Consider the following 72089-nt stretch of genomic DNA (forward strand, 5'->3'; position numbering starts at 1 on the left):
ACGACTGATTATAACGGGATCGATGTGCTTTAACACACGTGTCGCTCTGTTCGCGGTCAGTGTAGTAGTGCTGTTCACTGCTAGTTTATACCATTACTCCCGCTCCTAGACCTGATGGTGTATCATTTCCTTAGCAACGACTTCAGTACTTCAGTGTTTGCTTGACTTTCTGTAGCGCAGCTGCTGCGTCAAAACAATAGCAAACATTTAGACACGATAAAGCAAGAGATATTTTTTCTTGTTTAGAAAAATTAATATTAATACTTTTTGTTTGCTGATTGGCTGCGGTTGGTTTGAATACCACATTTCTAAAGAGTTTATTCAAAGCTCACAAATATAAAAATGTGTGTTTTAAAATGTGTTTTCTTCTCATGCTAAGCTACAGTATATTACTACAGCTTTCAGTGTCACATGATCTTTCAGAAATTATGCTGATTGTTGCTTATGAAACATTTATTATTATTATTATAGCTGGCACAACACACTGACAAAAAAGCAAGATTTGAAATTTAATTGGCTATAACAAATATATCAATCAGGACAGCACTAAAATAGTAACTATTTTGAAAGTGAGGAGCATATGTTTCCCGTCTTTCTACAACCCCAATTAAAAGTTGGGGCGTTTTGTGAAATGCCATAAAATTAAGCATATGTCATTTGTTCTCTTTAGCCTTTATTTAATTGACTTAAGTACAAAGAAAAATCCAATATTTTCACTGGCCAACTTAATTTTATGTTGTTAATATAAACAAATTTTGAGCCATGATCCAGCTTTGCTTGCGAAGACTGAGAAGCTCCAATTATAGCCAAACATGATACCATCACCTATTACCAGTTCACCTGCTTGATGTGTTTCAAAGCAGTTTATTTGGTTATTCTATAACCTTTTCACTTTTATTTTGCCTCTGTCCCAACTTTTTTGGAGTGGGATGCATACTTCAAATAAATAAATATTTTATAAATAAATATGTTTATATTTACAAAATACATTTAAGTTGGTCAGTGAAAACTTTGGAAATCTTTTCTTTGTACTTTTGTCAATTAAATAAAAGTTAAATAGAATGAACAAATCACAGATTTTATCATTTCACAAAATGTCCCAACTAGAATTAGGCTTGTACTTAGTTTTTAACTTTGAAATATTCTCACAAAATCTATGAAATATAGTAAAGTAGGGTTTACATTTCTTCCATTTGCATGTGTAAATGTGGTATTTACTCACCAAAATAACAATGTCCACTATGTCATTTTTATTTAGTCTTTTTAAATTTGGGGCAACAAGATCTATCTGCATCTCAACAACACTGAAGCTATAGCAATGAAAACCACCAACATGCTTAAAAACTCTGTAAATGAATGTTATTACACTTGTTTTAAAATAATATACTGTAAAAAATTACTTCACTGTCTTTTTTGATCAATTCAATGCATCCTTGAAATAAAGTAATTTCCTAAAAATCATAATGACCCCATACATTTGAATTACTGTAAATATAATAACAGTCCATATTATAAATACAAAATAATAATACTCAACTTTAATATTCAGTGAGAACATTTAGACTACAATTTATTTAATGGGTGGGGTGGGGAGTACTAGCCCCAAAAAGGTTGAGAACCACTGCTCTATATGATGACAAAATTATGCATAGTACATAATCAACTTTGTCTGATCAGACACTTTTTTGCTGGTAATTCTATAACAAATGTGCTTTAGAAATGCACAGCTACAGCAACCAAAAAAAAAAAAAAAAAAAGACCTATTAAGAAAATGAAGAGCACAACTAAAGCTTATCTCCACAACGGTGACTTCAAACTTTATTAATTTTAATTAAACACAAACATCTAAACCTCAGTTAATTCTCAATAAGAAGTTTTGTATGAAAGAAACAAAGTCAGACTGGTTTGTATTAAGTGAAGATGTTGTCATCTAGACAGATCTGTTAGTGTTTAATATTCTTTTGGGATTTAAAGGGTTTCTGTTGTCCGATTTTAGTGGGTTACCATTGTGCTGAAGAGTAGAGCGTGTGCTTTAGTCCAGGAGAAGACAATCAGATATTGATGGTATACTGTATGTCATTTTATTTAAAAGCTGTAACTGTGGAGTTGTTAGCTAGTGGTTAACTGCAAAAAAAAAAACTTAGTTTTGCAGAGAATGTTTCATGATGATAATCCAGACAATACCTATAAAATAAAATAAAAAAAAAGAAATATTTAAGAAAATGTAGGATATTTGACCTTAATTTTACAGTTTTTCTTTGGAAGCTGTTTCTGTCAGTCATTGACCGTTTTTTAAAAAAACAGTCTTTAACCATTATTTCCATTAATGGTAAACGTTTGGCACCCTGTGCTGCCATGCATTTCACTGTTTGTTTTTTTACGTTTAACTTTTTTATAGTGTAGGTTTTACTGCCCTTCTTACCCCCAGGGGCCCAGTAGCACCCCCTGCAAGAGCCAAAAAATGCATATTTCAAATGGAGTCCGATTAACGTATCAAAGAGAAAATCGGCATGATTACTACTTATGCTATTTTTTATTAAATAATGTTGGGCACAGTTTTCAGAAATATATGGGAAGCTGTTGTAAAGGCATTTTAAATATTGCTCACAGTAAAATACCAACTTTCAGCCTGCCTCTCAAATATGTCATAGAGATTTGCACAATAAACATATTTAGATATCCAGTTTTCCATTAAAGATGTTATTTATTTTATTTAATTAATGAAACGTTTTAAACTACATTACCCATAAGCCTCTGTCATTATATCGATGGAACAGGAAAACATGGCGCTGTTATTTGTAGTTCACTGAACTTATGCTTAGGGTTAGGGTTAGGATCTCGCTAAAAGAGTAATTTCTCTCAACACAGCAGTGCTTCATTGTTAACTTAATATATTACTAACGTGACAACATCAGCAAAACATACTTTTGTAACATAATGCGCTGTTTAATATGGGTTGAAAGATAATCCATTCACAACAAGTCCTGCGGGAGACAAGGGAACTTCACAGCCACCGACATCCCAGCTGAACAGAGGCGTCACACTTACTTGTCCATTTATGGACGTTTATGACATATTTCTTCCGTTTTTCGGCTGACGGGACAGATTCGGTTAACCATAATTAAATTAGCTACCTATTAGATTGAGTTTTATTAACGTCTACACCTACAGTAATTATTGTTGACAAAAATTGGGCAATACTGATTTGCTGTATCCCATGCAGCCTTAACCCATAGTTTTATCTAATTAAATTCAATAAATAACTTTTATTTATTTATTTTGATCATAGACAAGTGCATTTACTAATCAAATGTGCTTCTATCATTTACATTGTAATTTACATTGTGTTTTAAAGTTATAAATATATTCACTATTGTGTTTGATGTTGTATTGTGTATTGATGCTGTACACATCAAAACGAGCATTACAGTGGTAAAACCATAGTAAGTTTGGTGATTACTGTGCTATTACTATACAAATCACAGTCAAACTAAAGATACTGCAGTAAAAGCATAATAAGTGTTGTGGTTATTGTGCTTTTTTACCGAAACTGCCACAGCAAAACTACAGTTACTGCGGCAAAAACATGGTAAGTGTTCTGTTTACTCTGTTTTAACTTCAAATATCACAGTACAACAACAGGCACTGTGGTAAAAACATGGTAAGTGTCATGTTTACTGTGTTTTAACTTCAAATATCACAGTAAAACTGCAGTTACTGAGGTAAAAACATGGTAAGTATGCTGTTTACTGTGTTTTAACTTCAGCTATCACAGTACAACTACAGGTACTACAGGTAAAACAAGTAAATCTGCCAGTTTTGTTGAAATGAAGGATTGCAGAAATGAGTGCACCCTAGATGTAATTCAGCAAATGTATAATATTCTAGTACATAGTATGTCCTCCAGAACTTTAAGTACACTGCTCTGACCCTTCTTGGCACTGAGTGTACAAGTTCATGACAAAATGCCACATCTGTCCTGTTTAACACCTGGAGGACGACCTCTTTAAATGCCCTGGTCCTTAATGGGGAGTTTTTCTCAGCTCGTCTCTACAGAATCCCCCACAGCTGCTCAACAGTGTTAAGATGAGGGTGAAATATATGTCCACTGAAGGATTTTCATCTTGGGAAAGTGAATATCTTAATTGGCATGCTGAAAAAAATACCCATTTAATGCAGGGAATGAGGGAAGGGTAGCATCTGCAGTTTGTTTTTTTTTTTTTTTTTTTTTTTTTTTTTTTGTTGCATCACACAGTGGTGTGTGAATTGATGACAGCATTGATAAAGCACAACTCCCTCACACCTTCAGCACTCATACATCCCTATGCAGCCTTGTCATACAGTGTCCATTGTTTTTGAATGTCTGTGCTACTTCTGCTATATTTTCACACTTAAAACAGTAATTTGGTATTCCATAGTTGGTAAAAAAAAAAAGTCTTGCAGTGTCAGTAAAGACAGACAAACCACCATTTACTTTAAATAATAATATTTAATTTCTAAATGTCTATTTTGGTATTATATGCACCATAATACTACTGTAATTTACAGACATGATTACAGTAAGTAAAGTTTTTAACAATTCCTGAATGTGCAGTTTTTTTAACTACAGTACATGAATTCACACACCCTTATTTGTACACATCCTGTGTTTCTGGCTAGTGTGTACAAATGTTTCACACTAGTGTTCACATGATGAGAACTGCTGGTTGTGGTGACATTGTGGTGATGTTTAGAGCTGAATATGTGTTTAGAGTTAAAACAAAGAACAGTGAAACACAAGTATAGTGTTAATAGTTTTGAGGAATCTTGTAAACAATGGGTTAATGTTAAATGGCTAATATAATGCTTTTTATTGTCTAAAGCAATTTAAAAAAATATAATAAGGTTAGAGATTTATGAATGCAAAAGTGATGCTTAAGCAACACTAAATAAGATTCTTATATGTTGAGTGTCATTCTGCAAGAAGCAAGAATAAAACAAGATCTAAAACCCACTGACGTGAGTTTTTCTTCACACTGTTTTATCTTTCTATAGTACTTCCTCTTTCACACTCAGTCTCGACAATTAATGAATGCATTTTCTGTCAATTTTCTTCACAAAAATTATATTTTATGCATTTAGGGATATTATAATCTTGGACAAATACTTTGCACACCCAATGTTTCAAGTCAAGTCACACCAAGTCAACATCTTAAATGTATTTATATAATTTAAAAAGAAAAGTTTCTTTAAAATGTGTCTAAAAGTAATTTTCTTTAAATTGTCAGTGCTTCCATCAATAAAGTTACTCTACTGTGTGACTCTCCACTAGGGCTGGGCGATATATAAAAAAAATTGATAACTCGATATTGTCGAAATTTTTACAATATTCAATATATCTTGATATGATTGCATTTGCTTTTAAATAATAATAATAATAATAATAATAATACAATTTTTTCTTTTCCCCCATTAAAAAAAACAAAAAAACAAAAACAAAACTTTAGATAGAACAGCTATTGTTACAAAGTAAATACATAATTTTTTTTTTTTTGCAAATTTAAGCAGTTAAAAAATATCTTATCACTTACTGCTTTTTACTAAATGAACGCATGTGTAACTAAAATAGTGCAAAACAAATACATAGGTATTTCTTAGCTAATTTAGCAAATTTGGGGAAATGTGCCTCATGGATGCTCCACCACCATAAGCACAAATCAATAGAATGTGGACTCACACATGGCTTGTTTTAAAGTTACCTCATCTAGTCTACAACAAGGGTTAAATAAGAGCATTTTTTCAGTGATCAAACAATACAGTTGAGATCTCATGCCAGTACACAGACTGGTTGAGTGATAATTTCATTTTCATTTGTTAGTGCTTTTAGATCATCGTTGGCACTTCTGCAAAAAAGAGCAAGCTTGTGCACATGGTTGCCAGAGTGCTTAAAATAAGGAAAACACCAAGCAGAAAATGCATCCTTTTGATTCAGAGATTTGAACTCTTAATATTGAACTTTACCAAACTCTTGAAAGCTCATGTAGTAGAGGAAGAAGACATATACACGCAAAATATATTATACATTCAAAGAGCTCTGTTTATTAATTCACACCTGGTACTGTAACCCGCAATTAGCCTTTCTTTTACAAGCCCGACTCCCTAACCATTAGGCCAAAAAACTAAGTGAAATAGGAATAGTATGTTGTACTGACAAATGCATACTTAGTATAGTTTACTTTCACAAGAGTTGTAGTAACTAACAAAGAACTGATAACAGGTAGAAATATATCAGAGCCAAACAGAAACAGACAGACATGAGTGCAGAGTTGTGGTTTGGTTTGTTCTGTTTGATTTTAGTGGCATTAACCAATGTGAGAGCAGCAGTTTATCACTAGTTTCAGTTTATTTACTTTCAAAGAGTTATAAATACAGTTAATATTACAATTACAATAAAGATCTATAAAAGTATTGTTTACTTTTCCTTGTTCATACAGGAATATTACTTTATGGAAAATTGATGCTGTTCAGTTTGATACTGACAACACTGTGACAACATTTCTGTCCAAAACTTGCATGTTAGTCAGTTTAACTGTTAGCAACATTTTCTCTAACACATGAGGTGCATTTGTATGTGTTTAATGTGTGATTATGTTGGATCTGACTGTAGGTATCAGGAAGTCTTGAGGTTTTAACAGTTTGTGTCTTTCACCGTCTGTCATTACTCGGTCAGTATGGAGCTCAGTCAACTTCCTCTTGTGTTCTGTGAGTATTGCTTTTCCTGGATGTATTTTGCTTTTATATTGTGCTTGATTTAGTGTACCTTGACTTTTTCTTTTCATACTGCTCTCAGATTTTCAAATCCAACCCTAGACCATGATATAAGAGGAAAAAAAGATCTTGAGTAAGCAGGTGTGCAGTTAGTGCTGTTTGTGAAAGAGAAAAGCACTTTGCTGTATTTGTGTCAGTCTGTTTGTTCAGTCAGATTATTTTTTGTGCTTTGTAACAGTGTTTATTGAATCAGTTCTGTTGGTTTGTTTTGTGCAGATGCTTAGACATTCACTAGTACACAGTTAGTAATTAGTTACTTTATTGCTCTTCTTGTGATCAGACTGGAAACACGTCTCGAAACAGGTCTCTCTGCTATAGGATGAAATCTGTAAAATATCAAATATCATATTTTGTGTTCATCTGGACACATGCACACTGTAAAAAATTTAAACGTAAAAAACAGTGAAATGCATGGCAGCACAGGGTGCCAAACATTTACCATTAATGGAAATAATAGTTAAAGACCGTTTTTTAAAAAACGGTCAAGAACTGGCAGAAGCAGCTTCCAAAGAAAAGCTGTAAAATTAATGACAAATATCCTAATTTTTTTTTTTTTTTTTAGTTGTTATTTCATAGGTATTCTCTGTAAAACAAAGCTTTTTTTGCAGTTAATCACTAACTAACAACAGCACACATACAAAAACTAACTATCATCACATCAACAACTCCACAGTTACAGCCTTTAAACAAAAAGAGATGCAGCATAACAGCAACATTTTCTTGTCCTTTCCTGGACTAAAGCACACGCTCTACTCTTCAGCACAATGGTAACCCACTAAAATCAGACAACAGAAACCCTTTAAATCCCAAAAGAATATTAAACACTAACAGATCTGTCTAGATGACAACATCTTCACTTAATACAAACCAGTCTGACTTTGTTTCTTTCATACAAAACTTATTGAGAATTAACTGAGGTTTAGATGTTGGTGTTTACTTGAAATGAATAAAGTTCGAAGTCACCGTTGTGGAGATAAGCATTTGCTTTAGTTGTTCTTGATTTTCTTAAAAGTTTTCTTTTTTTTTCTGGTTGCTGTAGCTGTGCATTTCTAAAGCACATTGTTATAGAAAAACCATCCCATATCAAAACATGTTAATTAACATGGATTTTTTTTATAATCATAAAATCTCACTTTATTACTTCATGAGAAAACTACATACGCAAGAACATGTAGAGTCACAGACATGGAGAATCTGGATATGAATCTCAACAATGGTGACAATTGACAAAATCACAAAACAAGCTTTTTATTGATTGTCACCATTGTTGAGATTCATGTGCTGATTCTTGATGTTTGTATGTGTCAAAAAGACTTGGTTTTCAATAATATATAAAAGAAGAAAAAAAAAATTATTGTCATTATATAGTAGAACAGCTGTGAAATTGCAGAACATAAAACTAACATACTCTGTAATGATGTTTTTGATATGCTAGCGATGAGAAGTTTGGATCATTTTACGGACTCCGACATTTGAGTCTCGTTCAGCAAAATGAACAAATCTTTTTTTGAGTGATTTTGTTAATTTCGTTCATTTTAACAAAATATAATTAAGATGTAACGTTGTACCTCCCTAACACATCTACTGCTTACACAAACGTTGATCACACTACAAACAAGACAAAACTATAATGCTATAAGAAACAGAAAATATCAATTCATTGTTTACTTGGGTCTTTAGTCTATGATTCGCTCACCTCTCCTCTTATCTGACAAGTTTTCGGGTTCGAGTCGTTCGTTCATCATGTGACAGCCCCATAAGAACGAACGACTCGTTTAAAAGACTCTAAACAGTTTAACTAATTCCAGTACAAAACCTAATAGGATGTTGCGCATGCACGACTGAACGAATCACTGCCCAAGATGACTTGTTTGCACCAAATCACATTAAAGACTTGTTCAAAAAGAACAAAACATTTAAGAATGACTCATCACTATGATATGCTCAGTGCGCAAAGCTACTATGATCAATAAACTGTTGACAGTTAATAACCAAATCTATCTGAGAAGTTTTTCTGTACTAGCTCTTGCTATAACACTTGTGCCTTAAAACACAGAGTTACAGCAACCAAAGAAAACCTGAATTTATAAAGTCAAGGATCAAGAGCACAACTAAAGCAAATGCTTATCTCCACAATGGTGACTTCAAACTTTATTATTTTCTAGTGTTGTGTCCGAGTCCAGTGTCGAGTCCTACTTTTTAATCAATTTAGCAGAGGTGGGACTTTCAAAGAGTTAAAGTTAATAAGATAATTAAATGTCTAATTAAATGATGATTGTGCATTAGTGATGAACACCTGCTTTTATTGAGAATTACATTGGGTCAGATGTTGATGTTTTATTGGTTAAAATGATGCCACCATCAGCGAGATCAGTGTGTGCTTTAGTTGGACTCTTGACATCCTGTGTCAGATCTCTTTTTAATAGTGTATGTGGTTTTATGAACAGAGTGATCAGTTTTCATGAAATGGCATGGAAGAGCTGGCGAAATTCCAGTTGTTTTGTCTGTAAGGTCTCACATGATCAAATCTTAAAATCTTGAAATTACAACAAAAAAAAAAAAAACATTGCGCTAGTGGTTCAAATCAATACATTTTAAAAATATATAATGCAAAAGCATCTCCAGTCATAGTTAGAGACACACAGATATCAAGAACCAGTATATGAATCTCAACAATGGTGACAATCAACAAAATACTTTGTGCTGCAATGCATGCTGGGTAAAACCATAATAAAAACTCCCATCAATGCACGGTATTAAATATATATAGTCACCACTGTTGAGGATGTGGTATGGGCTTATGTCTAAAAGCCTGAACTGTTGTAAGGTTTTTTGTTTTTTGTGTGTGTGTGTGTGTGTTAATACATTATAATCAGACTTCTTTTGCAGTCCAGTGGTCATCTGATCCTCTGTAATTCTCAATAACAGCAGATGTTCATCATTAATGCACAATCATCATTTACTTAGACACTTAACTATCTTATTTATTTATTTCTTTAAAAGTCCCACCTCTGCTCAACTGATTATAAGCTGGGACTCACATTGGACTCACACATAACACTATTGAATGCCATGTCCTTAAACCAAAAAACAGACCATTTTATGCTTAGCTACAAACAAAAAGAGCAAACTCATCTGCTATTTCAGAATGTACAAACACCACTTGCTTGTGTTTGTTATAACAACAACACAAAAACAGTTGCTTTGTAGAAACATTTTGTTCAGAAGCAACAAAACCTTTTGATTTAAAGAAAAAGGGGGGGTCAAAAGCTCAACTAAAGCAAATACTGATCTCCCTGATGGTGGCATCATTTTAACCAATGAACATCAACATCTGATCCTCTGTATTTCTCAACAGCAGATGTTCATCATTAATGCACAATCATCATTTACTTAGACACTTAACTATCTTATTAATTTATCTCTTTGAAAGTCCCACCTCTGCTCAATTGATTATAAACTAGGACTCAACATTGGACTCGACACTGGACTCGGACACAACACTATTATTTTCAATAAAAACATTAACATATAAACATCTGTTAATTCTCAATAAGAAGTTTTGTATGAAAGAAATAAAGTCAGACTAGATGCTGAGATCTACAGTAGTCAACATTTGAAGTGGATCAAAACCTTTCATTAAATTTGTCCTAAAACCAAAAAGAATACCCGTTCTTGTCTTAGGACAACTTTGATTAACTTTTTTTGATCCACTTCAAATGTTGACTACTGTAGAGATCTGTTAGTGTTTCATGTTCTGTTGCTGTCAGTCATGTGATGTTTAAGTAATTAATTAATTAGTTAATGAGTTAATTTCACAGTGAAGGTGTTTGTTTGTAATAATTTAGGAAATGCCTGTAAATTAACAGTGTTGTTAACTTATTTATATAAAGACATTTGACTTTAATTTTAAGGTTTTTGTTTGGCACCCTGTGCTGCCAGTCATTTGACCGTTTTTTGCCTTTTGTTTTACAGTCGAGGTGTTTGATCATTAAATTCAGGAAATAGCTGTAAAATAACAGTGTTTGTCAGCTTATTTAAATAAGGAAATTTTACTTTACTGCCAGTCATTTGACCGTTTTATCATCTAATGGATTTGTTATTGTATTAATTACAGATTTTTTTTGTCATTTTACATTATTTGTTTGTAATTTAAGAAAACAGAAAACATACTGTATAAAAATACAGTAGTTTTTCAGTATAAAAAATGTGAATTACTGTGATTTGTAATTAATGTCATAATACTTAAAATAACAGCCAAGTTTTTAATTTACAGATAGTTCTACAGAGTTTTGACTGCAATTCAAAATAAAAGAAAACAACCTGAAAAAATCATAGTTATTTCCCGTAAAATCACATTTTTTTTTTACAGTGCAGTTTAATAAAGCTTGGGGCCCTTTCAAACAATATGTCAGGGAACATATTTCATTGTCAGACATGGACTGAATCTTATTTCTAACATTTTTGTTTTTGTTTTTGTTTATCAGTTAAACTCCATTGTATGATACTGATTGTGCATTTTCATTGTTTTCCTAAGCCACACTTCTATTCATTTTTTTATTTTTTTTTAATTAGTATTATTATTATAATTGATCTATTTTTGTATTAAGTTGTTAAGTTGATCTTTTTTTCCTGTTTTGTTTTCTTCATCTTTGTAACATTGTCAAAAAACTCATAAAGTTATACAAAAAATAAATAATAATAAACCTGAAGAAATTATACTCAGCTGTTTTCAACATTAATAATAATGATGATGATGATGATGATGATAATAATAATAATAATAATAATAAATGTTTTTGAGCAGTAAATGGACTCATAGTGTGACCTAACTTCATCACACATGGCCTTTCCCTCTTGGCTGTATTTTTCTTAAATAAATAATGACACAGTGTGATATTTCATGTGATGATGTTTATCTGAGGATTTATTTTCCACATTTTAAGACCTGCCAAGAACCAAATATTTTTTTTATTATTATGTTCTGATACAGAAAACCATGAAATTCAATAGGGTGTCCTAACTTTTACACATGACTGTATATATATATATATACACACACACATATATTTGTTGTTTTACTGTAAAAAAATTTCAGTTCAATTACTATTCTTGTACAGAAATGTACATAGGAGGTCACGAAAGAAGAGCTTTAGTTTTGAATAACTATGCGTATATGATATATCCAAAAATATAATAATGGTAAAGGTGTTTGCAACATAAGACAAATGTTTGCTTTTGTGATGTGTTAGTGATATTTTGAATGCAGTGCTTCATTTTGCAAGAGATGTGAGCCATTTTGTATTTTGTGTGTGCAATTCTTGGATTTGTGTGTAAAGTTTAAAAAAAAAAAAAAAAAGAGGCAGTTTTGAAAATGTGTGTAAGCAGTTGAACAAAATAGTAAGATGAATATATTGACCAAACACAACACGAGACAAGAACTGCAGCCTGATGAAAGTATTTATTTCTCACTACTGTAAAATCCTGTATTACATCATTACAATTAAATTTTGCACAGAAAATCAGAACATATTCTAAACACAATATAGTACATAAACTATATTGATGAGTGTTGTGGCGAGGTGCTGGAATAATAGAACCAGTTTGTGGTTGCATTAGTCCAATAGCCTGTCCAAAAATGTGAGTATGTGTAACATGTTGTAAGGATTTATTTTAACATGCTGATGGTGGACACCATTCTGTGTGATTGCAGCATTTATTATGAAGTTAACACCACGTTAACACGGACATTCAAAATGTTTTTCCCTATTCCTTTTTCTCTACTGCAATACTGCCTTTCCTTTTTGTTGAAGACAAAAATTCACCTGTTGCCTTTTTGTAGTACTTACATCTTGATTGTTGAGTTTAGTTAAGCACCGAAGTGTCTGTACACCTGATGGACGTGTTTGATCAGTTGGTTCATGTGTGTAGTATTTTGGAAAGCAGTGCCTTAAAATGGCAAAGAAGAGACATCATGTTGATTTCTGTGTCTAATGTACAGAAGTGTGTTTAGTGTCTCACAAAACAATGTGTGTAGTGTTTTGCAAAAAGTGTGAGGCTGAGAATTGTGTACATTTGGGCTGAGATTTTGGTCCCTGGGTGTCAGATTTTTACTAATTGTGTGTTTTTAATTTTAGTGTGTAATCGTAAAAAAAAAAAAAAAAGATTGTAACAGAAACCTGTTGTGAAGCTGAGACACATTTAAGAGTAAAATTATGGTGTTTTATAAACAAAGGAAGAAGAATACACCTTCATATGGCTGATATAATATACACAATATCAGCTCAATGCTCACATTTTCTTTTTGTGTTTTTAGTGCTGATTTCAATCATTCACTCTGGACAAACTAAAGGTGAGTGAATTTCATCACATATTTACACATGAGTGTTACAAACTAGCTGTGAAAAGAGTGTTATGATATTTGTTGATAATAAATACATCTTTTTAACAACACAGCAAAAAGCCTGGTGTCAAATTAATTCTCCTTGGAGTTTATTTGACTCCACACTCAAGAGTGTCAAATGAACACTAAAGCGGAGTTAGAGTTAATGAGATAATTAGTGATTAATTAAGTGATGATTGATCATTATTGAAGACACCTGATGTTAACAATCAGACTCACCAAAAGAAACAATCACAATTTTTACGTCACTATTACAGTGATCAGTGTCTGTATTAATTGGGCTCTTCATCCTTAACATTAGTTTTTGTTTGGCAGTTACAACTATAATAGCCAAACAAGCCACAGCTATGTTTTAACATAATAATATTTGATTGGAATCATTAAACTTCTTTGGAGCCCACATAAGTCAGATCGGACTTTAAAACATTTCAGTGCTAACAAAAATTCAGAAGCACGCTTTTATTTTAGCACACACACAGACATCAAGAACTAGTGTATGAATCTCAACAACGGTGACAAACATATTCAGATGAACAGATCAGCCCTGAACATCACAAAACATTCTACTAAAAAGTCACATAAAAACAGCAAAAACAAAAGACAATAATAACAATTACAAAGACAATTCAGCTCATAATTTATTCATGCTGCAATGCATGATGGGATCCATGGATGAGTTGGCTACAATATGCTTTTTTGATGGTCACCGTTGTTGTGATTCTCACACTGATTCTTCATGTGTGTGTCTTAAATATGTTTTACAGAAATTTTGATCAAAATAAGATTTAAAAATAGTTGTCTGATTATAGGTTTTATGTTGTTTACAGGATATATGTAACCAACAACAAAAAAAAAAAACTTCAGTTTTACAGGTTATTTCATAAAGTTGCAGTAGAACATAATGAAGACTGCATGATTATTTTTCTGTGGTCTGTGTTTACAGGATTGATGTAACCAATAAAACAAAAAAACATCAGTTTTGCAGTTTATTTCACAAAGTTACAGTAAAATATAATGAAGACCACATGATTATTTTTCTCTGGTCTGTTTGGCTGTTATAACTCTATTACAACAGCCAAACGAAATCTAATGTTAAAAACTTAAGTGTCAGGAGTCCAAGTAATATGATCATCACTTAATTAATGTGTAAAGTAAATAACAGTAATTGTTATTTCATTAATTTTTACTCTGCTTCAGTGTTAATTTGACACTCTTGAGTGTGGAGTCAAATAAACTCCCATGAGAGTTCATTTAACACCTGCTTTTTGCTGTGCAGTTTCTTCTGTGTTATGACTAGAGGAACAATTTACAGTAGCAGTGACAATACACAGTTCCTCACATAATGAATTGCTCTGAGAAATTAGTGAACGTTTCATAAGACACTAAATAAGTGACTATAACAGCTATAGATCAACACTTCGGTCTAACCTGATATAGCATGTGTGTTTTGCAATAAACTGTTTATACAGTAAAAACAGCTCATTTTATTATTTTATTATTATATTGTCACATTATTTTTATTATGAATTGTTGTCAATGTACAGAAAAAAAAACAAAAGCCAAAGTGACCATTAAACCTGATCAACATGTGTTCAGAGGAGAGACAGTCACTCTCAGATGTGAAATAAATGGTGAAGGAGTCACTATCAGTCACTGGTATAAAGAAGGTTTGACCAGTGTTTTTAGCAAACTAAAGGAACACACATTCAGTTCTGTTACTGAGTCTGACGCAGGTAAATACTCCTGTTATGGATCAGCAACACAAGGATCGAACTGGTCAGAAATAAGTGATGCAGTTACACTGACAGTATCAGGTGAGTTTGATCATCTCTTCATACACAAACACACGTCTAATGTGTTATTAATGAGTGATTTCTTTTCAGCTCCCAGCAGTTTTCTTAAATGGGTCATTGGATGCCCATTCTACATGAAAAGTCTATAACCTACTTTGTTTAAAATTTCTCAATGGTAATGTAAAACAACACCCTTTTTACCTTGTCAAAAACAGCTCTGTTCACAGCGACCCGTTTTGGTGCATGTCCCTTTAAATGATAATGAGCTACTGTTCACCCCGCCCCTCTCTTCCATTCTGAAGTCACCACTCTTATTCACGCAATTCAAAAATGATTAAAATACATTTATAAATGACTTATTAGTCATTAACAAACACCTTCAGAAACCCTCAAGAAAACCTTAATATAGTACATCTATAGCAGCAGTTAAAGAGACACATTATTTACTGAGTGTTAGGAAGGAACAGCAGTTTACAATAATTAAACTAAATAATAAATTTAAATAACTGAAATAATAATTAAATTAATAATTTAAAATAACATAATTTCTAACCAGTAAGTGGTGCTGTGACCAAACGAAAGGCCAATGAGAGCCACAACATTTATTTAAAAATAGAAAAATAAAACTCCCTCGAAACATCATGACTAATTCATAGGGTTTAATTTGCCAATGATTGTAAACATCCAGCCAATAACTGAGGCTTAGTGTAACAATTATTATTATTATTATTATTATTATTATTATTTTAAAGAGAAGCAGAAACTGCTGACAACATATTTTACAATATCTGATGAGTGACATCACACAACTCTGGACTTTTGGCAGTACCTAGAATAAAGTCCACTAAAGGAGGCGTTTGGCTCCAACACTCTCTCTGACTGTTAGGGTTGTGTACGGGAAGGAGGAGCAGGGTAGAGGAAATAACGCCAACATGCTTTAATATATATAACCCAGACAGGGAACAAGAACAAGCAGAAAGAGCAAGGAAAACACACACTAACACAACTAAAACTAAAATTAAGAACCAACAAGGAACGAAGAACTGAATCAAACTTATATAGCCAGGCTAATGAGACAAGGACAGGTGTAAGTGATTAAACAATGACGTCATAATAAGAAACGGAACAGGAAAGACCAAATAAGGACACAAGAGGGAAAAACCAACGAAACAGTCCACAGGAATGTGACACTGACACACTCTGTCTGTTTAAATCTAGATTAAAAACACATCTCTTTAACCAATCATTCACATAATGTATCTCATAATCTTGTACTTTAGTTATATCTGATCAAATGCTCATTATCTGCCTGGTTTTTGAACATATCATTTTTTGCTTGGAACAGCAGAAGATCTGCGATGACCAAACACCTGAGAAGAGATGATGCAAACCCTTCTGAGGACCTCAGATGATGCCAACCCTGAATACATGTTGAGCAGGTTTAATGGTCACATTGGGTTTTGGTCTTTCTGTACAATGACAACAATTCACATTTAAAAGAATGTAATAAAAAAAAAAATATAAATAAAAATAAAATGTGTTTATATCATTTCCTATTTCACATGAATTATTTTATTCTATGTTATTATTAATGTAATATTTTATTATTATTATTTTATTTATATGACCATAAATACAGTAAAAATAATAATATGAAATATTATACTTAAAATAAAGTTTATCTGTTAATTTAAAATGTAATTTATTTCTGTGATTAAAGCTGAATTTCCATCATCATTACTTCAGTTTTCAGTGTGACACGGCTCTTCAGAAATTATTCTAATATGCGGTTTTGCTACTTAATTATTATCAGTTAGAAATAGAAATATTCTATTGTTTTCTATATTTTTCAAAAGGATGAATTTTGCACTCATTTTAATTTTCGCAGATAAAAAGATATTTTTGTCCCATTTTGAATGATGTCCTGCTCTTATCTGTATGACTGTAAATGACAGAGTATTAAGTTGTTTCCGCTGCTGAGGAAAGTTATGTTAAAATAAATCTTGTATATAATGGCACTAATTTTAAATAGGCTAGCATATTTTTATTTTGCATGGCTACTTATATTTTTTATTCTTGTTTGTTTTCTGAATACCATTAATTTAAGGATTTGCCATGAAGTGAGGTGAAGTAAATGTTAATGTTTATGTGTGCAATGACAGTGCGGAGAGAACACACAATGACTTGCTCTGGAAGTTTAATTAGCAGAGAAAATAAAACACATCAATTATTTGACAACAATTAATACCCAATATTAATGAAATAAACTTGTTATGACTGTTGTGTATTTACACTTCACTACTGGTCTGCACTAGACAGGGCACGTTTATCTGCTCAGAGTTTATTTAACACATTGCAACTTATTGGAACTGTATGAACTATATGTTAGGCCTGCTCACCTTGTTATTATCTGATTTATTTATTTATTTATTGGAAATAACTAAATAAATAAATAACTACATAACTAACTAACTAAATCAATAAATGCCCTGCTTGCACTTTTAAGGGCAGAGAATCATGACTTTCACTTTTTTTTTTTTAATGTCATCAAACCCTGCCAACTAATGCAAAGCATAAGTAAATGTATGTCTACAGAGAAGAAAGCTCTGTCTAGGCTCTGCCCAGGTACGGGTTTTGTTGAGCCATCGTTATTTGTGGTTGTTTGATGAGAAAATGTTTAAATGTAGTTTCAATAAACACGTGAATTATCCGTTCAACTGCAGCAGCGGAGGACTATTATTCTGCACGAAACTGTGGAAGAACTGACGGCATGGTTTGATATTTCACTGACCACATGTAGAAATCGAACAAAACAAATGTACGAATGATACACAGATTGTTCATGATCTAGCTTCACCTCCAGAAGAAGAGTTTTTTTTTTGTTTTTTGTTTTTTATAATGAATATTTGCAAATAGTTTTTCTTAATAATGTGCTAGTTAGCAAGTTCCATGATAAATGCGGCTAAAGTTAACAGTCTCACGCTGTGTCTACACCTGACGTGATCTCATTCTGTTGTGTGTGTACTAATACAAAGTTCAATTTTTAGTATTTTTATTATTAGGATTAACCCCATGATGTACCATCTCGTTTTCAAGGGGGTCCCAGAATACAATGCAATACAATCACAACATAAAACAAACAAACAAAAAAAACCCCACAAATTAACAATACACCTTTAAACAACACTAAATGCAAACGATAATAATAAAAAAGCACCAATTGACTTTGTCATGTCCACTTAGGCTCGCTGTCAAAAATGTCAGTGTGAACACTAACCAAACTAACTGAAGTATGAACACACCTTTAAAGTGCCATGTTTTTGTATTATATTATCACAATTTTATTTTATTTATTTATGTATTTTGTTTGTTTGTCATTGTACAGAAAGACCAAAAGCCAAAGTGACCATTAAACCTGATCAACATGTATTCAGAGGCAGAGGTGTCAAATCCAGGTTCCATGAGTAAAAGTCCTCCCCAGTATTTTGTTCCAATCACCTGGATTTGCTAATTAGCACAGTTTTTCAGCCAGGAGGTCAGAGATGGGACCAAATCATTCCTTTCGAGTCACAAGCAAGTCTCGAGTCATATCCCAAGTCCTCAAAAAGTTCAAGTTAATGAGATAATTAAGTGACCAATTTAATGATGATTGTGCATTAGTGATGAACACCTGCTGTTACTGAGAATTACAGAGAATCAGATGTTGATGTTTTAGAGGTTAAAATGATGCCACCATCATGGAGATCAGTGTGTGCTTTAGTTGTGTTTTTGACTTCCTTGATCTCCTGCATTAAATCTTTTTTTTTTTATTTTTTTTTTTTAAGAACAATGTGTATTTGAATATCTGCACAACTTAAACACACACAGACAACATAACAACACTGGTGACAGTCAACAAAACGCTTTATGCTGCAATATATGCTGGATTTACAACATAGGATGAACTCCTTGTAGTGTTTTTTTTTTGTAGTTGTGCAAAAGCAAACAATATTAAGCTGCAGACTAGCCTGCTGCATCGACAGTACCGCACCCAGAGTCCCGCATTCTCAGACCCCTCGTTTTTCGAGACAGCGCCTCCTGCTGTTCGGAAGATCGTATAACACCCTTATCCAAATGCCATTGAAAACATTAGAATGCAATATTAAGGTCTCTTTTTGTTTAAAGTTATCCAAATAAATATTTGCGTTCCCTGCTTAATGCATGTGCCAAAAAAAAAAAAAAAATTCATTGTGTTCTCAAACTAACTAATTACCCAGTATTTATTTTTTGAGCGTGGGTGTAATTGAAAGGAAATTACTGATGCAACCGATACAAATACAAATTGAACTATCATCCGAAAAATATTATGTGACATTATATTGCTACAATGTTTTAGTTTGTTTTTGTACAATGTTTCAAATTCCATTTTTTTCTTTCAGCTCAACATATAATGGTCTAATTAACATTATACCATGCTAACATTACAAAACCTGTTTTTTTGATATTTTGAATGTGAAGCAAAACTCAAATAATAGACAAAACACCAATAATGAACAATTCTGTACTTTATTTAACGATCACCTTAATCACTGTCATCTTGCTGTAAACAGGACAAAGCAAAGAAAAAAGGAAGAAAGAATTGTGTTAGTGACTTTATTTTCGTCTTCAATTGAATTAAAAAAAACTCCTCATTTATAAGTTGCTTTGGATAAAAGCATCTGCTAAATGAATAAATGTAAAATGTAATGTAAATGCATAAGGTAAAATAATTACTTTCTGGGAGGCAAATGTTGCTTCTTTTCTCATTCTTTTTGCAATCACCCGGTCAAATTCCTCAACTTCACTAAAATAAAAGATGAATGCCATTGTCAAAAATATTGTGTAATAATAATATTTTTTTTGCAAATGCAAATTACAAGCATACCTAGGGTGATAAGTAGGGCCACGAAGGAACACCTCCTCAGCCTCCTGCCAGGATAATGCCTGCAGCTCACATAGGCCATGAATGATGGCCTGTCCATATAAATAAATACATTAATTAATTAATGTATAAAACATTTCATATATGGCAATAATAGAAACAATCCAATTGACAAAAAAGGCCAAATGACACATTCTAACTCACATGTTAATACCATAGACTGGTTAATACATAGTGAAGGCATAGCAAATTTGATTATTAGGCAACTGTAGCCTATGAGTTGTAAATGGCTGGCAACAACTTCATATCACAGTAAAATTAATATTGATCCATTTTAATACTTACGTTTTAAGAACTAATTTAAGTAGTCTATATAAATTATATAAAGTAAAATAATTACTCTGGCATTAATTAATTCAATTTATAGTTTTAGGAGAAAAGTTCCGATAATTAAAAAAAGGTAAATCTGATTAAATAATTAATGATGACATTCTTTGATATTAACACACTTAATGTATTTAATTGGTCTACTTTAATGTCAACTACATTTAATCAATTTTTTTAAAGGCTAACGTTAGCTATCAAAATATTTTCAGGGAAAAAAGGCAAAAAAACATACATTAACGGCTCAAATTTTGTTACAAACTATCATTACAAATATTAAATAGACTGTTCATATGTTGGTGTATCGATGAGCTATAAAGTAGTTTGATTAAAAAAGAAATCATTGAATAAAATTGACGATGCTCACCGTGTTTCGGTTCTTCACGTGTTTATCCATGTGTTTATCCGATCCAATTTGAAAGGTGGCGCTGTCTCGAAAAACGAGGGGTCTGAGAATGCAGGACTCTGGGTGCGGGACTGGAGATGCAGCAGGCTCCGAGTCTGCAGCTTCATACTACTCGCAAAAGCTGAAAGTCTATCAAATAGATACCAATTCATGATGTTCATCCAAATTAGTTACAAGTAGAGAGTATAAGATAATCTGCTATCACAAGCTTTTGATTCAGTAACGCACAAGTGTTTGCCGTAAAACAATATTGCAAACGCTTAGAAGCAAATTACATTAAATTACTCAAAGGGTCAAGAGACAAACTGAAGCACACCTTGACCACAATTATGGTGGCATCATGATCTTTCTTTCTTTTAATTCTCAGTAAGAGATTCTGCAGACATAAAATAAAGTCAGTCTGGTTAGTAATGAGTGAAGCTAGTGTTGCTGTCTGTGGAGCTGTTTAATCAGATCTTGAGAGATTTAATGTTGTTGTTTTTTTTTTGTTTTGTTTTGTTCTTTCAGTTGATTTCATCCAAGGCTGTGTCTGATGTCAGCTGTAGTTCTTGTTTTTGTCTTTTCTTCAGTGATGCTGCTTGTTGACAGCAGGTGTTCATCACTAATGCACAATCATCATTAAATTAGTCACTTAATTATCTCATTAACTTGAACTCTTTGAGGACTTGGGATTTGACTCGAGACTTGCTTGTGTCTCGAAAGGAATGACTTGGTCCCATCTCTGACCTCCTGGCTGAAAAACTGTGCTAATTAGCAAATCCAGGTGATTGGAACAAAATACTGGGGAGGACTTTTACTCATGGAACCTGGATTTGACACCTCTGCTAAAGTTATAAAATATAGATGTGAACCATTACCCTATTTTTTTTTTTTAATTGGTTGAATGAAAACATATTTTACTACATCTACATCAGTTGTTTTACTTTTCCAATTTGTTAAACTATAAAATTAAGAAAAAAAAAAAAAAATGCAATATTCTGTTTTATTTTAATTCAATTCCAAATGTTAATTTAAAAACACAACAAAACATGATTTTTTTCTGAAAACATTTCCCCATAAAACATGAAAACACTAGTTTAACAAACTTTTTATGGTTTTATTCCACTCTGAGTTCACAATATTGGCAGTACTGAATTTTAGGTGCTAACTCACCTTTTCTGAGGTTGAGCATTACCTGCTGAATAAAATATAAAGTGCTTTTCATACACTTATTCCAGGTGCAGGGCATAAATCAGTCTGAAAACAATGGACACAGAAGGCCTGAGATCAGTCAGTCCATCCATTACAAAATTTTCTTCCAAGATGATTTCCACTCTACACTGTAAAAAACAATTTGTTGAGTCAACTTAAAATAATTTGTAACCTGGCTGCTTTAAAATTTAAAGTTCAGTCAACTCAAAAAGTTTGTTCAACTTGAAATGTTAAATTATACTAAGTGACCACTTAGATATTTGAGTTGAATCAACTTAAAATTTTAAGGTAGCTGGGTTACTTACCCATCTGTTAAGTTTAGCAAACACAAATATCTAAGTTGTTACTTAGTGCAGTTTAACATTTCAAGTTGACTAAACTTATTTTAGTTGACTGAACTTAAACTTCTAAGGCAGCAGGGTAACAAATTATTTTAAGTTGACTCAACAAATTGTGTTTTTAATTTTTTTACAGTGTAGATGGGTTTGACCTGTGGAATTTTTTTTCGATCAATGCTGAGGATTCGTACTGGAGTCTGTTATGTCAGCTGCATCCTAACAGAGGAAGAAACAGATTGACAAAAATATTATCAAGTCAGTTAGATAATGCTGTTGTCAAATACTCAAGATCATATGCTGCATTCACACCATGTTCTACTTGGAGCTGTTCGTGTCCTTGGACTGGGAAGTGTGTGTTTCTATGGCTATCAATGCCTAAATTAATTCAGTCAGATACAGTGGCCATGTGGTACAAATAGAAGCTCTCAGAAAATTCCCAGTTTACAGATGGTAATTATGAGTTCTACAAGGGCATGAACACTTTTCCCAAGTTAGAATCTTGTAATTATGGCCATTACAACATAGGATGAATGCACTTACATTCTGGTTTACTGTAAAAAAAAAAGATGGCCTTTGAATTATCATCTGGGGGATGTCTGGCTTGTCACTGACAACTTTTCTGTGAAGAGCAAAAGTTCGTAAAAGAGCAAGTTGTAAGGGCATCTGACTTAATGGTTTGCATTTAATTGTGCAAAGCACAGTAGTTGACCTTACTTAGATATATTTAGTTATCTTAGTTGCTATACTTACTAGGTTTTATGAAGTTACAGCTACTTTTAAGCAAGTAAAACAGTTTACTTACTTGCTTTGAGTGATGTTTACTTAAAATATTCAAGTAGCCACAAAGGAAACAATGACATTAATAAACCAGTGAGAGGCAGCAGTGCACTAATATGTTGCTAATTTGCAAAATAACAACAGAAGAACAGAAGTGTCTTTTTTTTTTTTTCTTTTTTTTCCAGTATAGTAGTGATGGGTCGTTCTTGAACGATTCGTTCATTTTGAACGAATCTTTAATGTGACTCGGGACGAACGAGTCGTCTCGGGGGAGTGATTCGTTCAGTCGCGCATGCGCAACATCCTATTAGGTTCTGTACTGGAATTAGTTCAACTGTTTTAGAGTCGTTCGTTCACCTTATGGGGCTGTCACGTGATGAACGAACGACTCAAACCCGAAGACTCGAGAGATGAACTAATCAATTCTCTTTCCGGCTCAGACTACGTTGGTTAGCTAATTGGGCTGTCAGGTGATGAACGAACGACTCAAACCCGAAAACTTGTCAGATAAGAGGTGAGGTGAGCGAATCATAGACTAAAGACCCAGGTAAACAATGAATGAATCTTTTCTGTTTCTTATAGCATTATAGTTTTGTTTTGTTTTAGTGTGATCAACGTTTGTGTAAGCAGTAGATGTGTTAGGGAAGTAAAACGTAACATTTTAATTATATTTTGCTAAAATGAACAAAATGAACGAAATGACTCGAAAAAAGATTCGTTCATTTTGCTGAACGAGACTCAAAGGACCGAGTCGGTAAAATGATCCGAACTTCCCATCACTACAGTATAGTGATTAATGTTCCCTATGGTTGGGCACTTGGAAATTTGTATTTCTTGTTACAATTTTCTTCCTATTGATGAAGCAACACAACATAAACTCATAGTTTTTGATTTCAAGGGAAAAAAAAATAAGTACATTGCTTTGAGAAAGTAACCTTCTAATTAGCAAACGTAGCTAATACATTTTGTATGTTTACTAATGATCTTTTACAATTTCATAAATATTTTGAGAAACTTTATTGGCTTGACATAATCTTTTAATATTTGTTGTGATGTGCTCAACTCACAGACTTCAACATTCAGCATGTGAATCACAACAATGGTAACAATTCAATTTTATTTATTTTTATAAATTGTGACAATAACCATTTTATTATTTTATTTTATTTTTTTGTTGTGCTACTACTGACACAAGTCAGTAAATAAAATTAGCAAATAAAAACAACAACAGTAAAACAAAGCAATTGCATAATTTATTCATGCCGCAATGCACTCTGGGAGTCAGTGAGTAGCTATACTAAGTCAAGTGTAAGCCTAAAGAAAATGATTAAATACCCTCTACAGTTCTTTTTTAGTTACTAGAACTCTCGTGTAAGTAAACTATACTAAGCATTTGTCAGTACAACATACTATTCCTATTTCATTTTACTTAGTTTTTTTAAGGCAATCGGTTTGCATGCTTTTTTTTAAGTAAGCCCAACTAATTAGATTTTACAGTGAGTGTGCTAGTCAATAAAGTGATCATCCTCAGAGTCAGAACAGGGGGCTGTTTCATAAAACACCTAACAAATCGATCGGGACTAAAGCGGTTTCATAAACGACAATGTAAGTTCAGGCAATCTCACTAAATTGATCCGGATTCAGTGAGTCAAAATAATGTCAGCCCTTATGTCGATCATAGATCAAATCGATACTCCATGCAAACAGCAATACATTTGTATTGTTTAATGCATTTAAGACGTTGTGTTTTCCCCAGTGCATAGCGGACATGACACACAATACATTGAATACAGTCGGTTGTAGCCTATATTTTTATTTATTGGATTTATTTAAGTTGCATTTTTTGTATACTTTTATTTTTAGACAGGTAATAAAGTGAAATAATTGTATGTGAGAGAGTCAGTGGCAATATCAATGCATTCCTATTCATAAGTGTTACAGGAACTTACCTTAGCCTGACAGTTAAATTTACTTATGATAAATTTGCTTTCTGAAACCAAATCAAGTGACAATAAGTCAGACAATAAGACTAACTGAAATAAGCCTGGCTTATTTGGTAAACCTGTTTCATGAAACAGCCCCCAGGTCTCAGTTAATCCACAACATACAGCTGATCTGGAGTTTTGGTATGAAGGTGGCATAAGTGTACAGTTTTTGTGCATAAAGTGATTTTGTGCTACTGTATGTACATGTCTGATGTAAACAAGGAAATTGTTCCGTTCTTGTATAAGTTCTATGTTGAATGTAGAGACAGGTTTTCACAGACAGGGCTTAGCTTAAGTCAGGACTAAGCCTTAGTTAAATTAGGATATTTAAATAACTTTTATAAAAATGCCTTAACTTTACTGGTTTGCATCTTGAGACAAGACAATGGCATTGACATATTTTAAAATGCATGGGCGTTGGAAGCAAAGTAAATGTGGGTGGGTCCTCCCCCTAAAAAAAATTACTGGAGTATATGCCATTTTCTGTAACCTGGTGCTTTTTAATTAATTGAATAGACCGCCTTGCGTTATGTATTACCTTTGCCCACTAACGTGACAACATTACAAAAGACAGCAGTTTTATCCCGTTTACAGTGGCGTAAGAGGTTAAGCAAATAACCACTATTTTTTGACGCAACGACCCGAGTTCGCGTCCGACTATTGCTGAAATCGTTCTTCTGCCTTTTCACATCTCAGCTTACAATGGAAACGCATTTGTATTCGATAAAAGAAAAAATGAAGGAAATATTTGAAAAGTTTTAATAAAGTATCGGGTAGGATTTGGTGTATCTGAGCAGCAGATACGCTCAGATGCTTTATTTACTTTGCTGTGTTTCGGGAGTGCAGCAGGTGTGAATAACTAGTGAAAACACAAATTGGAGTTTAATTAACATGCAGTGGTGTAATGCAGGGTAACTAGTACCAGTAGCTAAATCAAATCATATGTGAGTAAATGCAAATATTCCCTAAACACCCAGTAAAGACAGCGATGCAGTCAGGACCGTGGCGCCCGCTTCCTTTGAAATATGTTTGATGATTGCACCCCTCCACCCCACCACCACAAAAAATGATACCACCATCATGGAGGTTGATGTTTACTGTAGTTGGACTCTGGATCCTTTTTGAACTTGTAAATGATTAGCTTCTAAGCAGTGGAAACACCAGCACATTTTTAATCAAATCCTGTATGTGATAGATTACACTTTCTACTTACAATGCTTCTGAATGATCATCAGAAAAAATTCTTTCTTTGTGGGTTACTGACTGAGGTTCAAGAAAAAAAAATCATATGGTCCTATAATACTGAAATAATGAAGTGCTTCAGCTCAAGCTTTTAGACATGAACAATTATTTTACGATCCGCAACAATGGTGACAATAAATATTCATACTGCAGAGCATCCTCAGAGTTATGTACTATGGTGTTACCCAGCATACATTGCAGTTTAAAGTGTTTTCTTGATTGTCACCATTTTTGAGATTAACATGTTGATTCGTGATGTCTTTGTGTCTGATTAATACAACAAACAATTAGCTCATAAACTTAAAGTTTAAAATAAGAAGATACCAAAAAAACAATTACTTCCAGTATAGTAAAAACACACCCACAATGACTGACTTGCATATGTATATGTATATACATATGTATACTTTCTACACAATCAATGTGAAATACTATACTGAATCTAACACAGGAAGTCAAGGGTCAATAGCTCAACTAAAGCAAACCCTAATCGCCATGACGGTGGCATCGTTTTTAACCAATAAAACATCAACATTTAAATCTCTGATAATTCTCAATAAGAGCTTCTGTCATCTCACATAAATAAAGGCAATCTGTGTAGTAATGAGTGAAGCTGTTTGTGAAGTTGTTTAATCATCCTCTGCCGAGATCTTGAGAGATTTAATGTATTTTACTTCAGTTGATTTCATCTAAGGCTGTGGCTGAAGTTGTAATTCTTGTGTTTCTCTTTTTTTCAGTGATTCTGCTTGTTAACAGCAGGTGTTCATCAATAATGCTCAATCAACACTTAATTAATCACATAATTATCTCATTAACTTTAACTCTATGTCAGTGTTACTTTAACACTATTTGGAGTGGGACCAAATACACTGTGAGCAGTGTTGATTTAACACTGGGGATTTTATTGTGTATAGTTTTTTTTTTTTTTTTTTTTTTTTTTTTTTTTTGTATTATTTTATTAATTTATTGTATTTATGTATGCATTAGCTTCTTATACTATTTAATAGCGCTTGCTATGGTGTATGTTATTATATTTTAAAGAAATATGTAGTTGGGTAATTGTATACACTTAATTATTGTCCAAACCAACTCCTAACCCTTAACATACCCTTAACATTAGAAACCCGATTGAAATATTTAACCTAATTTATTTCAATATATTCTACATATATTCTGGTTTTAAATTCAGTTTTCTTGTAAAGAAAGACTTGTATCTTTGCGAGACTTCAGTTCATTACCCGCAGCACAGCGATTCACGTCTGATGTGTGACACGCATTGGTATTCGCATAGTTTATTGGTACATTAATAAATGTAAGATAATTTAAATGCAAATGCTAATTTACAACATTCAGCAGAACAATGAACTGTTTTGCACAGCTAAATAGGCTAAATGGAGATCGACACTGCCTCGAACACAAGTTCACACCAGGCCTTACAATAAAAATAAGATGGAAAGATAAAAAATGAATAGTTTTTGTTTTATGCTTAAATCACATTCAATGGTTCCGACGCCCATGAGACAGAAGTATATTCATCCGTTTTTGTATTTATATCGTTAATTAACTTGAACGTACTCTTTCAAACAATAGCCATGTCTCAAAACCTGGTACATTATTGCACTCACCATATTAGCTCCACCATTGTCTCTCCTCCGCTGAAATCGCGGCTGTGATATGAGTAAAACCAGGTTACACTCCTCACAAACAACTTCGACTGGAAAAAAAAGGAGTAGGCGAAAAAAACGTAAGGTTTTCTCGCTGGTCCGGCGTTCAAGCACGGGTCTGTCCGCTGAGGCGAGTGAGAAAACCAACTAGCTAATGGAGAAATGTCCCATCACTGAAAATGTACAAATTTTCGGGTGTTCTTCTGCCGAGTGAGTCTGTGTATTTAGGTTAGGGGTGGTCTGGGGAGAAAGTGACAGAGGTTTTTCAGGTTTGATTAAAAACCCTGGATCATCAGCTATGTGGGTGCTTACATTAATAAAGCCTCAAAACTGCCATGTGAGATTTTGCATTTTTCTGATCTTTATATTAATAATTTACCAGAAGACAAAATCTTCTGCTGGAAAACTTTTATAACTTATGATCCATCTTTATATTGACAGATTTTCTTACACCTATTCTGACTGTTGAGCCACGGTATTTACTGTTCACTGGAGACTCAGTTACTCTGAGATGTGAGATGCTTAAGTCACAGAATGGATGGGAGTTTCTCTGGAGAAAAGACTCAAACAGTGAATCTACTGGAGCTGCAACTAGAACAATCAATTCTGTGAAAGTCTCTGATGGAGGAAAGTACAGCTGCAGAGCACGAAGAGGAAGATACTACACAAATTACAGTAAACCAGTAATAGTGACAATATATGGCAAGTATTTATTATTTTTTTGTTAGTTACATAATGCACATGTAATTTCATAAAACACTAAATAAGTACTATAGGTAACAACATTTCAGGTTTGTTACAACCTCTCATTAAAATGGCTCGAAAAGAGAGATTAGGTAACATAAAAGGAATGAGGAAACGATGTCACTGTTCAATTCTATTTATTCACTCACTCAACGGATAACGACATTAACGAATTTAGCAACCAAATAACAATTAACATAATGGACAACAACTAACAAGGAAAAAAAAAACACAATAAGAACACACAAAATAAACAAAGGAAAAGGACAAAGTTTGCTGTGCTTGCCACAAGAATCAGTCTCTCCTTTTCTCCTCCTCGTTGGCGTCTTTTAACTACTATCTGGTAATCAGCCTCGCTACAACAAACAGGTGCGTCCACCTAAAAGAAAGAGAGAGAGCGAGAGAGAGAGAGAGAGAGAGAGAAAGAGCGCGCCTACACGCTCATAGAGATAGCGTAACGCCAAGAAAACAAGGGAGGGGCGACAAAAAGTAAACAAGATCCTGCTCAAGTCGCCGACCGTAACTCCCCCACCTAAAAAAAACCGTGAGTTTTAGTAAATTTTAGTGGAGAGCATGCAACAAGTCCAACAAGCACAACTACAACACATTAACCGCGCGAAAGCGCATCTGCAACAACATTGTCACTGCCCTTCTTGTGCTTAATCTCCAAGTTGTACTTTTGGGCCATCAAGGCCCAACGCATTAAGCACTGGTTATGGTTATACATGCGTGATAAGAAAACTAACGGATTGTGGTCGGTAAAAACCACAACAGGCACAGAAGCAGATCCCAGATAAACATCGAAATGCTGTAGAGCCAACAACATCGCAAGCTTCTCCTTCTCAATGGTTGAATAGTTCAACTGATGCCGATTGAACTTAGTGGAGAAGAAAGACACAGGATGGAAAAGCCCGTCAGCACCATCTTGCAAGAGGACAGCTCCTGCTCCAGTCGCACTTGCATCCACCTCTAACATAAACGGTCGTGCAAGATCAGGTGACGACAACACTGGGGCACTACAAAGAAGAGATTTAGCACACAGGAAAGCATGTTGACACTCCTCCGACCAACAGAAAGGTGTTTTAGGACTACACAAAGCAAATTTTTACAAAAGCACCTATAGTACCCGGCCATTCCTAAAAATCGCCATAACTCCCGCCGTGTGGTGGGAACAGGATAAGACAGAATGGCAGTCACTTTAGCATCTATTGGTCGCACCTTCCCCCGGCCAACCTGCTTACCCAAGTAAGTGACCGTTGCCTTCGCGAATTCACACTTTTTTAAATTGAGTGTGAGAGAAGCAGCAGAGAAACGATTAAAAACAGTCTGTAACGTTACCAAATGCTCAGTCCAGGTGGAGGAATAAATCACCACATCATCCAGGTATACATTACACCGATCGACATCTTTTAAAACTAGTTGCATTAAACGCTGAAAAGTCGCGGGCGCGTTTCGTAACCCGAAAGCCATCCTTGTGTACTGAGCAAAGTGATCTGGCGTGACAAAAGCAGCAATATTAGATGCACGCGGAGTTAACGGGACTTGCCAGTATCCTTTCAACAGATCTAACTTCGTGATGTACTGTGCCGAGCCAAGACTGTCAATGCAATCTTCGACTCGCGGCAATGGGAAAGAATCAGGCACCGTCACCGCATTCACCTTTCGAAAGTCGGTACAAAATCTGACCGAGCCGTCTTGTTTCGGAACCAAGACACAGGGAGAGCTCCACGGACTTTGACTAAATTTAGCAAAGTTATTCTGCAGCAAATATTCCACTTCTGTTTTCATTGCGTTTCTCTTGTCCACAGAACAACGATACGCGTGCTGTTTAATAGGTGAAGCAGAGCCTACATCGATATCATGCTGGAGAACAGAAGTACATGAAGGGACATCATTAAACAACACAGGATAGCTTTGAATTAATTCAACAATGTCCTGTTTTTAATGAACATCTAGATAAGACAACTGTTGTTGTAGAGAGTTTAAGAAGGCAGAGTTATTCAAACACCCTCCAGTGAGCATCTCACTGTACACTTCCAATCCATCATCATCACTCTGCGCATTAAACACAGACAAAACAGGTTCTACCTTCTCATTCGATGCCTTCACCTCGGGATCGTTAATTGTGACAGCAGCGTTGCTAGATCGTTCCGAATACGATTTCAACATGTTCACATGGCATAAATGCGTTTTCCTACGACGGTCTGGAGTATAAATAATGTAATCAGTGTCACTCACCTTACTTTTTTTTATCAGAACAAGGTACATTGAAAGCATTCAGTATTAGAAACACTGTCAAAGGCATTCATTTTTCATTTTTTACCCACAGAATCGAATCCAACAGAAAACTGAAAAAAAAAAAAAAAAAAAAAAAAACAGATACAAAACTGTTTTGGGGACAAAGATGAGGGCTCAAAGTTGGAGGAGTACATTCTTCTCAATATAAATTATTAAAGGATCCCATGTTTTGTAAAATGTTCTAGTTGACCCTTTGAGAAAATATTTTATTTTTTCGGTTTTTAAAAATGACATTATATCATTAAACCATAGTGACAGTTTAGGTGTCATTGGTGATTTCCATTCTAAAAGAATTCTTCTTCTAGCTATTAATGTTGCAAATGCCAGGGCATTTTCTTTTTCTTTAGTTATATGAATATCGTCACTTGTGACACCAAACAGAGCCATTATTGGGTTAGGGTGAATTCTTAAATTAAATGCAGAGTTTAAAATGTCAAATATTGAAAGCCAAAATTGTCTCAGTTTAGAACATGACCAGAACATATGGGTTAGATCAGCCTTGCTTGCATTGCAACGATCACGTTTCATCTGTATTTGAGTATATTTTAGCCAGTTTGGTTTTACTATAATGAATACGGTACACTGTAAAAAATTGCACTGTAAAATAACAGTAATTTACTGGCAGCTGTGGTTGCCAGCATTATACTGTTATTTTATAGCTCTCTACCGTTAATTTACAGCTCTTCATTTTTACAGTATGTTACCATTATTATACCATGTGGTAACTCATTTTATTTTGGAAACCGATTGCTTCAAACCATTTGAGTTTTAAAAAAACTATTGTTTATATGGTGTTAGTACAGTGAACTTATTTAATTTGAGTCCACTAAGAAGACATATTTCTTAATATAAACCCGCAAACACTTAAAGTGTAATAAAGAAGCAATCGACTTTTACTCAAAACTTTATAGATTGTCATTAACTAACAATAGCACAAATTTGTGTAATAAAGTGCTTAGTAAAGAGATTGTCACTATATCAGCAATTCCACAATTACTGTCTTTAAATAAAGCAGCAAAACATCAGTACTTGTGGCTCATCATTGCCTGAAGCACAAGCTCTACTCTCCAGCACAATGGTGACCCACAAAACTAAATTAAACTGACAGATCTCTCTTGTACAAAAACACATCAGTTAGGCACAATCAAATATTTACTCTCCCTACCAGTTAATGACTTTGCATAATTGTTTTTCTATGAACATTCACTAATATTTTAGTGAAAATAACTTGATTTGCTTGGTAAATCTGACTGTTATGTTTTACAGTATATTACAGTTTTTTCTTGAATTAACAGTAATCTACTGGCAGCTCAGTTGCCAGCATGTTACTGTTTTTCTACAGTGTGTTGCCGTAAATTAATTACAGTTTATTACTGTTAAATTACATTTCATGCTGGTTTTTTTCCATCGTACATCTTTAACTCTTTAAAACCCACAGCAAAATCCTCAGTTTTAAATGAACACTTATAATGTGTCAACACTACAGAGTGTTTGAGTAATACTGAATTAGTGCTGAAGTTAATGAGATAATTATATGATTGATCACGTTCTGATTGAGCATTAGTGATGAACACCAGCTGTTAACAAACAAAATCACTGAATGAAAGAATAACACAAGAACAACTGAGTTCAGCCACAGCCTTAGATGACATCAACTGAAATAAAAGAAGACATTGAATCTCTCAAGATCTGATTAAACTCCTAAAACAGCATTACCAGCTTCAATTATTACCACACTGACTTTATTTCTGTCAGACGTCTACAGAAGAGAGTTGCAGAGGTTTAGGTTGTTGTTTTTTTTCTTTTACTACCACGGTGGAGATCAGTGTTTACTTTAGTTGGGCTGTTGAACCTTGACATTTTAAGGTTAATTTTAGTTTAGTTGTTATAATTGTGTATGTTTATAACATGCTTATTATGATAAAAAAGGAAAAATAATAATAACAAATAATTAAATCTGAATGACTACAAAGAAATATAGAATTGTTTATGGTTTGGTAATAACACAGATTTTATCCAGTGTCTTTTCATTTATTGAATATTGATGTGAAATTAAAAAAAAAAAAAAAAACTTCAGCATAATTTATATACACACATCAAGAATCATCGTATGAATCTCAACAATGGTGAGAAGAAGTCATAGGTGAGGTTTTGTAGTGTGCAGATACCCAGCATGCATTGCAGCATGAAGCTTTCGATTGTCACCATTGTTGAGATTCATATGCTGATTCTTCTTGTCTCTATTTGAGTATAAATGTTACAGTAGTTTTAAATTTTAACTATTAAATCCTTCTTTTCTGGTTGCCACATTATCAAAAGATCTCATGCTGTAACACACTTCGTGGAAAAAAAAAAAAAAGCAGCAACAAATAAACACACACTCAAAAATAGACTCTCAAAGAGTCTCACAAGACTCAGAACCAGTTCAGTAGATGACATTTATGCCCAACTAGACATAGCTGACATCAACTGACAGCATTGCTGTAACTAATACATTATAAAAACCCAGTTACAGCAAATATGCTTATGTTTTAATGTCAAGAGTCAGGAGCCCAATTAAAGCAAACACTGATCTCCACAATGGTATCGTCAAACAAAACAATAAAACATCATCATCTAAACATCTGTTCATTCTCAATAAGATCTTCTATAGACATCTGACAGAAATAAAATCAGTCTGGTTAGAAATGCGTGAAGTTGGTAAAGCTGTGTGTTGAGTTGTTTTAAATGTTCAGTTGATTTCATCTAAGGCTGTGGCTGAAGTCAGTTCTTGTGTTTGTCTTGTTTCTCTTTCAATCAGTGATTCTGCTCATTAACAGCAGCTGTTCGTCAGTGTCTGAAGTCACTCATTAGTTTTCATTATCTCTGTAAGGTGGACTATATTAGTAAACTCATGTAGGGAATAGTGAATGAGGGTGTAGAGTTTGATTTTAAACACAGTCTCTGAGTGTCGATTTTGAACGCTGTTAATTCACGATACATAGCAGCAGGCCACTTTTTCGAAAATGTCAAATAATACCCAGAATGCACTGTTTTAATGGAAAACAGCATGTTACTGTCAAAATTTGGCCGTTTTTTTTACAGCAATTTTTAACAGTGTAGAAAACTTTCATCTGAATTAAACTAAGTCGTGCACAAGAAGAAGTCCTATTTATTCTGTCAACAGCTTTATCCCAAGTGTCCCTGGATATGTCAATTCCTAACTCTCCTATCCATTCCGTTTTGATCTTATCAATTGATACATTTTTAAATGTCATAATAAGGTTATATATTCTGGAAATTAGGCCCTTGAGGTGTATAGGGGCCTTAAGAACCAGGTCCAGTCCTGATTCAGAGGGCATTTGAGGAAACTCAGAGCAATGGGCCTGAATAAAGTGACGAACCTGAAGAAATCGAAAAAAAGTCAGACTTTTGAAGAATAAATTTTTGTATCAGATCGTTGTAATTAGCAAAAGTATTATCAATAAAAAAGTCACTACATTTAGCTAAACCAAGGTGCTGCCATTTCTTATAAGTAGCATCTAGCTTGGCAGCTGGGAAAAGATGATTATTACATATGGGGGTTTCCAGGGAAAAGCCTGTGAGTTGAAATGCTTGTCTAAATTGATTATATATTTTGAGAGTTGAAACTACAACTGGGTTTGAGGAAAACTGCGAGGGTGAGAATGGTGACTTCATTGTAATCAACACTGCCAGTGATGTTGATTTGCAAGATTTTGCCTCCACTTCACACCATTCTGTATGTGGAGACTGAAACCAATAAATAACTTTTTGCAAATTTGCTGCCCAATAATAATTTAACAAATTTGGGAGAGCCAGTCCACCGTCCTTTTTAGGTCTTTCAAGAAACTCTCTATGTATCCTTGGCTTTTTGCCCCCCCATAAAAAGGAAGACAGCAGCCTATTGGTTGACTGAAAGAAGGATTTTGGCAAGAAAATTGGAAGACTCTGAAACAAATATAATAATCTTGGTAACACGTTCATTTTAACAAAATTAATTTTACCAGCTAAAGACAAATATATAACACTCCACCGTTGAAAATCTGATTCAAGTTTTTTAATTATGGGACTATAATTTGCTTTAAACAGACCAGTGTATGTACGAGTAATATTTATTCCCAAGTATTTAAATCCTGATTTTGATATGCAAAAAGGCAAGTCTCTATCTGTAATCTGATCTGCCACATGATTTATAGGGAAGCATATACTTTTAGAGAAATTTAATTTGTAACCTGAAAAGTTCCCGTACTCTTTTAATATTTTCACAACTTCAGAGACACATGATAGTGAGTCAGTTATATACAATAATAAATCGTCTGCATAAAGCAAGACTTTATATTCAACATCCATTCTTTTAATACCACTAATAGACTGTGATGACCTAAGTACTGATGATAATGGTTCTATAGCCAAAATAAATAGTAAGGGGCTAAGAGGGCATCCTTGTCGCGTACCTCTAGACAAGGAAAAATATTCTGATATTATCTTATTTGTGACTACTGCTGCCTTTGGCTGATGATAAAGCAGGTGAATCCATGAAATACATTTTGATCCGAATCCAAATTTATCTAAAACTGCAAATAAATAGTTCCATTCAACTCTATCAAACGCTTTCTCTGCGTCTAGAGAAATAATCACTTCAGGATTACCCTCTGATGCAGAAGAATGCACAACATTAAGAAGTTTGCGAATATTAATGAAAGAGTGGCGCCCCTTAATAAAGCCTGTCTGGTCTTGTGATATAATATCTGGTATTATATATTCTATTCTAGAAGCCAGTATTTTAGATAAAATTTTAACATCTACATTTAGTAAGGAAATAGGTCTATAAGAACTACAATCAAGGGCATCTTTATCTGGTTTCAAGAGAACTGTGATATGGGCCTGTGTAAGAGTTTGCGGTAGTTTTGATTGATCAAGAGAGTGATTGAACATATTTAGAAGCAAAGGTGACAGTTGTAGAGAGAATTTTTTATAAAATTCGACGGGAAATCCGTCCGGTCCCGGGGCTTTACCACTCTGCATGGTTCTGATTGAGTCTTCTATCTCTTGAAGTTGTAGAGGTTTATCCAGATTATTCTTTTGGTCTTTATTAACTGTGGGTAGGTTAACTTTAGCCAAGAATGTCGTCATCAAAGAGACATTCTGTGGGAATTCTGAAGTATACAGATCTAAATAATATTTATGAAAAATAGAATTAATTTCCTGGGGATCTACTGTAATTTCTTGTGATGTTTTCCTAATCTGTGGAATAAGCCGAGATGCTGATTTACTCTTTAGCTGTTGGGCAAGGAGACGACCTGCCTTTTCTCCATGTTCGTAAAATCTGGCACGGGTGAAAACTAAGTCATGCTCTGTTTTTTCTGTCGATAGTAAATCATATCTCGTTTTAAGACTAAGTTTTTCTCTAGATAGTTCTTCTGTTGGGTTCATAGAGTACTGACGATCAGTTTCCTGTATAGATTTAATAAGTTTCTCCAGTGTTCGCTTCTTTTCTTTATTACGTGAGGCAGAATACGATATTATTTCTCCCCTTATTACAACCTTAAATGTCTCCCATAATAATGATGGTGATATAGAGTCTGTTTTGTTAGTTAGTATAAAATTGTCAATCGCACACGATATGAATTGGCAGAAGTTTGCATCTGAAAGTAAAGTTGTGTTCAGTCTCCATACTGGCCGTGTTGGATAATTATAAGAAAAACGGATATCAAGAATTACGGGGGCGTGGTCTGATTCAACAATAGCAGAGTATTCCATGTTTTCTATTGCCGGAATAAGCCTTTTATCAGTAAAGAAATAATCTATCCTTGAATATGTCTGATGGACATGTGAAAAGCAAGAGAATTCTTTTTTATCAGGAAATAAAAATCTCCATGGATCCACACAGCCAATTTGAGTCATATATCCAGCAAAGATTTGAGACATTTTTAAAAGAGGTACAGTTTTAGGGTTGGAACAATCCATAACTGTATCCATCACACAATTCAAATCTCCACCAAGTATAAGATGATAAATGTTTAAATCTGGTAACAAGGAAAATATTTTTTTCACAAAGTTAACGTCATCCCAGTTGGGTGCATAGACACTAACCAGAACAACTGGTGTGCTGAAAAGATGACCAGATACAATAATGTACCGCCCTTGGGGATCTGAAATCGTTCCAGATGCAGTAAACTGTACCTTTTTATTGATTAAAATGGCTGCACCCCTAGACCTATAGGTAAAGCTGGAGTGGTAGATCTGGCCAACCCAAGTTTTTCTGAGTCGGTTATGATCTTCGATACGCAGGTGTGTTTCCTGTATAAAGGCTATTTCTGTTTTCAGTTTCCTCATATGCGCAAATATGCGAGTTCTTTTTACAGGTCCATTTAACCCTCTAACATTCCAGCTAACAAAGCGTACTGCTGACCCTCTAGTACTTTTCACTTTGTTGTCCATATCTGACATTTTTTATCTGACAACTGTCTATATGTATCCTCTGTCTGTAACTGGAAAATGTGATGGGAAGAGGGAGGGGGCAAAGACAGGAAAAAAAAAAAAAAAAAAAAGCCAAAACTATATTACATTCTAGATTTGTCTGTTGAACAAAGACAAACCGCAGCTCACAACAATCTCTCAACTCCCGATAATCCAAATCCATAGATATCATTTTTTTTTTTCCCTAGAGCTCCCGAAGTAATCAAATTTTGCATTAAATGTAAATGCAAGGCATATTTTTTTTTTTAGCCAATCCACAGTTGTTCATTATGAACACTATCAAAGACCCTGTAATTTAGATCAACTAAATAAAGTGCATTACTTTAAGTTGTCAGATATAAAATCAATAACACAAATAAATCACCTTAAAACAGAAGTTGCACACCTATTGCTTGAAATTAGACCTTAATTCAAGAATCTAGGATGAATAATATAACCAAAGAATTATGCAAATAAGGCATCGCAGTTGTCAACATATCGAATAGCATATATATACCACCTTAGAACAGAAAGTGCACTTAAATTAAGGTAAATAATGGTATGCTGAAAAGGGATCTTAAGTTATCATAGTTTCTTAGGCCTACCTAAATGCCAAAATGTACTTTCTGTATTTCACCATATCGTTGCCATGGTATGAAGAGTTATTCACATGTAGCAAACCGTTGATCGTAAAAGTGCTGCGCTTCCTCCGGCGTATTGAAAAGGAATGTTTTGTCGTCATAACAAACTCGTAACCGTGCGGGATGAAGCAGCTGGAATCGCACATTCTTCTGGTACAGCAGCTGTTTGATATTTTTAAACGTAGCGCGTTTCCTGGCGAGATCGGCGGAGATGTCTGGATAAATCCTCAAAGTCGAGCCCTTGTATTTTGCTTCATTCTGTCTGGCCCATCTTAGCGCTTTTTCTTTCTCCTGGAATCTGTGAAAGCATATAACCAGTGGCCGCGGAGGTCTACCTTCCTGTGGCTTTGGACCAAGCGATCGGTGCGCTCGCTCTAGTTCGGGAGGCTTTTCAAAAACGTCCTGTCCCATAACTTCCATTAACATCTCGGACACGAACTTGACAGTGGATTGGCCTTTCTCACTGTTCTCTGGAACATTTAAGATCCTGAGATTTGCTCTCCGTGACCGCCTTTCCAAGTCATCAGTTCGATCCATAAGCTTCGCGTTTTGTTCTTTTAGAGTTTTGATAGTTTTTTCGGCCGCAGCCAGCGCCGAGAAGTTATCGCTCGCGAGTGTCTCCGCGGCACACAGGCGGGTCTGGAAACTTGCCAACGATTCCGTTAAAGCGTTCACCGATGCCTGAAGCGGCACCATAGACTCTTGAATCAGAGCTGAGATGTCTTCTTTTATTGAAGCTCGTTGCTTTGTTAACTTGTTTATCAGTTGGCTCATTGAGACACCGTCGTTGTCTGCTGGGGTTTCTTCAGGTTTCCCTGTGCTAGCCATTGTAGCTAATTTGCTAGCTATGCTGGTTCTTGTTGTTGGCGGGGCATTTACTGCTGCTTTGTGCTTGCTCATCTTGCTGTATCAGTAACTTTGTACTAAGCACTTATTTTACACTTACAAAATGTTTTAGATTACTTAAATTGGATAGTCAACTTATGTATTATCAGAAAATATCGGGAGCTCTGTCAACACGCGTCTTCACCTCACATTACCAAACTGGAAGTCCCCACTCACCTTACTTTTAACTACATAAGGCCCCGAAAAACGTGCAGCAAGAGCAGCACCCAGCACGGGCAACAATACCAGGACCTTTTCCCCCGGCAGAAAATTCCGCACAACGGCGTGCTTGTCATATCGTCGCTTCATTTTCTCTTGCGAGCGACAAAGTGCATCTTTAGCAGTAGCACAAGCTCTATATAACCGTTCGCGGCATCGCGTAACAAAGTCGAGAACATTTATTTTTGGCGCTTCGCCTACTGAAAGAAACTGATCTTTTAAAACCTTTAAAGGTCCCCGCACATTATGGCCAAAAACCAATTCAGCTGGACTAAATCCAAGAGACTCTTGTCTCGCGTCACGAACTGCAAACGGCACCATCGGAATGCCATCATCCCAGTCATTTTCAGTTTCAAGACAATATTTACGTAAAGTGGACTTTAAAGTCTGATGCCAGCGTTCCAGCGCCCCCTGGGATTCCGGGTGGTATGAGCTAGAGACAACATGAGAAATACCCAAAGCTTTCATAGTTTTTCGAAAAACCTTTGACAGGAAATTTGAACCTTGATCGGTCTGAATGATCCTTGGAAGTCCAAAGGTAGTGAAAAATTTTACAAGTGCCTTCGTAACTGTAGCTGCTGTGATCTTACGCAATGGAACTGCCTCTGGAAAACGTGTGGTGACGCACATTATAGTCAAGAGGTACTGATTCCCCGTTTTAGTATGCGGAAGGCGACCAACACAGTCCACAATTACCCGTTCAAATGCTTCACCAACTGCTGGAATGGGGTAAAGCGGAGCTGGTGAAACAACTTGATTGGGCTTGCCAGCCATCTGACACGTATGACATGTCTTACAAAATCGAGAAACTCTCGTTTTTAAACCGGGCCAAAAGAAGTGCTGAAGAATACGATCATATGTCTTAGTCACGCCGAGGTGTCCCGCCCAGGGATGATCATGCACAACAGCCAAAATATGCTGTCGAAATTTGGAAGGAACGACAATTTGATTTACAGTACCCCAATCACTATCGCCTTCAGTCAACGAACGTGCATTCCATTTACGCATTAATACATCATTGTCCCAAAAGAATTGATGCTTACCGGAGTGTGACATCGCAACACTGGCACGACACGTTTCCAGTGTGCAATCATTATTTTGGGCCTCAATGAGTGATTCACGCGATACAGGCAAAAATGCAACCATTTCTGGCGCTACAAACGTTTCAAGATGGGAATGAGATGCATTAATTTGTTCAGTAGGAAGCATTTCCTTTTCAAAAACATCACTTAACACCGTATCACTTAGATCAACCTCATCCTGCTGACAAGCTGCCTTTACTTGTGCTCTCGTTGACACTGCGCTAACAGAAAACACATCAGGAAATTTCTGTGCAAGTTGGTCAGGGTATATCTCCACCTGTGGTGTACACTCAAAAAAGTAAACTAGCCACTTACTTGATTCAAATATGTCTGATTAACGAGAATAAAACAAATTTACTTATGTTAAGTGATTCATTCTTGTTATTTGAAACTAAATTAAGAAATAATCAAATGAATTAGATAAGAACTTGTTGATTCAATGAGACTGAGGCACTTCAGATCAACGACTCTCTCTGGTGAGTCACTGCACATGCTCAGAACTGGGGCGGAAACACACGGGTACACACTCAAAAAAATATTTCAGCCTAAACTTAAACTTTATGTAATTCAATTACATACACAATTTCCATGCATTTAGATTACATAGTTTTAATTTAAACAAATCAGTTAAACTTAATGTGATTCAAATGCATCAGTCTTACGTGAATGAAACAGGTAAAGTTTATGTAATATTTCCCAGTGTTAAACAAACCCTGCTCAGTGTTCATGTGTTTCCACACTACACACTCAAAAAAATATGTTGAATGAACATGATTTAATCGTAGCACCCAATATGCATCTAAACAAATCAATTAAACTTAATGTGATTCAAATGCATCAGTCTTACATGAATGAAACATGTAAAGTTGATGTAATATTTCCCAGTGTTAAACAAACCCTGCTCAGTGTTCATGTGTTTCCACACTAGAATGAACAAAATAAACGAAATGACTCGAAAAAAGATTCATTCACTTTGCTGAACGAGACTCAAAGGACCAAGTCGGTAAAATGATCCGAACTTTCCATCACTAATGATTACACAACCAATAACAAAAAAAAAAGACCAAAAAAAACCTAATCAGGCTCTTTTTTTTTATTATTTGCTGTTATAGATGCGCTTCACACACATAATTACTGCACATACATAATCACCTGCTGCTTGTAAACAGCAGGTGTTCATCATTATTGGTCAATCATGACATAATGATCTCCTTAACTCCAACACTGTGTCAATGCTACTTGAACACTCTGTAGTGTGGCTGAAATGTACCCGTGTGTTTCCGCCCCAGTGCTGAGCATGTGCAGTGACTCACCAGAGAGAGTCGTTGATCTGAAGTGCCTCAGTCTCATTGAATCAACAAGTTCTTATCTAATTCATTTGATTATTTCTTAATTTAGTTTCAAATAACAAGAATGAATCACTTAACATAAGTAAACTTGTTTTATTCTTGTTAATCAGACATATTTGAATCAAGTAAGTGACTAGTTGACTTTTTTGAGTGTGTGATTCTGCTTGTAAACAGCAGGTGTTCATCATTATTGGTCAATCATGACATAATGATCTCCTTAACTCCAACACTGTGTCAATGCTACTTGAACACTCTGTAGTGTGGAAACACATGAACACTGAGCAGGGTTTGTTTAACACTGGGAAATATTACATCAACTTTACCTGTTTCATTCATGTAAGACTGATGCATTTGAATCACATTAAGTTTAATTGATTTGTTTAGATGCATATTGGGTGCTACGATTAAATCATGTTCATTCAACATATTTTTTTGAGTGTGTAGTGTGGAAACACATGAACACTGAGCAGGGTTTGTTTAACACTGGGAAATATTACATAAACTTTACCTGTTTCATTCACGTAAAACTGATGCATTTGAATCACATTAAGTTTAATTGATTTGTTTAAATTAAAACTATGTAATCTAAATGCATGGAAATTTTGTATGTAATTGAATTACATAAAGTTTAAGTTTAGGCTGAAATATGTTTTTGAGTGTGTACCCGTGTGTTTCCGCCCCAGTGCTGAGCATGTGCAGTGACTCACCAGAGAGAGTCGTTGATCTGAAGTGCCTCAGTCTCATTGAATCAACAAGTTCTTATCTAATTCATTTGATTATTTCTTAATTTAGTTTCAAATAACAAGAATGAATCACTTAACATAAGTAAATTTGTTTTATTCTCGGTAATCAGACATATTTGAATCAAGTAAGTGGCTAGTTGACTTTTTTGAGTGTAGTTTCACATGCCGACTCTGCGCAGAAAGGTAATGCATCGGATAGAATGAAGGACTGCAATCCCCCTGTATCACGCAATATCTTCACAATACGCTGATCCTTAACCTTACCCGTCAAGGAAATGGAACCCTCAAATACAAAAGGTTTGAAACAGTCTTCAGCATCATCAAGCGGAACAGCACACGTAGGAGAAGAAACGGTTTTAAGCAAAACCACTCCCCGAGGCTGACCTACCCCATCATGCCGTGTTTGTTTTTTCTTAAGACTATAACAGTCAGCAATAGTGTGCCCTATTTTATGACAATAACTGCATTTGCGGCTAATTTTCACCCCTGGAGATTTTACTTTAAAATCAGACTGGCAAATTTCATTTTCTTTTTGAGAACAAAGTCCTGATTCTGACTGATGTCTAACAAACACGGTTTTATGCATCAAGGCATATTCATCTGCCAAAATAGCTGCCTGTTGCACAGTACTTTCTGTTCGTTCAAATAGAGAGCGGTACGTTCTGAAACACAGTTTTTAAACTCCTCGATCAGCAACAGTTCGCGCAGAGAGTTATAATCGGTAACCTTACATGCTTACATTGTCTATAATGTTCAGGCACTAACTCATACGCACGGAGGATTGCATTTTTCACTGCATCATACTGAACGCTCTCTTCCAAAGATAACGAAGCGCACACTTCCTGCGCTTTCCCCGTGAGCTTACACTGCAACATTAACGACCAGGCTTCGCTTGGCCATTTTAAAGCCATAGCTATGCGTTCAAAAGCCTGAAAGTATGCTTCCACCTCTTTCTCTCGAAAGGGCGGCACTAGGACGATATTCTTTGCCACACTAAACGAAGCTGCCGATGGAGGATCGCCCAATACAGATGTTGATGCAAACACAGGATTATTAACCGACTCAGTTGGGACATCAACAGAATTTACATTACCAGCATTTGGATCTACATATGACCTATTGTCTACCCCGGTCTCTTGTTTTACCTGTAATTCCAACTGTCGCAGCCGAATTTTAGTATCTGCTTCGATCCAATATTTTTCTAACTGATGCTGCAACTCATCTCTTCGCGCTTGAGCTTTATCCTGGGCCTCCAACTGCAGTCGAGCTAACCGCACCTTCAAGTGAGCTTCAACCTGGGACGTCGGTGATGCATCAGTAGACAGTGACAAAAGCTCAAATTTTGGCATAGACAATGATGACTTTACCTCACCAGCATTTAGCGGAGTGACAGGAGCTACTGGAGACTCTATAGCAACTGATGATTCCTCCTGCTCTTCAACGTCAGATAACACCCTTTTTTCAAAAAGACCAGGCAGCAAACACATTTTTACATCCTTTTTAAGTAGTGTTCTAAAAACAAATATATCATAATGCTGAGCAATAATGAACAAATCATCCTTTCTACAGTTGTCCAATTTTTCAACCCTTGGTTGCTTAATAAAGTCGTTCAACTCAAACGCTGCCATTACTTACCGCTACGTTCATAAGAATCAAGCAAGCACACCCCGGACCTAACTTCCTAACCACACACTAACTACAACCTTCCTAGTCTTCAGAGGGTTACCAGTTAAGAGATAAAATCTCCTCCCCGGAGTACCTCCAAAAATAACAAATTAAAACAAAAAAAACTCAAAACAATAAACAGTAATCCGATGGAAGGTCCGGCGCTAAACACGGCCAGCTGGATTACTCTAACTAACCGGAGCGTTAACTTACTTCATCCCTATAACGCAGTCAAATTATCGGGACGAGCCCCCAATTTATGTTACAACCTCTCATTAAAATGGCTCGAAAAGAGAGATTAGGTAACATAAAAGGAATGAGGAAACGATGTCACTGTTCAATTCTATTTATTCACTCACTCAACGGATAAAGACATTAACGAATTTAGCAACCAAATAACAATTAACATAATGGACAACAACTAACAAGGAAAAAAAAAACAATAAGAACACACAAAATAAACAAAGGAAAAGGACAAAGTTTGCTGGCTGGCCCACAAGAATCAGTCTCTCCTTTTCTCCTCCTCGTTGGCGTCTTTTAACTACTATCTGGTAATCAGCCTCACTACAACAAACAGGTGCGTCCACCTAAAAGAAAGAGAGAGAGAGAGAGAGAGAGAGAGAGAGAGAGAGAGCCTACACGCTCATAGAGATAGCATAACGCCAAGAAAACAAGGGAGGGGCGACAAAAAGTAAACAAGATCCTGCTCAAGTCGCCGACCGTAACAAGGTTAATCTGATTTAGCATGTGTTTTACAATCAAGTAACTGTGTTAATACAAAAAACAGCACATTATTTCCATTGTGAATTGTTGTCATTGTACAGAAAGACCAAAAGCCAAAGCAACCATTAAACCTGCTCAACATGTATTCAGAGGAGACACAGTCACTCTCAGATGTGACATATATGGTGAAGGAGTCACTAGCTGGAGCTACAGCTGGTATAAAGAAGGTTCAACCAGGATTGTCAGTAAACTACAGAAACACACATTCAGTTCTGTTAATGACTCTGACGCAGGTAAATACTCCTGTAAAGGATCAGAGACAAAAGGATCACGCTGGTCACAAATGAGTGATGCAGTTACACTGACAGTATCAGGTGAGTTTGATCATCTCTTCATACACACCAAACATGTTTAACATAATATTAATGATTTAAACACTCCAGAAATGTTTATGTGCACTTTACAGCACTAATCTAAATGTAAAATATATCTCAGCTTCCACAGACTCAAGATCTGATGGTCTTAAACCCATAACAACTAGAGTGACTGCAGGACTGACTGTCACAGTTTTGATCATTGTCTTCTTGATCCTGCTGTGGCGCTACAGAAACAACAAAGGTTAAATTAATTTTCCATGACGTATTTGCAAACACTAGCTCTGTTCCTAAACCTTGTGAGCTCCTATCCCACAACAACCTATGATGGTTTTCTGGTCTTAACTAGTCTCCTAATAAAGCTGTTATGTCAGTTGATTTTAAGGTGTCTGGTCAGTTTTAAGATGAACTCTTCAAAATAAACGCTCTAAAAGGGTGTTTTCACAGCAATGCTAAAGAAGACCTCTCTCTTTCTTAGTGTGAAGAACATTTTAAAAATCTAACAAATATTTTCTCCACTATTAAGTGCTTTTTGATGATTGAAAAGGTTCCACTGAAGTTAAAGGTTATACCTGGATCCACAAATGCCAATAAAACATGTTGTGTTTGTGTAGGTGGAAGATCTCAGTCTCCCTCTACTGTCAGTCAACAACAGAACAACAGTCAGACATCAGACCAGAAACACAGTGAAGCCGGATACAACACACTGCTGTCTGGTCAGTCTTTACACATTACCCATAAATAATATTAAATATCCATTAATCTTCACAAGCTGAGATGGAAGACACTTATGGATAACTTTTATTAACAGAATGGATCTGACAACTAAATAATTTTCACTCTTATAAAAGTGTAACATGGTATTTGTGTGAGGAATATTAATATATATTCACAGGAACTGCTCATATGTATGACTCTGTTGATGCAGCTGTTAATAAAGACATAAGCACAGGTAAATTACATAATTTAAATTATTAAATATGATTACATAATTATATTTTTAGTCATCATGATAAGAAGTGTCATTGTAGAGAAAGTGAAAATCAATCCATCTTTTATGTATTTATTTATTTTATTTTATTTTATTATTATTATTTATTATTATTATTATTGTTTTATTTTTTTGTAAATGTGTATTTTTCCTTTCTCTATTGCTCATTGTAGACAGTGTAAGTGAGTCTACTGAACACATCTATGCTGAGATTGAACTGAAATCTACAAAGAAACAGAAGAAAAAGAAAGAAAACAAAGGTAAACTGAAACAAAAGTCTCTGCTCTTAAGATTTTATGATCATAACAGTAGCAGAAATTACCACAGTATTTTTCAAAACATCTATTTGTGGTTATCATGTTGTCATTTTAAAATATAATATATATGTAGAATTAAAACAGATTGCTGAATAACATACCTTTGATTTTATAAATATACTGATATTATGACAGTAGGACATACAGTAGGTGCTAATGATATTAACTGTTGTCATCTTTTAGAGAATAAAACTGAGAGTCCTGACTGCATTTACTCTAATCTCACACTGAAAACAGATCAAGGTGAGTCAAAATATAAACATCAATCACAATTCACAAAATAAATAAATTAATTAATTAATTAATTAAAAAAAAAAAAAAACTTTATCTACAAACCACAATAATGAATTGAAGAATAAACTGAAATACTGTATATAAAAATAAAACATGTATTTTTAAATTAATTCAGGTGCTGGATCTAGTGATGTGACATATGCTCAGGTGAATTAAAAATACCAAGAGGAGAAACTTTCAGTCCCAGGATACTGATGAGTTTCAATCATCATCAATCATTTATAATCTTTGTGATATTGAGCATGTGATGGCAACAGATTCATCAGTACTTGATATTAGTGATTCAAACCATCATGTGCTTCAGAAAGTTTGCATGATAATATTTGATTATACACTCAAAAAAGTCAACTAGCCAGTTACTTGATTCAAATATGTCTGATTAACAAAAATAAAACAAGTTTACTTATGTTAAGTGATTCATTCTTGTTATTTGAAACTAAATTAAGAAATAATCAAATGAATTAGATAAGAACTTGTTGATTCAATGAGACTGAGGCACTTCAGATCAACGACTCTCTCGTGAGTCACTGCACATGCTCAGCACTGGGGCGGAAACACACGGGTACACACTCAAAAAAATATTTCAGCCTAAACTTAAACTTTATGTAATTCAATTACATACACAATTTCCATGCATTTAGATTACATAGTTTTAATTTAAACAAATCAGTTAAACTTAATGTGATTCAAATGCATCAGTCTTACGTGAATGAAACAGGTAAAGTTGATGTAATATTTCCCAGTGTTAAACAAACCCTGCTCAGTGTTCATGTGTTTCCACACTACAGAGTGTTCAAGTAGCATTGACACAGTGTTGGAGTTAAGGAGATCATTATGTCACGATTGACCAATAATGATGAACACCTGCTGTTTACAAGCAGAATCACAGAATGAAAGAGAAACACAAGAATCAGCCACAGCCAAAGATAAAATTAACTTAAATAAATGAAGACATTAAATCTCTGATTAAACAACTCCACAAAAAAACATTACAGTTTGACTTGATTTCAGTCATATATCCACAAATATTCTTTGAGAATATCTAAACAGAGGTTTTTTTTTATTAAAAAAAATAAAAAATAAAAAAAAAGTTATTTGACCTCACCATCATTGCGATCAGGGTTTACTTTAGTTATACTCTTGACCTTTCCTTTTTTTTTTTGGGCTGCTGTAATTATGTGTATGAAGCACATCTATAACAGCAAATAAAAACAAGCCAAAAAAATAAGTCTGATTTGGTTGTTTTGGTCAATTTTTTTTTTATATTATTGGTTGTATAATCATTATTATCCAGTGGCCTGATGCACTGATCTCATGCTGTGGTTAATCTATTGGTTTAATGTTTGCAACAGGCATATGAACTATTATGGAGGTTTATCTTATGCACTAAACCTTGAAATCTACAGTGTAACTTTGACACACACAGACATCAAGAATCAGCATTTGAATCTCAACAATGGTGACATTCAACAGCTGCATGCTGGGTAACAGCAGATTATAAGACTCACCCATGACTTATTTGAAAAGTAAGAAAAAAGAATATTAAATGTAAGGCTGTTTCTGTTCTGATTTTCTAAGTAAGTGAACAATTCTCCTTTTCTTGGAAAAACTGGAAATATTAAGGAGTTTTAAAATTTCATGTCTGGAAAAGTTGTCTTTAAATGTAAATGTATAGTGAAAATATATTTGTATATTTTTATTTGGAAAATATATATCTAGCCATGTCAAACTGTAACATATTTTATTGGACAGAAAGCCTTAACTCTTTGAATCTGCAGTCTTTAAGATTTTAAAAACTTATCCAGCAATAACAAATTCTGTGAAGAAAAAAAAAAAAAAAACACATGGAAATTGATTAGTCATAAAGTAATAGCTTGCTTGTTTATCTTAACCTATTTGTGGTTTATGTTTTAATAGTTTGAGTGTATTAAAAATTGTTTAATGTACACTACCATTCAAAACCTTGGGGTCAGTAAAAGAAAAAAAAATAGAAAAGAAAATATATATATAACCAGCTAAAAGCCATCTTGGTCAAAAATGAGATAATGATACACATATTATACCTCCATACAATGTAGCCAGAAAGAAATGCTATTTTTAAAGAAAGACGTCAGATGGATTTAGAGGCTTTTGCGTCTGAACTCCTCATATATACATATATGTATATATGAGGAGTTCAGACGCAAAAGCCTCTAAATCCATCTGACGTCTTTCTTTAAAAATAGCATTTCTTTATATATATATATATATATATACTACACTTGTGACACTTGTAATGTTTCAAATAAACACTTAAAAATATCACAAATATGAAGCACTTACTGACCCCAAATATTTGAATGGTTGTAAACTGTTATTTTTTTGCCATTTTACTTATTTTACTTTTTACTTAATATCCTTTGCTAAGAAAAGTTATATCAAACATTCAGACTATTCTCAGTTATGTATTATTATCATTTCAAATGTATCTTTTCATTCCAGACAGATGTAACTGTTCTGTTACTAAGGTGCAGTATGGGTTTGAATAATTGGTTGTCATAGAAACAGCGCTAGGTGATGTTTGTTCAGTGTTCAAAAAACAACTGACTGAATGTGGAATTTAAACAATATTATAACATATATTCTTCATAAAAATTACTTCTGTATTGTTTATTATAGACCTTTTTCCTGAGTAAACCTCTCCATAGGAGCCAATTCAAATAGCACCCATCTGTTTTTAATGTAGCCAACGTCGGCAGCTTCGTGTCATCTACACTTGTTAAACTTTGAGGAGCGCGGCACTGACAAATGACGGTCATTGTGACGTTGCAAAGTGATGCCGCTATGGAGCCATGTGCTTTTTAAAAAAATTATTTTAATAGGTTTTAATAGGTTTAACATTAGATTATCTACTCAGAATATACGCTCATTTGACTAGAAACACTGGAGACCGGAAATGCAAAGCATCCTTCAGGTTAAAATTCAAGCTGACTTCTGCGTTCAGGAAAAAGGTCTATATTGAGAATATTAATGTACCAAAATATCTGTGCAATGTTTTGCTTTGAAAACTCAAATACAGAAAGAAACAACAATGGTCTACTCAGTTATTGTCTCATTTGTTTAACCCTGATTATTGTCATGTTATGATGAAGGATGTCTGTGATTACAGTCTGCAGATTTTACAAAGTAAAAAGAAAAGTAAAATGATTTGTTATCCTCTGGTGAACAATATTAGTATTACGGCCATCACCTCATTCCCACTGATATAAATTGCTGATATTTTAAAGATATTTAAAGATATTATGCTGATATTTTTTTTCTTTGGTCTTTTTTTTTTTTTTTTTCTGTGAAGACCCTCTCTTAGAAGTTCAAAATGGGCTCTGATTGGTTAGCTGGCCAAGTGTGTTGTGATTGGCTAAACCGCCTCTAGTGCGCATCTAAACGCCCCGCCCCTCATCAGCGGCATGTGCTCCGGTTGTATTGTAAACAATGGCGTCATCTATATTGCTTATCAGTTTGAGACCGAATAAAACGCAGAGGATATTAGTGAAGAAGATCGTGCAGAACTTGTGCAAGCACACCTCTTAATGATAGACATGTTTTTGTTTGTTGTTGTCTCAAACTTTTAGATACGTTGTTATTAAGCAGTTGCTTACGCTAGCTTATATACGGTTTTATCATGATAAATGGGCCGTTCACATGTCGCACCTACGCATACACGTCCATGTTTAATGCTTGTCATAGCTATGTGAAAATAAGTGTGTGAGTGGAGTCTTGTTGGAGCATCTGAGCTGATCTGAGAGAGAGAGAGAGAGAGAGAGAGAGAGATGCAGAGCAGAGCGTGTGTAGAGCAGAGGATGAGAGGAACAGGGTTGAGAACTGCTGCTTTAGAACATTGATTTTGAAACTGGTGAAACCATTAGAATGGTTAGAAGACAGAATCGCGATTCATACAGCATATAGATTCTTACGTGCACCCCTAGTCTTCTTCCTCTTCTCCAAAGCAGCGCAGCATTTCAGCACGCTTCTTTGCTTGTTTCCGGGGGAACATGCAACGAAGAAAAAGGGTTAGAAATAATGCACAATATCAATGTCAGTGGCAATTTCTATTTTATGATCAATTTAAAGAACCAGCACACCTCTCTTCATTTGATCTGCTTGAACAGTATGTCAGGAAAACAGTGCCAGTGTGTGTAATGCAATAACATGGCTTATTGGGTATCAGTGTGTACCTCACATGTTCTCATAGATCTGATCAAATGAGCAATGTCTACTAGTGTTACAATGCTATGTGCAAAAGAGTTTAAAGACAAAGAAGTGTTATACATCAAAAAAAAAAAAAAAGGAATTGTGTGAATGTCACATTGATCTAAATTACATGGGAAACTAACTCACAAAACAAAATTGCATTAGTGATAACATACAGAGTACATTTGAATCATTGAATTATTCTGTAAATCATGACAATATCATAGATCTGAGTGCTACACTTCCTTCATATGATACAAAGCATAAGTGAACTGAATGTCAGTATTTTTGAACCTTATAGCACCATATTTCACTCTGAGACATTTCTTCATACTTTTCATGTGCAGTTCAGGTAAATGTTTTGTTCTATGTAATGTTATTGTCACGGTTCTCACATCTGCCGTGTTCTCAGGTCTCGTGATCTGTATGTTTGTCATGTGATGTCTGCTCGCTCAGCTGAGCTGCTAATCAGTCCGGCACAGGTGTCTCTCATTATCGCTGGCTATAAATACTCACCTCATTCTCCTCTCCCTCGTCCGATAGTTCATCCGGATCTCTGTTCCTGTTCCTGTCGTCTCTTTAGTCTGGTCTTCGTGTGGATTGTTCGTGTTGGATGTCGTCGTGTCTTCTTCGTGCCTGCACCGGATTCACGCCATCACCACGGGACTTCACTCCACGCTGTCACCAGCCATCTTGCCCCTGCATCACCCAGCCGAGAGCCTTCATCACCGTCACTGTGTTTGCTTGTTTCATTATAAATAAACTGTCATCACCCTGCATTTGCTTCCTCCACTCATTTCACGTTACAGATATTACACAACAATATTATCATGATAAATGCCATTAAAATAAACAATATCATGACCAGTATGATGTCACTGTATTTTTTTTCATTAATTACATTAACTTGTAATAATATACATTTGAAACTCAGAAACAAAAACAAAAAATACATATATATATATATATATATATATATATTACACACACAAAACCATTATTATGAATTTGATGCAAAAACGTACTCTGTCAAAAAAAAAAAAGTTGCAAAATACAAAATGTATTTTTTTTTTTTTTATTCTAAAAAAATGTTTCATGATTTTTATACAAAATATTATTTGTTCATTTTGTTTCTTGAATTTGGGGAGAAATGTGTCCTGAACATGTGTTGTGAGATCCATCTACACATTGTGCTTGGTAAAACCAAGATTTTTCAGTGTCTTTGACATATACAAGAGGATCATAATCCATGAGTGTCTGATATGTTCCTGTATGTGGGTTTATTGCTGCGTTTGAGCCCGTCTCTCCAGGGCATCTGGTTCTGCTCCGGGCTGATCTCTGATATCGTGGAGAAGATGGACGTCTGGACGTCAGGAAAGAAAGACGACCTGTTGATCTCGTCTGAGGCTGTTCTGTCTGCTGCTGCATCCTCAGCTGCTGACTGATGATACAGTAGCTTGGAATATATTAATACATCAAAATAAAAAGCCATAGTAGTATCTCAGTGATACTAAAATAACACTAATAGGTTGTTGATTTCACAAAGTCTTAATATTTTAACTTCTGTTGGCTACTGGAACAATAGGGTTCAAAACATACAACACATTCACTTACAAAAGGACATTATACATTATTTTATTATTATTTCAATTTTATCTCTTTTTTATCATTTTTATAATGTCATCTTTTTTTAATGCTCTTAAAAGCAGGGGGTGACAGAGTATCCATAAAATTAATTACACACAATATATGCCTTCTAAACCAGAAACTAATCTGAAAAACACTAATGACTGAAAAACAATAAGTGAGGAGTGAGAGGTTTAGTAATTAAAAAAAAAAAACCACACAGCTCTAGTTTGCGCTGAATGGCTTCCAGGAGTTGGTTGTTCAAACACATCACATCATGTTTAGTCCTAAGACCATACGTTCTGAAGACTCTTTCTTTGGAACATATATATTTACGTATATGTTCCAAAGAAATAACACTCACAAAACTTTCCCATAAACATTTATTGAATCATAATACCAAGTAAATGATCAATATTTACTTAGTAAAATCCCCAGAGTGAAATCAACACTGCTCAGAGTGTATTTGATCCCACTCCAGATAGTGTTCAAGTAACACTGAAGTAGAGTTAATGTTAATGAGATAATTAAGTCATTAATTAAGTGCTGATTGAGCATTAGTGATGAACACCTGCTGTTAAAAAACAGAATCACTGAAGAAAAGAGAAACACAAGAACAACAACTGACTTACAGTCACAGATGAAATCAACTGAAATAAAAGAAAACATTAAATTTCTCACAAAACAGTGATTCAGATGTTGATCAATTGGTCAAACATGATGCCACCATCATGGAGGTTGGTGTTTGCTGTAGTTGGACTCTTGACCCTGTTAGAACTTCTAAATAATTTTCTTTTTATAGTGTTTCACTGAAGACTCTTGCATGTCACTGAATCAAACGCTTTTTTTTTGTTGTTGTTTATAAAGCACTTGAATATTTGTCATAAAGTGGTTTGTTTAGGTTTAGTTGTGCCAAATCTAAATGTATTAAGAAATGCATGCTATATGTAAACCTGACCAGTTCACGATGATTATTTCATCACAGACAGCATCACATATGTAAAGCATTGATCTCTCTGCTTTACAGCACTATATGCTTTACTGTAAATAAAAATCTAACAAAGCAAAGTCAAGGGTCAAGAGCCCAACTAAGGCAAACACTGATCTCCATGATGATGGCATAATTTTTAACCAATAAAACATCAACATTTTAACCTTTGATAATTCTCAGTAAGAGCTTCTGTAATCATCTAACAGAAAGTCAACCTGGTCCAAGTAGGGCTCGATGCAGCCTGCAGTGGACATCCAAACCCTTGTGGCATCAGACGTCACACCCATCGCCGATACAACCCCGCCCGCGTACAAGCGTGACGTCGAAAGTCACGCCCATATCAAATATGTCACCTTGTGATTCCTCAATCTCTATACCGGGGAAACCCAAAAGTATGTTGAAGCAACTTACGGTAGTTTCGGGGGTCTATATAAAATAATAGGCCGTTGTCCTTCGTTTTACTAAAGCCTCACATTTTCTTATTTGTGTAAAGGATGTCTAGGCTAAAATGGCACAACTTAAATCTAATCTGATTTCGTCATCATGACAGCCTGTAATACACTTGCACTGATTACATTAGGCTAATTGTTAATAAAAACCTTTAAACCTTACCTTGTTCAGTTATGTAATGAGATAAATTCACATTTATTACGATCGATTTTAGGCAGATTTTAAATGTATCAAATTTAAAGTGGACAGTTCGATTTTGGTATTGTAAAAGTATGTAAAACTATTGTAAATGTTGGTATTGTATAATTGTCAGTTATGTTTTTTAAAGATGTGCTCCACTTATCATAAAGTGTTAACATCTGAATGACAGAATCAACAGTAAATTACACATACACAGGCTAAATAGAGTTTGATTGCTTTGATAGTTTAAGTAACATGACATTGACCTTCAGGTCTTGTTCATCACAACTTGATATGAAATGTGTCCAGGTCCTCCACATACTTGATGAATAAAATAAATAAGATGAATAAAAAGACATACATTACTTCTTTGGCCATTTTATATTTATTATTTTACAACAAATATATTAAATGTAAAATGTTACAAAAATATACACTACCAGACAAAAATTTTTGAACAGTAAGAGTTTTATTGTTTTTTTATTTTTTATTTTTTAAGAGTCTTCTGCTCACCAAGCCTGCATTTATTTGATCCAAAATAACACAAAATGTAAGCTTCTGTTTGGATATACTTCAAAGTGTAATATATTTTTGTGATCAAAGCTAAATTTTCAGCATCATTACATCATTACAGTCTTCTCTGTCACTTGATCCTTCAGAAATCATTCTAGTATGCTGATTTGCTGCTCAAGAAACATTTCTGATTATCATTAATATTTAAAGCAGTTGAGTAAATTTTTCTGGATTCTTTTATAAATAGTGTGGCGGGAGGAGCAAAATGACAGACACAGTGGGCGTGACGTCAGGCCTCGGAGAGGCTTTTATTAAACAATATAAACAAGCGTGTCCAAAAAGGGAAATAAAAGTGTCCAAAATAAATAGGGGATCTGGTGTCCACGACGTGCAGGGGTTCCGTGAAGGAGGGGCAGTGTTCAGAAGGGAAGGGTCCAGGTAAGGGGAGGAGTCCGGCGGCCGCACTCGCTCCCCACCGAGGTCCGCGGAACGAGGGGTAGCGGTTTCCTTCAGCGGCTTCATCCACCTTTCATCACGGCACTTCCTGAGACGGGTAAATCAGCCGGCATCCTAGCCCGCAGCCATCTGGGTGCGGCTTCCAGTGGTGTCAAATCCAGGTTCCATGAGTAAAAGTCCTCCCCAGTATTTTGTTCCAATCACCTGGATTTGCTAATTAACACAGTTTTTCAGCCAGGAGATCAGAGATGGGACCAAATCATTCCTTTCGAGTCACAAGCAAGTCTCGAGTCAAATCCCAAGTCCTCAAAGAGTTCAAGTTAATGAGATAATTAAGTGACCAATTTAATGATGATTGTGCATTAGTGATAAACACCTGCTGTTACTGAGAATTACAGAGGATCGGATGTTGATGTTTTAGTTAAAATGATGCCACCATCATGGAGATCAGTGTGTGCTTTAGTTGTGCTCTTGACCCTTAACCTCCTGCATTAGCTCTCTTTTTATGACAATACATGTGTTGTTGTGTAACAGTGAGATCAGAACACAAAAGTGAATAGCAGCTAGCTGTTTTAAAATAGCAGTGCCATCATCTTCAGTTTCATCACATCGAAAGTAACTTTTTTTTTTCTTATTTGTTATATCTTTAGATTTTGCAGAATACAAGCACAAAATTTCTCTAACAGCTACAGTAACAAAAAATTAGAAAGGGTAATGCATACACATATTTGAACATGGGCACCTTTTAGACACACAGACATCAAGAACCAGCATATGAGTCTCAACAATGGTGACAATCAACAAAACGCTTCATGCTGCAATGCATGCTGGGTATACAACATAGGATAAACTCCCCTCATGTACTGCAGTATGAATAATTATTATCACCACTACTGAGGATCATATGCTAAATGTTCATGTCTAAAATCCTGAGCCAATACACTTTTTTCTTTTCATATTGAAACATTGTAGTGTTTTTTTTTTTTGCAGTTGTGCAAAAGCTGAATGTCTGTCAAATATATCAGAGATACCAGTTCATGATATTCACCCAAATTAGTGATAAATAAAGAATATAAGATAATCTGCTACTTCAAGCTTTTCATTCAGTAACTCACAAATGTTTGTCGCAAAACAATATCGCAAATGTTTAAAAGCAAATTACATTAAATTACTCAAAGGGTCAAGAGACAAACTAAAGCACACCTTGACCACAGTTATGGTGGCATCGTGTTCGTTCTTTCTTTGTTTCTTTTAATTCTCAGTAAGAGATTCTGCAGACATAAAATAAAGTTAGTCTGGTTAGTAATGAGTGAAGCTGGTGATGCTGTCTGTGGAGTTGTTTAATCAGATCTTGAGAGATTTAATGTTGTGTTTTTTTTTGTTTTGTTTTGTTTTGTTTTGTTCTTTCAGTTGATTTTATCCAAGGCTGTGTCTGATCTCAGTTGTAGTTCTTGTGTTTGTCTTTTCTTCAGTGATGCTGCTTGTTGACAGCAGGTGTTCATCACTAATGCACAATCATCATTAAATTAGTCACTTAATTATCTCATTAACTTGAACTCTTTGAGGACTTGGGATTTGACTCGAGACTTGCTTGTGACTCAAAAGGAATGACTTGGTCCCATCTCTGACCTCCTGGCTGAAAAACTGTGCTAATTAGCAAATCCAGGTGATTGGAACAAAATACTGGGGAGGATTTTTACTCATGGAATCTGGATTTGACACCTCTGAAAAAGAGTGTAGATTATATTGATTAGATGTCATTTTCAAAATGTTATTCTCATATTACAACAGCTTGTCACCCAGCCAAAAGCAATGTTATTCAACGAAATTGATGTTAGATAGTGGGATAGTCTTACAGACCCGAAACAGGGATATGATGTTTTTTATGGGTGGTTCAAGTGGCAGTCCATGGAGCCATGTGCTAAAAGAATAGAAAAGGTACATTTGATTTTATATTTCAAAATTCTGACTTTATTTTTGCAATTCCGAGATTATATCCCACAACTCTAGAGGAAAAACAACTCGTCATTCTCTCTCTTCCCCTCGGTTCAGAGTTTATATCCCACACTACTGCTTTTTTCCCTCGGAATTAACAAACTCACTAGTTTTGTTAAATCGAGTTATAAAGTTATATCTCCGAATTAGGAGATATGAACTTGCATTTGTGAGAAAAAAAAATCAGAATTTTGAGATAAAATAAAAAATGTTATGTTAAAAAGTTAATAGTAATAAGTTTAAATAATATGTCATGCTGTAACTGTAGGGCTAATACAGTACATCCCCTATGAACAGCATATGTGAATATTATGTAGACCTATGAATCGAATTTATGCTTTAAAAGTAGAGTAATCATAGCAGTTTTCATCCATAGTATGTAAATAGTAAAATGAACACTGAATGAACGTGCAATTTTTTTATATCCCCCTCCCCAAAACACAAACACATAACAACACTCATCTAACCCACCCACGCACATATATATTATTTATATATATGTATATATATATATATATATATATATATATATGTAAATTTGTTGTAAGCTAAGTAATAAGGTTTCTGTGTGAAGTTCAAAACACATACTAATCGCGCCAAACTATTGTTTATGTGCATGAACACAACGACAAACACATTCTTAAAAGTTGTCAATGTTTTTAGTTACGGTAAAGACCAAAGATATATTTTTACTTACCCACACGGCAAACAACTTCTTTTTAGCGGTTAACAAACTATACAAATTATCTTCTTATCGATGCTTCTTTCTGTTTCAAAATCAATTAATAGGCTTGTTTGAGATCAGCAAATTCTGCGCAGAATCGATTGCCGGTGATCACAAGATGCATCCCACATAGCAATCAACATCTGGCCCAGCTCTGGGCCAAGCAAGCAGTTACACTCGGCCAAAGTGCAGCAAAGAATTACGGCCCTGGAGTGGTCCAGATCTGGACTACAGACATGAGCCACACATGAGCCATAACTGGCCCAAGTCTCAGCCAAATAGTAACTTATAACCAGCTCTGAACTGAGCCAAAAAAGTTTTAATAGTGCTACCCCCAAACAACCACTGAATCAATGTTAAAAGTAGTTGATTTGTCAATGTTAATGACTGAATTAACTTCAGCTCCCGCTATTAATATAAAAAAAAAAAAAAAAATCAACAAACCACCATTGTTGTGATCAGTGATCGCTGTAGTTGGGCTCTTGATTCTTCGTACTTCTAACTTTGAGTTTCATAACATTGTGTGAAAACCTATTGGTATGTAAGATCTGTTGGGATGACAATGACTTTTATTGTTCTTACATTACATAATTCTACACAATTGCTTACAATGTGTAAAACTGGAATGTGAAGTTAAAGCAGAAGTGCAACTATTATACTTCTATGGTTTAACAGAAAATGCAAAAAAAAAATATCTGCTATTTGCTGAATCAATTAGACATCAAGAATCAGCATATGAAACTCAACAATGGTGACAGTCAGCAAAAGAAAATTTTATGCAGAAATGCATGCTGGGTATCAACAGAGTAAAAACTCATTCATGATTCCCAGCATGCATTGCAGTTGATCTGTTTATCTGAATTAGTCTGATGATGGTCACCGTTGTTGAGGTTTGTAAGTTGAGTGTTGATGTCTAAATCATTCTGTGTGCTGCTGCAGAATTTTACATTTGTGATACAGAACCATAAGTAATGAAAAACCATCAATATTATTTTGTATTTTTTAACTTCATTGCTACATGACACTCTTTATGAAAAATAATCAACTTCAAAATAACTTTCAAACATCTGTTTTTAAAGGTGAAAGTATTTGCACTGAAACACTATTGGAGCACAGAAAAAAAAATTGACTTAAGAAAAGGCAAGAATCAAGAACCCAACTAAAGCAATCACTGATCACAGTATTGGTGGTTTGTTGAAACCGTTTTTTTTTTTTTTAACATTAATTGATTTAATGCCATTAACATTGACAAACCAACTATTTTTAACATTGATTCAATACATTTCACCTGCTCTCTTGCTATCTGGGACCCAATCTCAGCCTTCAGGAAACCACACAGAGTCCAGTCTTTAACCAGAAACCCCAAAACTGAGTCATAAATAAGCCATGGATCCATCAATAGGCAGTAAAACACACAGTTACACCTTTAGACATGGCTCAGTTTTGGGGTTTCTGATTATAGACTGGTCTCCATGTAGTTTACTGAAGGCTGAGATTTACTTTTGTTCTGGCCAGTTCAGGGCTGGTTATAAGTTACTATTTGGCTGAGATTTGGCCCAGTTATGGCTCATGTGTGGCTCATGTCTGTAGTCCAGACTTGGGCCACTCAAGGGCCGTAATTCTTTGCTGCACTTGGGCCGAGTGTAACTGTTTGCTTGGCTCAGAGCTGGGCCAGATGTTGATTGCTATGTGGGATGCCGGTTGTAAATATGCTCGTTTGAGATGAACAAGTTCTGCGCAGAATTGATCACCGGTGATTACCGCAAGATGCATGCCGGTTAGAAATGTGTCCTAGTTCCGCCTTGCTCTGATGTCATGCTGACGTGTGCCAAAAAACTTGGGTTGGCGAAGTGGCTGTCTTGGATTGAGCAGTCGAGCGCAGTAGCTCTCCACCGACCGCACTGACCAAAAGCACGACGGGAAACGCCTGGATGATGACACAGCTTAAAGCTCATTGGTTCAGACAACCGTGATGTTGCTGTTCTTTTCTAAAATGTTTTATTTTTTAATCTAATATCATGTGATTATGTGTTTAAATTATGCATGAATATTCCCAAACACTATGCCAGTGCGATCTCTGTGTGAGATATGTGATTGTTGTCATATTTCTATAAAAATCTAAAATACATGTTTGTATTAAAGTAAAAATGGATGATAAATATGCCTTTCGCATGGAATAAAATAGAAAGCACTTTGAGTGTCTTGTTCATCATATTTATTTTCATATAAAGACAACAGACCTGAAATTATATCATGTTTATCAGCAACACAGCACGTGAGTGTGATAATACAATATTCGCCTTTGATCTCGTAGGTATCTGTTCTATTTCTAGAGGTCAGAACTGTCCGTCTTGACTGCGCTTATTTCACTTCTTCACTCTTATTTCACTCCTCACTTATTTCACTCCTCACTGCAGCCGCCTACTCTCGCCTACATTTCAGGCGGGGCGAGGCGCATCTCAAACAAGCCTAAAGCGTTGAGAGCAACTGAGAGTGTTAAAAAGGTGGGGCATTCCTCAACTTCATGCAAATATCAAGCGAAAAACGCCGGGCGACGACCAATCACTGTGAAAGTAGGCAAGACAAGATTCTGACGTATGTTTCTGAGTGTTTGCGGAACTAGTGGATTACTGAGCTGAAATCACACACAATTAAAAAAGTCATGCGAAGTAAATGCATGCTTTCATTATATGCTATTGGATATTATATGCTATTGGATATGAGCAAAACTGTATTTAACTGTCATTGTATATAATACATGTATTTTGAAAATGTATTCCTTCACACTTTGTTTACACAAACATATTGTAATAAACTTTTCCCGTACTGCGTAACCATGTATATGCCTGTGTTTATGTATTGATTTTTTTTTTTCAAAACAACCATTTAACAATACACATGTGATAAATGTGCAAACGCGATGTGTTCCGCCTGCTTAATTTGCAAGCAGCACAATGGAGGAGAAGCTGATTGTTGCTGTGTCGTCTTTTCCGCCACTGTATGATACATCTCTGTATTCATATAGAGACACAACAGTGAAAAACGAAGCATGGCGCAAAGTGGCAGAGGCTGTCGGTGTGCCTGGTAGGTTTAAAAGTAGTAAAAGTGATATCCGTTTTTGTTCAAATCTGCAAGAAGTCATAGCTATAATTAACCCTTTAACTGTCACTCCCATTTTTGAACACAGACATAAAAATGCACTATCTAGACTTAAATTTTTATAATTCATAAATGAAAACATTTTGTAATATGATTTTGATGTACATTTTCTGTGGTAATGCAATGTCTGATTTTAAAAATGCGTTTCAAAGGATGAATTTTAAGTTTTTAAGTTTTGACATGATAAATAATTTCTTATGATTTCTAAAGTGTGATAGGGAAAAAGGCAACAAAGAAAGTCTTTTGTGACAAAGGTCAGAACTCTTGTTGTGATGTAGATTTCTTAAGTTGCACTCTTGACATATATTAATCTATTACTTTTCTTACATAATTTGTAACACAAAAATATGGTAAAATATCTATTTAGGAGTCTTAGACCTTTCCAACAATGTATAGTTTGTCATGATTAGATTAGGATTTATTTAGTAATATGGTGAAGTCAACTTAGGCGTCCCACAGAGTGGACGGTGACAGTTAAAGGGTTAAAGACAGCCTCTCATATTTGCAATAAGGTATTGATTTTTAGTTTTTAATATATAGTACTGCACTGGAATCTAAACATAGTTGTATGTAAACAACAGACAAAAGTAGATGGTTCCCCTCAAATAAAAAAATTCAATTCAGTATGACTTGCCTTTGAAGGACTGAAGACCATTATCCCTAACTAAACAGAGCTGTTTACATATTGTTACAAATAAAAACAATGCAAAAAGTATAATGCAAAAGAGATTATTTTATTCCGAACAAACAATAGAATAAGCAAGGATAAGCAATTTTTAATTGATCCACCAATTATTATACTATACAATGATTTTTTTTTTTTTTTTTCAAAAGTCATATTAGTAACTCTTTTGGGCAATTTAACTTTTAAATAGCCATCTTCTTTTTAAGTATCATTCTTTAATTATGGTACTTTTATTTCAGAAGCAAAATGACATTGCAATAAATCTTTGCTGTAAAACTAATCAGGTGCATCAAACAAGACATTACCTACCATTGTGGTAAGAAAAATAAACTTAATATGATAAATATAAATAAATAAATAACCTACAATAAAATTAAACAATACATCTATGTTAATGTTGATACATTTGCATGAAAGACTTGTCTTAAATGTTAATGTATCCTTTGTAGTAAATGTTTGATAATAAGTTGACAGAATTCCCTTTTTAAGTGATTTCACAACACATTCATACAATGCTTTTATATTTACCATATCTAGCTGATGTTTGCAAAAAAAAAAAAAAAAAAAAAAAAAAAAAATTGGAAAGGATTGAGAGATGCGTTCAAGAGGGACAAAAACAGAGAGAAGGAGGCCAGCAGGAGTGGAGCGGGGTCAGGGGCTTATAAACAGTGGAAATACTCTGCAATAATGAGCTTCTTAAACCCACTCCTGGAATTAAGAGATACCTCTAGCAGCATGCCAAAAGTCATTCAACCCTCTGCCACCAATACATTGCTTGCAGATTATCCAAACATCCAATGTAAAGAAGATAGCCCATCCTGCAAGCTCACACCACAATTACAGGATGGCCAGCACACACCAGAAAATTGCAAAGCAGAATAAAATGCCCAGACAGTCAGCATCAACAGCACCTAGGAAGTCAGTTTCATCTGGAAAACTGTCCTGGCTCGCCTGCCAGTGTGTCTAGTTGGCCAGCCTCCCCTATGCCTTCTCACATTGCTCAGTGCAGCCAGCCCTCAGGACCTCCTGCTGCAGGCTCTGGTACAAGCTTCCAACCAGAAGAGTCTGCTGATAACCAGCCAAAAGCCAGTCAGTCTTTCTTAACTGAGCCTCAGAGGAAGCGAGTCAGGAAGGACAAAATGTCACGCTTCGAAGAACGTATGCTTTCAGTAGTAGAAAAGGCATCCATCCCTGCTCCACAAGTACAACAAAATTATGATGAGGATGAGCTTTTTCTTTGAAGCATTCTCCCAGGCCTCAAAAAGCTACCTGCACAAAAGCGATCAGAGGTGAAATTTCAGATGCATCGTCTCCTTTATGAAGCTGAGATGGAAATTAATAGGGCAGTTAATTAGAGTGCTGCATAAAAAAGGGGGAAAGCTTTAATTAAATCTTGTTTACTCAAATTTATGTTCATGTATACATCCAGGCATGCCCTATTCTTATTTTTTATTATTACCTGTGGAAAATCATTAAACAAATTACATTTCAAAGATAAATATTGTGATCTTTTCAATAATATGTGTCCTATTACACTGTAAAAAACAATTTGTTGAGTAAACTTAAAATAATTTGTAACCTGGCTGCCTTAAAATTTTAAGTTCAGTCAACTCAAAAAAAGTTTATTCAACTTGAAATGTTAAATTATACTAAGTGACAACTTGATGTATGATTCAATATTTGAGTTGAATCAACTTAAAATTTTAAGGCAGCTGGGTTACTTACCCATCTGTTAAGTTTAACGAACACAAATATATAAGTTGTTACTTAGTACAACTTAACATTTCAAGTTGACTAAACTTATTTTAGTTGACTGAACTTAAAAATTTAAGGCAGCAGGGTAACAAATTATTTTAAGCTGACTCAACAAATTGTGTTTTTTATTTTTTACAGTGTAGAAGCAATTGATCTGCATGACTTAGCAGAACCCAGAATACTTACACACATCCATATTTTGGTTATTTACTTATAGCAGCTTTATCATAAAAAATGTTTCCATCTACACTGCATAGTTTCAACCCAAAAATGGTGAAAACCATCCACTTGGTTAAAAATGTAATGTCCAAAATTAACCCAATGGCTGTATTTGTTGTTATTTTACCCAAATTTGGGTTGAAACAACCCAGCAGTTTTAGTGTATGTCTACATCAACAGTACTGCTTATAATAACACAACTGATACTAACGCTGAACATTAAATTTGAAAATGTATGGGACTGGTGATCTTAAAGATTTTCAATGACCACAATTTTATTGTGGAGAAATAACTTTTTTGTGTGATTATAGTTGACTGTAAAGTTGATCTGAGTTACATTTACAGCCCATTTAAATGTAACTGACCAAAGCAATCAACCTCTATTTAGCCTGTGTATGTGTAGCTACTGCATATGGAGAACTGTTGATTCTGTCATTCAAACGTTAACACTTTATGATAAGTGTCTTTAAAAAAAAATAACTGATAATACCAACTTTTACAATAATTTTATATACTTTTACAATACCAAAATCGAACTGTCCCCTTTAAACATTACATTACATTTGAAAATTCGCCTAAAATCGATCGTAATAAATGTGAATTTATCTCATTACATAACTGAACAAAGTAAGGTTTAAAGGTTTTTATTAACAATTAGCCTAATGTAGTCAATGCAAGCATATTACAGGCTGTCATGATGACGAAATCAGCTCTGTATATTAGACATATTAAATATTTTAGATTTAAGTTGTGTCACTTTAGCCTAGACATCCTTTACACAAATAAGAAAATGTGCATTATTAAAACGAAGGACAGTGATCCCCAAAACTACCGTAAGTTGCTTCGACATACTTCCGGGTTTCCCGGTATAGGGATTGGGGAATCACAAGGTGACGTATTTGATATGGGCGTGACTTTCGACGTGGACATCCAACCCCGCCCACATCCATGCATGACGTCAGACGTCACGCTCGTTCGCGGGCGGGGTTGCATCGGCGATGGGCGTGACGTCTGACGTCATGCATGGATGTGGGCGGGGTTGGATGTCCACTGCAGGCTGCAGCGAGCCCTACTTGGTCTGGTCAGCAGCTCGTCAAACTCTGTCTTGTTCAGCCTGAAATAATGCTGAAACAAGACATCGTCAAAACGAAGTTCCTGGACCAAACGGTGGTATTCGCCGTATGACCCACAGTCAAGGCCACATTAACAACAAGGCTAGGCGGGGCTGAAGCCCCGGGGCCCGAGCAAGAAGGGGGCCAATGATTGGCTGTAGAGCAGATTGACAGGCCATGGGTGGTGCCGATCGCGAACACCCCACCACGCCCCCTGACTTATTAGCGCTGTTATTTAGTGGAGCTTTCCCTAAATTCCATGCATTATCATTAATAATTCAAATGTCACATTTGAATTTGGTTTACCAATCAAATGCATTTATATTATATTTAACTTTTGAACCACCAGCAAATGGGCATGTCAGGTGATCGCTGCACATTATTAGGATGTCCGCATCAACCAATCACTTTTCACCTTGTTCTAGTCTAATCTGGAAATGGTAACGTTAATGATAAGAAGTCTTCGATAGGCAAAAATGTTATCTAACGTTACTTTAAAAAAATTTGAGAGTGGGGCTCAAAAACGAAAAAATGTAAAAGAAAAACAGCAGAGGAAGCAACAGTTACTCAGTAAAATACCAAAGTTATCGGATTATTTTACTAAAACTGGTGATGAAGTTGACGAAGAGCAAGTGGACTGGAGTTGGGCACATGATGGAGTGGATGAAAACACAGCATCTTTGATTTTAGGTTAGTTTGATTATTAACTTGATGCATTAATAATGTACATTGTTTTTTGTGTTTGAAGAAACGCTATTCGTTTAAGGGGTGTGGGCGAATCAGGGCCGGTTGAAATATCATGTTGCCTCATTATGATATGAGCTTATCATTTAAACGCGTTTTAAGCAGTAGTTTATAAATGATTTTAAACCGTCCCAGCATAATAAGCAGCAGGGGAGAAATTATTTTATTAAATACGTGTTGAGATGAAACACGCACACCTAAAGCAGCTGCTAGCACAGCGCCTGACTTAAATTTAGTTCTTTTTCTCCTCTTTACCAACTTTCAAATACATATAGTTATGTGTAAAAATGCCTGTCTTTCTGAGCATCCATGTAAACACAGTCGTTTGTTGGTGTCTGGAATGGACGTCAGTAGTTAAAGATAAAACGTGTATTATTAGTATATGAGATTGATCGTGAGGTTTTAAAGTGACAGTAGCCCTTTGCTGTTAAGAATGGACTTATACAGTGAAGACTATGCAGTGTATTTGTACATTTGAATACCTTTATACAATATAATAATTCTATTTTTCAATGATTAAAATTTTTTTCCCAGTAGGTTGATTTCTTAAGTGTCTTTGTTCTGTTGTAATTGTTGTGACTGTCTACTTGTCTTCAGTAAAGTTGAGTTTTTTTATTCCTCTTAGGCTAGTATTATTTTTTGTGATACAGAAATTTGTAACAAGGATTATGAAATTTCAGGGGCATCAAAAATCTTCATAGGATCTTATTTAAAGCTAAAATAACTATACTGTGATATATCATTATTGAGAAATTACATTACTTGTATGGTGAATCATGAAATAACATTTTGATCATCACCCACCACTTTATTTGTTATTAGCAAGTAATGTTGACAGGTTATTGTTAACCTAACAGCTAATGTGTCAAATGTTTTGCATGCTTTTCCTCAACAGATCACCAGAAAGATGAAACACTGAATTCAACTGCTGCTGGAGCTAATGAGACTAAGCAAGGAGATAACGTTTCCATCACAGTAGATACTAATAATAATGAACTTGAACAACCTTCTGCAGATCAGCCCGAGACCAGCAGCCAGGCCTCAGCTTCCTCACCTGCCCTGCACAGCGTTGATATCCCAGAGTACACAAGCACTGATCCTGGAACTTGGGGAGAGATCAATGACAAGGTTCGAGAATACTGGGCAGAAAGAGGACCACAGATTTGTCAAAACATGACAGCTGATTTCTCTGGATCAGAGCAACAATATAAAAATCAAAAGAGATGATTTTCAAAAACACTGAAAAAAGTAATTTGTTAAGTTTACTTAAATTGTGCAAACTCGTTGCCTTAATTCAATTAAGTAATCTTTACTTAACTGTATTAAGTGTATTTTAGGTCTTATCTACTAATATATTAAAAGTATTCATTACTTATGAGTTCAGTTTACTTAAGCCATTTAAGTTTTGTTAACTTAATTGAATCTGTGATCTGAGGAACATTGAGAGTAACTCAGAATCACTGATTCCCAGAATGCATTGGGGCATGAATAAATTATGCAATTACATTGTTTTACTGTTGTTGTTTCTTTTATTTGCTGTTTTTGGTCAGTAGTAGCACAACAAAAAAGGTTATTGTTACATTTAATAAAAATAAATAAATTATTGAATGGTTACCATTGTTGTGGTTAGTGCGCTGAATGTTGAAATCTGTGTGTGACTCAAGTGTGGTCGATCTATTAAATATTACAGAATTATATCAACCCAATTAGAAGTTCCACAAGGTATTTACAAAAAGCAATAAGATCATAAAAGAAAACCAATTAGCATGAAAAGTACTATTTAACTAAAACTTAAATCACCTTGTTAAAGCATTATTTATTATTTGTCTTTCTACAAAACCAATCAATTGTGATTTTGTGATACATTAATAGAAAAATAATTACAATCATTTTTATGAAGTTCTAAGTTCCCAACCAAACGGATCACTAACCACTATAATGGTGAGATCAAACAAAAGATATTTTTAAAGAAATAAATCAATTTTTGAAGTCAGCTTATGTGATGTTCTCTCACATTTTTCAGTTGTTTTGACAAGATGACTTTGGGAAATGACTGAATGTAACTAGTAAAAGATTACTTTCAAAGTGGAGGAAATGAGTAAAAAGTCTAAGGCTAAGAATGGCCCCACCTCAAAAACTCTTTTTTTTTTCTTTTCTTCTTCTATTGTTATGTTGCACAACAGCAACATATTAGTGCACTGCTGCCTCTCACTGGTGTATTTATGTCATTGCTTCCTTTGTGGTTACTTGAATAAAGTAAGTGTCACTCAAAACAGCAAGTAAGTTGTTTTATTTGCCTTGAAAGTAGCTGTAACTTAATTAAAACCTATTAAGTATAACAACTAAGTAAAGATAACTAATTATATCTAAGCAAGATAAACTGTTGGATCTTACAGTGAAGTCCTTTTAATCGCAGACTAGTAAATTGTGAAAATGTGTGACGAGATTGGCTGCTCTACTCCCCATCTAAGGGAGCCATGTATTGTTTTGTATGCCGTCTATTTGGTGGAAATGACAACAACGCCCATTCAAAGTTTGGAAGTACTAAAGGGTTTAACGACTGGAAGCATGCAAATGATCTAATTGTAGAGCATGAGGGATCTGAGTCGCATCGCAAATGCATGCTTGTGTGGATTACAAGAACTGCAGGGGAGGGTAAAATTGACAATGAATTGAAACGGCAGTATGAAACAGAGAGCCAGTACTGGTCAGAGGTTCTTAAAAGAGTAGTTGCCTTTATTAAATTCATATCTGAACGAGGACTTGCTTTCAGAGGAGACAACCAACAATTTGGATCACCCCAGAATAGAAACTACATGGGGTGCCCTGAGCTAATCAGTCAATTCGAAAAAGCTGCTCTCTGTAATTCTGGATAAAGTCAGGATGGCCAAATATTTTTTGCTAATTGTTGACTCCAGCCCAGACATTTCGCATTTAGACCAGCTCACTTTTGTTGTGCGATATGTATCTGAAGAAGGAGGCACAGAGGAACGTTTTCTTAAGTTCCTACCCATAAGAAGTCACACTGAGTCACTGTTCAATTCAGTTATTTCAGTTCTGACGGAACATAGAGAACTGTCGTGAACAGTGCTTTGACAACGCCAGTAACATGTCTGGTGTTTATAAAGGTGTGCAATCCTGTATACGTGAAGTCAACCCATTAGCTGAATGGGTTCCCTGTGCAGCACATACTCAACTTAGTTGGGGTAAATGCTGTAAACCGTTGTCTTGAGACTGATGAGTTTTTCCCATTTGTACAGGCTCTTTTTAACTTCTGCTCAAAATCTACCTGGAGGTGGCAGATTGTTACATCCAACCTAGAAGAAAATGAGAAGGGACGTGTTCAAACTGTAAAATCCTTGTCAAACACAAGGTGGCGCGCACATGCACAAGCAACCAGCACCCTTTGTCTGAATTATGACAACATTTTCCAGTCTCTTCAGACAATAGCAGGTGATGATCATCAAAACCTGACCACTTGTAGTGAGGCCATATCTCTCTCTAGGCAGATGGAAAAGCTTGAAATTGCCATCCTGTGCAGTGTGTGCAACGTGTTCAAAAAACAAGCATACAACTTCAAATGGTTGCCCTTGACTTGACTAACGCTGTTGCTTTGGTGGGCTCATTGAGAGATTTTATTGCAGATCTCTGTGATTAGTTTGAGAGATTTGTCATCATGTGTATCGCAGACATACAAAAGTGACATACAAAAGGAAAGACGACGTAAAAAGCAACCAGATTATTCGTCTGTTCCAGATTCACAGAGTATGATGTCAGGAAGACAAAAGTTTTAAGTTTGTGTGTTTAATGTCATAATTGACAAACTTGTGGCTGAGCTTGATCGTCGCTACAAATCATATAAAGACCTTGAGCAAAGTTTTGGATTCATGGGTCCTGCAGTAGCTCATAGCCCCGGGGCCCAGTGAGGTCTTAATGCGGCCCTGCCCACGGTACCAGCGAATAGGATGTACCCAGAAACGATGGTGGCGGCGCCGTCTCCTTCTCATATGAAGAACAATGATAATTACTATCTTCATAATAGTCCATGATGACAAGTGACAAACAGTGGTGGATGCCATTTTATAACCTACACTGTAAAAAACTGCACTGTAAAATAACAGTAATTTACTGGCAGCTGTGGTTGCCAGCATTATACTGTTATTTTATAGCTCTCTACCGTTAATTTACAGCTCTTCATTTTTACAGTATGTTACTGTTATTATACCATGTGGTAACTCATTTTATTTTGGAAACCGATTGCTTCAAACCATTTGAGTTTTTAAAAAACTATTGTTTATATGGTGTTAGCACAATGAACTCATTTAATTTGATCCACTAAGAAGAAATATTTCTTAATATAAACCCGCAAACACTTAAAGTGTAATAAAGAAACAATCGACTTTTACTCAAATCTTTATAGATTATCATTAACTAACAATAACACAAATTTGTGTAATAAAGTGCTTAGTAAAGAGATTGTCACTATATCAGCAATTCCACAATTACTGTCTTTAAATAAAGCAGCAAAACATCAGTACTTGTGGCTCATCATTGCCTGAAGCACAAGCTCTACTCTCCAGCACAATGGTGACCCACAAAACTAAATTAAACTGACAGATCTCTCTTGTACAAAAACACATCAGTTAGGCACAATCAAATATTTACTCTCCCTACCAGTTAATGACTTTGCATAATTGTTTTTCTATGAACATTCACTAATATTTTAGTGAAAATAACTTGATTTGCTTGGTAAATCTGACTGTTATGTTTTACAGTATATTACAGTTTTTTCTTGAATTAACAGTAATCTACTGGCAGCTCGGTTGCCAGCATGTTACTGTTTTTCTACAGTGTGTTGCCGTAAATTAATTAATTTTTCCATCGTACATCTTTAACCCTTTATAACCCACAGCAAAATCCTCAGTTTTAAATGAACACTTATAATGTGTCAACACTACAGAGTGTTTGAGTAATACTGAATTAGTGCTGAAGTTAATGAGATAATTATATGATTGATCACGTTCTGATTGAGCATTAGTGATGAACACCAGCTGTTAACAAACAAAATCACTCAATGAATGAAAACACAAGAACAACTGAGTTCAGCCACAGCCTTAGATGACATCAACTGAAATAAAAGAAGACATTAAATCTCTCAAGATCTGATTAAACTCCTAAAACAGCATTACCAGCTTCAATTATTACCACACTGACTTTATTTCTGTCAGACGTCTACAGAAGAGAGTTGCAGAGGTGTAGATTTTGTTTTTCTTTCACTACCACAGTGGAGATCAGTGTTTACTTTAGTTGGGCTGTTGAACCTTGGCATTTTAAGGTTAATTTTAGTTGTTATAATTGTATATGTTTACAACATGCTTGTTATGACAAAACAATAAATAAATAAATAAATAAAATAAATATGAATGGCTACCAAGAAATCTAGAATTGTTTATGGTTTGGTAATAACACAGGTTTTATCCAGTGTCTTTTCTTTTATTGAATATTGATGTGAAATTAAAAAAAAAAAAAAAAAAGAACTGGGTATGCAGATGTAAAAAAAGACAACTCATTTAAAAAAAGAAAAACTTCGGCATAATTTAGATACACACATCAAGAATCATAGTATGAATCTCAACAATGGTGAGAACAAGTCATGGGTGAGGTTTTGTAGTGTTCTGATACCCAGCATGCATTGCAGCATGAAGCTTTCGATTGTCACCATTGTTGAGATTCATATGCTGATTCTTCCTGTCTCTATTTCAGTATAAATGCTACAGTAGTTTTAAATTTTAACTATTAAATTCTTCTTTCCTGGTTGGCACATCACCAAAAAATCTCACAGTGTAACACACTTCATGAAAAAAAAAAAGCAACAACAAATAAATACACACTTTTAATGACTCCAGCGAGACTCGGAACCAGTTCAGCAGATGACGTTCATGCCAAACTAAACATAGCTGACATCAACTGACCAGCATTGCTGTAACTAATACATCATAAAAACCCAGTTACAGCAAATATGTTTGTGTTTTAACATCAAGAGTCAGGAGCCCAATTAAAGCAAACACTGATCTCCACAATGGTATCGTCAAACAAAACAATAAAACATCATCATCTAAACATCTGTTCATTCTCAATAAGATCTTCTATAGACATCTGACAGAAATAAAATCAGTCTGGTTAGAAATGTGTGGTTGAGTTGTTTAAATGTTCAGTTGATTTCATCTAAGGCTGTGGCTGAAGTCAGTTCTATAGTTCTTGTGTTTGTCTTGTTTCTCTTTCAATCAGTGATTCTGCTCATTAACAGCAGCTGTTCATCAGTGTCTGAAGTCACTCATTAGTTTTCATTATCTCTGTAAGGTGGACTATATTAGTAAACTCATGTAGGGAATAGTGAATGAGGGTGTAGAGTTTGATTTTAAACACAGTCTCTGAGTGTCGATTTTGAACGCTGTTAATTCACGATTGTTACGAACCGTACACTGTTTTTCTTGTGTATGTTCTTTTTGTTCTGTCACTTTTAGCGTTTCTAGGTACCGCCTACCCTTGGAACTCTATTGGCTGACGGGGCTGTCATTC

The 72089-nt window shown here is 34.9% G+C and overlaps 1 protein-coding gene and 1 long non-coding RNA gene across 2 annotated transcripts; one reads left to right on the forward strand and one right to left on the reverse strand.

The window, feature by feature from the left end:
• The first annotated feature begins 6710 nt into the window (after positions 1-6710).
• Positions 6711-29017, forward strand: LOC127177450 (natural cytotoxicity triggering receptor 1-like). The gene is made up of 5 exons (XM_051129735.1): positions 6711-6741; positions 13124-13159; positions 14755-15024; positions 28332-28565; positions 28986-29017. The coding sequence occupies exons 1-5, from the start codon at positions 6711-6713 to the stop codon at positions 29015-29017; spliced, it is 603 nt and encodes a 200-aa protein (XP_050985692.1).
• On the reverse strand, positions 19487-20730 carry LOC127177142 (uncharacterized). The gene is made up of 4 exons (XR_007829188.1): positions 20655-20730; positions 19907-19995; positions 19756-19825; positions 19487-19582 (listed from the first exon to the last, which is right to left on the reverse strand). It is a non-coding gene; the product is annotated as an uncharacterized LOC127177142 (long non-coding RNA).
• Positions 29018-72089: the final 43072 nt, after the last annotated feature.

This window comes from Labeo rohita, chromosome 15 (assembly GCF_022985175.1).
Source record: "Labeo rohita strain BAU-BD-2019 chromosome 15, IGBB_LRoh.1.0, whole genome shotgun sequence".
NCBI classification, from domain to species: Eukaryota; Metazoa; Chordata; class Actinopteri; order Cypriniformes; family Cyprinidae; genus Labeo; species Labeo rohita.

Excerpts from the sequence above, each read along its gene's own strand:
- LOC127177450 (XM_051129735.1), top strand. The coding sequence starts at position 6,711 with ATGGAGCTCAGTCAACTTCCTCTTGTGTTCT. Across the intron at positions 13,160-14,754 it reads TCACTCTGGACAAACTAAAG|AAAAAAAAACAAAAGCCAAA; the intron begins GTGAGTGAATTT and ends GTCAATGTACAG. Across the intron at positions 15,025-28,331 it reads AGTTACACTGACAGTATCAG|ATTTTCTTACACCTATTCTG; the intron begins GTGAGTTTGATC and ends TTATATTGACAG.